Source organism: Alligator mississippiensis, chromosome 4, assembly GCF_030867095.1.
Source record: "Alligator mississippiensis isolate rAllMis1 chromosome 4, rAllMis1, whole genome shotgun sequence".
NCBI lineage: Eukaryota > Metazoa > Chordata > Crocodylia > Alligatoridae > Alligator > Alligator mississippiensis.
The window spans coordinates 186030120-186102208 of NC_081827.1; the positions used below are offsets into that span (position 1 = coordinate 186030120).

General features: G+C 44.8%; 2 pseudogenes; one reads left to right on the forward strand and one right to left on the reverse strand.

Annotated features, from left to right (window-relative positions):
- Positions 1-6938: 6938 nt before the first annotated feature.
- On the forward strand, positions 6939-8722 carry LOC102574969 (DNA polymerase epsilon subunit 3-like; annotated as a pseudogene).
- Positions 8723-31294: 22572 nt separating this feature from the next.
- On the reverse strand, positions 31295-31418 carry LOC132250471 (U2 spliceosomal RNA; annotated as a pseudogene).
- Positions 31419-72089: the final 40671 nt, after the last annotated feature.

Consider the following 72089-nt stretch of genomic DNA (forward strand, 5'->3'; position numbering starts at 1 on the left):
GTTTGAAAACAAAACATTTCTTACCCTCTCATCTGGCTACAACCTAAAACTACTGCCAGTATTTTCAGAGATCAGCCTTCCTGCTGATTCTGTCAACCCTGACTGCTGGGACCTGGACTGTCCCAAAGACCAAGCGATGCTTTTCTCTCCAAGATATTACCCTAAACACCTCCAAAACGTTCCTCTTCCCCCATCAGCATTTTACCACTTCCTCATGAATCCTAGAATCCTCTAGTAATTTCTTTCTTACCAGGGTGAGTTGGAATTCCTCTAGCTAATGACCCGTTACCCTGAGATGCCTTTTTTATTGAGGGGTTGTTTTTATCATTACAGGTAGGTGTGCGGGCCGGGAGCGATCCGGGCCCTTTTTCGCGCAGCGGGCTGTGGCCAGCAGCCCGGGCACGCTGGGTCGGAGAAAGCAGGCGACACGCTAGAATTAGGCATGGACTCATAATGGTTGATTCAAGATTGTTTACTTACAGTGAAGATGGTCGCGGTGTAGGCTGGACAGTTTCCCAGGCAAAGGTCCACTTAAATCCCCAGTTTGAGGACTCAGACTGTACTCGGATCACTCCCACAGAGTTGTCGAGGCTCCGTGGATCCTTTTGCGCGCAGGGAAGAGGGATACGTCGAGGATTGCGCTCGGTGACGGGGAGAAGCTAGAGGCTGATCAGATCCCTATTGCCTTCTTTGAATACGCTGGGTCCAATAGGCTCCGCAGCGCTTAGAGATCTTCACGAGACATGAAGTCTCCTCCTCCTGATGTTCATGGAGTCCTCCCTTGAGGGGTTCTCCTCGGAGTTCTCCAACTTGGGCGGAAACCACCCAAGCCTTTTATATGGCTAGCAAGCCAATCGCTAGCCGCCACGTGGGAATATTTTAACACAAGCCAATAATGGGGCTCGAATTCTAATCCAAATGGCTGGAACTCTTTGCACCGTGCATCTCTGTGCTGCAAAGAAGAAATGCACCCTGCAAAGAAAGCTCCAAAATGGCGGGAAAATAATTCAGTGGTGCCAAAGCACACACAAAAACAAAATCACACCCTTGGGTTGTGACAGTAGATAGTACCTTGGGCTGACCCAACCAGAGTCCTTTCTGCTTTGGTCTGGAAGTGGCAATTAATTTTGCTAACATGCAAGAGGTCTAGTCAGATGGCTGATGAATCTGTTTGTGGCTGACAAGCCCAGTTCAAGAATGTTACAAGTTTTACAGATCCATATGTTGTCTGAGTTGGAGTTGCTTTCTTCTTTCTTGCTTTGCTCCCATCCTGGATCAAAGCCGCTTCATGTTGAGCTGCAGCAAGAGCTAGAAGTTTCCTCCAGATCAGACAGGATTCTGTGCACTCCTCCCAGCTTTCTATGTTGATGTTGAACAATTTCATATAGTTTTTACATGCATTGTGGTACAGCCACAGAGGACAACCCCACTTTCTAGAACCATGTCAAATCTCACTATACAAATATTCTTGGGGCTACAGTCTCTTGACCTGGCAAATCCATCATAGCCTCCTCTTCTTCATAGCGGTTTCTAAGCGTCTCAGTCCTAAACTATCCAGTACCTCTGTTTGGTGTTTTGTCTTCCCACTTTATTTCCAGGATCGTATGCAGACATCTCATGTGAAAGCAGTTCAGTCTCTTGATGTGCTTAGCATATGTAGTCCATGTTCTCTCTGCCTTAAGGTTCAGAAACAGCAAACAAGTCTCATAGATTCACATCTTCACCTTAGCTTGATAGTTTGCTGTTATTCCATGTATGTTTCTGTAATAGCCCAACATTTGTAGCTGCTTTTCCAATTCTGTTAGTCAGTTCAGTTTGAAGGTCAATATTCCTATTGATCGTACAACCCAAATAGCAAAAACTGTCAATGACCCTAAGAATAATGTCCTCCAGGATAATGTCAGGTATTGGTTCTCATTGCACTCATTGGTACATGATCATAGTCTTCTTGAAGACTAATTGCCATCCCAAAGCTCTTGCATGACTCATAAAATCTGCCCAAGAGGTTTTGCAAAGAAGATTTACTGTGGGCAACCAAGGCTGTGTCATCCACAAACAAGGTGATGGTCTTTCACCTTGGTTTTCATTCTAAACCTTGTGATGTTTAACAAGCTTCCATCTAGTTTGGTTCAAAGATAAATGCCATCATTGCTGTCCTTGAATGCATGGAGAAGCAGGAATGAAAAGCAGATGTTAAAAAGCACAGGGGCTAAGGCACACCCCTGTTTCATTCTATTGTTGATGTCCAAGGCATTGGATTCTTTGTTTTGATACACTACAGTTACCTCCATTCATTCATTCATTTCATTAAGGTATGATGTTCCATGGTTTGAGGGGATAGCCCAGTTTCTTTAGACCAGTAAAAAGGCCTTGCCTGTTAACTGTATCAAAGGCCTTCATCAGCTCAACGAAGGCTATTTATAGTGATACTTGTTTTTCTCTACACTTTTCTTGCAGTTGCTTGACTAAAAATATCATATTAATTAATGGTGTAGTGTCTTGACCAAAAACCATAATTGACTTTCAGGATAGATTCCTTGACCTACAGATTGTAACCTAGGGAATTTAATATGAGCGATTAATTTTTCTGATGATGTTCAACATGGAGATACCTCTAGAGTTGTCACGGTAGCTTCTATCCCCTTTGTTCTGGTATAATTGTATAAACCTGAGCATCTTTAAAATCTTGCAGTACTGCTTCCTCTTTCCAACAGAGCAGTATAACTTCATGAAGCTTTCAAAGTAATTCATTGTTGGCACAAATTTCTGGATTTCAGCAGGCAAGCAGTTGTTGCAGGATGCCTTGTTCCCAGGAATCGATTTAATGGCTTTCTGCAAACCTCCTAATGTAGGCCTGTTGTCCAAATCCATCATAACTGCCATATGTGGTAATCCTTCAAGCTCTTTATGTTTGATTTCAGCCTCACTGGAATATAGAATTCAATAGAGTTCAAGCCAATGCTTGAGTTTGTTTATCATTAGTGATATTAAAGTCTTTTAGCAGAGCTTCATAGTTTCATAGTTAGTAGGGTTGGAAGGGATCTGAGCAGATCATCAAGTCTGACCCCCTGCCAGGGGCAGGAAAGAATGCTGGGGTCAAACGACTCCAGCTAGGTGATTATCTAGCCTCCTTTTGAAGACCTCCAGGGTAGGAGTGAGCACCACTTCCCTTGGAAGTTGGTTTCAGATCCTAGCCACCCTGACTGTGAAGTAGTGCCTCCTGATATCTAGCCTGAATCTACTCTTAGTCAACTTATGGCCGTTATTCCTTGTTACTCCCAGTAGTACTCAGGGGAACAGGGACTCTCCCATTCCCTGCTGGTCCCCCTTGGTCAGTTTATAGGTGGCCACCAGATCCTCTCTCAGCCTTCTCTTGTGGAGGCTGAGCAGGTTCAGATCCTATAGCTTCCCCTCAAAAGGCCTGTCTTGCTGCCCCCTGATCATGTGAGTATCCCTCCTCTGGATCCTCTCGATGCTGGCCACATCCCTCCTGAAGTGCAGTGCCCAGAACTGGACACAGTAATCCAACTGCAGCCTGAACAGTGTTGCATAGAGGGGGAGGATCACCTCCTTGGACCTGCTCGTGATGCATCTGTGGATGCATGACAAGGTGTGGTTAGCCTTCCTGACCACGTCCTCACATTGGCAGCCCATGTTCATCTTGGAATCAATAATGACTCCCAGATCCTTTTCTGCCCCTGTGCTGATGAGAAGGGAGTTCCCCAGCCTGTAGGTATGCTGCTGGTTCTTCCTCCCCAGGTGCAATAATTTGCACTTGTCAGTGTTGAAACCCATCCTGTTTTCATCCACCCACCCCTGTAACCTGTCCAGATCTAGTTGTAGCCTGTCCCTCTCCTCTAGCGTGCCCACTTCTCCCCACATCTTAGTATCATCCATGAATTTGAACAAGGTACTTTTCACCCCCTCGTCCAAGTTGCTGATGAAGATGTTGAACAGTGTGGGCCTGAGGACCAAGCCCTGGGGAACCCCACAGCCCTCCTGGTCGAAAATGACCCATCCACCACCACTCTCTGGGTGCGGCCCTCCAGCCAATTTGCGACCCATCTGACTGTATAGACATTGACATCACAGTCCCATATTTTTTTTAATGAGAATGGGGTGAGAGACAGTGTCGAAGGCCTTCCTAAAGTCCAGAAAGACTACATCCAGATTATTTTGTTGTTCATTTTGTTGAGGGGAAACACTGTCAACATTTTTGGGCTTGCATTTAACATACTGCAATTTAAGGATCTAATTAAATATTTTCCAAAGAGGAAAATTGGAGATAACGCTGTCCTGGGGGCTAATCAAAGCAACAGTCAGTTTTCTTGGCAAGTAAGAAGGACTTTTCCATTTTACAAAAAATAAAGAAAAAACCCCTCTCAAAATCTTGCAACTTTGGTCAAAGATAAAACTCACAAATGTTCCAGTCCTATATACTTCACCAAGACTCTACTTGCACTTAAAAGACAACAAATATCTTTGTGTCCATACATATAGTTTTCTGTCAGAAAAAAAATCCTTCTTTAAATAAAGACAGAGCTGTGTCTATGATATTCTGTATTTCTGAACAAAAGGATTGTAAATAAGGGACTTAACAGGATCCACCCAGAGATTAAAGGGGCTTCTGTAAAGCTAATATAGTACTCAGTTTAGTAGACTATTCAATTATGAGGACCCTCAGTCAAGAGACGGTTTTCCACTGATATTAGTTGCAGACTGTGGTGAGCAAGCATGTAGTGAATCATTGGATAGATGTGTTCTTAGTGTAATAAATGGTTTGCTTTTTATGAGATGGGGTGCCATTTGAAGATCAGAATCTTTTACTTAGCAAGTGTATCAGGTTTTTTAGGGGGCTTGGTACATCTCCCTTCTGATTAATATCAATAATTACCTAGCAGCTGACTCTGTCCTGTCCTGATAAAATAGTCAGAGAGTCAGAAATCATACGTATTCAGAGACACAAAGATATCTCAGAATGATTTGAGAATCAGGAGACCTGGAGTCTGGCTGTTTTGGCAATCTGTTGTGTGGCCTGGCCAAGTCTCTTTGTGTGTTTCAGTCTTCCCATTTGTACAAGTGGTGGTTTAATAACTTACTACTCTATTAAAGGGCACTGAAAGCAAGGGCTCAAATGAGTTATTTTTAATAGCTTTACCAAGTACAGTAGATGAAGAGAACCAAACCATCATATGCCATGACTATCAACACACAGATGCATTTAGATGGTTATTTTCAATTAAGTAGAATCAGTATTTGTAGCTTGCAGGGTCTTTTTACAGGAAGCATGGGGAAGTAGAAGAAAAAACATTGTAGTAAACCATCTGTTTACTTTATATAAAATTGGCAGGTTCTTATTGCTGCCATACCATGGCTTCTCTTTGTCTACTCATGGAAAACTAAAATAATGCTATCTACTTTTTCATCCTGAAAATACTTCTACTTTTACATCCCCTTCCTTAAGGTAAAATTTAGCAGCATAGTCTAATTTAAGTGTGTCAAGTCTATGGCCCGCAGAGTTGGGTCATCCAGCCACTGGGGCTTCTTGCTGCAGCTTCAAAAGCCTCTGTATCACTACAGCTAGCACTTGGGGGATTAACAGAGCTGTCACTGAAGATAGGTACCATTTTACTCCTCCCCATTTTGCCACTGCCAAATTAACTATTTCTGATCACTGCTGGCAATGAAAATTGGCAGTAGTCAGCAATGGGGGGATGAGTGGCTGTGGCATTATTCAATGAGGTGCTGGCAAGGAACGTGGCCCACCGATTGAGTTGAGTTTGATACCTGTGATCTAGTGGATAGTATCTTGGATTGGTAACAGTCTGGAGGCATTGGTTCTATTTTTCCATCACTTGAAGCCTTTGAATTGTGTGTTTATCAAAGAAAGTTCTGTCACAAGCAATTAGGTTAGATGATGCAATCATCTCATGCAATTCTATGGTGTGCTATGCAAAACAGTTCATTATGGCTGTAAAACAAAATATGATGATTCTTGGAACACTGCTTACATTTGGTAACTTTTGACTTGATCTAACTCTTATTGAAATCAATATGAATCTTTGACATTGATTTCAAAGGGTGTTAGGTCAAGATCAGAATGAGCTTCCATTTTGTTCTATCTAAATTGTTGCCTACCTTTCATATCAAACTTTCACCTATTGCTAATCTCTAGTTACTCCTTTTCTTACTGGGACAAGATACTAGTTCAATTTAAAGTTAGCATCCACCCACTTATTAGTGATGCCTCTGTTTATAAAACTACTGCTCTGTGAATAATGCATTATTTTTGTTGATTGGCAACCTGGGACAAACCATTTTGGGTCACCCCAAGATGGATTTTTTTCAGTTTTTCTAGATAAAGGGAAGGGAATGGAAAAATAAATATTGTTGGTTACTTTTCATATCCTTTTCTTTCCTTTTGAAATTGATTCAAGTTAAGTAGTCTCAAAAATGACAAACTTTAAACTTTTCCAAAATTTCTTTCCCACACTTTTCCTCCACTAGCTGATTTTAATCCAAATATGTATATGGTTTCAGGAGGACTGAAATTGCATTTTTTCTGAAGATCTTGCTATTCTACAAAAGCATCTTGCCCAGATTATTTTTATGCATTTGGCATAGTTTAGAAGTCAATTCAGCATCTTCTCTGTAACGATCTGTTTATATTTGTGTACAGAGTCTTGAATGTATATATACAATAATTCATAAGACAGACAACAGGATGTTATGTGACCCTATTCAATGCTCTTCAAAATTTGAAAGGAGCCTTTTATCAATGGGTATTGGGTTGAGCCCTTCAATTTATAAAATATTTACTTATAAACTTTACATGTGGGGACATCTAGCCAAATCCATTCAGATTCAAGTTTTATTAAACAGATGGTAAAATGTTATTTACATTTCCCATATAAAACCATCTGTGCTCTAACTGAGGAGATGCTGTCTCTGCAGTCTGGCTGCAGGGTGTTTAGTGCTGCTTTGGTTAGCATGTGATTTTGTTTGGGTTTTTTTGCTTCTCTTCAGAGTTGCATTTATGTCTTTTACCCAGTTTTAATTAAGAAGTTAAGAGTTTCAGTTGACTTCTTTCCATCTATTGTTGGCATTCTGGTTTTATTGCCTTTTGAACTAATCTCAGATCTCTTGCTTAGTCTTCCCTTGATGTTTTAACCTATAATTTCTTTTCCCTAACTTCTTCCAGTTGTTTCTACGGTTATCCTCCTTTGCTCCCTAAAATAAATCTTCTCATTCCCATGGGAGTGAAATTCTGTGTCCCATGGAAGACAAATGAAACTGTTACTATTGTTTTCTGTAGAGTCAGGAGTTTATTTTGTGTGCATGTTCTAGGTGTTCAAAGATGGGAGAAAGACCAGAGGACTTGAATTTGCCCAGTGCTGTCATCACTTGGGTTATTAAAGAAGCACTTCCTGATGGAGTAAACATTTCCAAAGAAGCTCAGAGTGAAATATCTCCATCTGCAAGTGTGTTTGTGTTGTATGCAACTTCATATTTAAGTAACTATAAGGAAAGAGAAGAGAAAAATGCTGAATACTGGAGACATTGCCTCAGCCATGAAGGAAATAGAGTTAGAGTATTTTGTGGCCCCTTTAAAAGAATCATTGGAAATTTACAGTTGACAGCAAAAGAGAAAGAAATCAGTGAGAAAAAACAAAGACAACAAGGCAGACTCTGAGGAACAAGACAAGAATGGAGTGAAGGGGAATGATGACAATGATAGAAGAATGAAAGAAGAGGAGCAGAATGAAGAGGAAAAGGTAACCCAGCCTGCTGAAAAGAGACATGCATCAAGACCGGACTCTTGGCATAGGGATGTAAATGTAAATCAACTTTGTTGTGCCCCTAGTTTTCTGGTAAAGCAAGGTCCACACTGTTCCTGGGGCTTGTTCACTCCTTGCCTTAACTGTGCAAGAAGGGAACCCTGATGAGACTCCTTCTATAGCTTCTGCAGTGAAAAGATAACCTCTCAATAGGTATGGTGTCATGGGTTTGGGTTGGGGCTGTAAAAGGTGGTTTACCGAGGTCCCATTAGTGCCCAAGGGGCAAGATTGAAGGATAAAGACACACAGGAGGGCTGGGCACTTCTAAAGGGCACAGGATTGGAAAGCCAACAAGAAATTGGCAATATGATGGAAACTCAAGAAGAGTGGCAAGAGACCAATGGGCTCTATAAGGAGCTTCTAAAATATTGTATTTCATGGGGCACGACCACAAATGCAAGCACGTGCACCTGCAGCAGCTCAAATAGAAGCAGTGAAAATCTGAGCCGGGGCTTTTTGCCTCAGTGCACGTGCTCAGACATGCACTTTGTTGTGGAACACATTGTGCCACTTGAAGCAAAATAATCCTGCCTAGTTTTTCCCGGTTCTGCAGCCAGGGGGATCTAGAGCCCAGGGTCAGCACCTGTGCTGTCCCCAGCAGTATAAAAACCTGCCCTGGCCAGCAGCTCAGGAGCTTCTGGGGCCCAGCCAATTGGTATCTGAGGACACTAGCCCCTTGTGTCAGCAAGACTGCTGAAGCAGCATCCCAAATTCACTTTTAAAATACCCCCAAATCCACATTCTTACACAATTAGAACAAAAGAGAGAGAGAAAGGGGGATTGATCAGATGGGCAATATTTTATTGCTATATTTACAGTGTTAAAGAAATATGGAAGCCTACCAAGGTCTCTGGCATCATAATAAAATAAATCCTAAATATCTATGTTTTTATGTGTGCTTTTGGTTTCCTTATCACATGGTGGGCGTGTGATGGGGGGATGTGTGGTTTGCAGGAGGGGGTGGGAAGGGGTGGGGGGGATGTGGGTGGGTATGGAGGGATGTGGGGGGGTGAGTCACAGTGTGGGTAGGTGTGGGGGAACTGGGTGTGGGGGCTGCTTAGGAGGGGTGGGTCCCCTGCATGAATGCTGCATGCCTCCGGTGGCTGGCAGAGCATGGTGGCACTGATGGTGGTGGGAGTGTGGTGGCAGTGGTAAGCGGGGAGCTCCCGCAAATGCCACCAGTGCTGTCAGCAGCGGTGGGAGGAGTGGTGACCAGCGACCACCCACAGACACTGCCGGCAGCGACAGTGGTGGCCAGTGGAAATTGCTGACTGCCTGCAGATGCTGCTGGTGGCAGGAGGGGCAGTAGCAAATGGTGACTGCCCACAGGCACCGCCAATAGTGTTGGCAGTGCCTTTTCTGAGGGGGTGACTGCCACGCTCAGAGTGTGCATGTGCACCCATGTGCACACCCATTGGCATTGCCAATGCTCCCCATAGCCCACAGGGCAGAGCCCCCCACCCCCCAGCACATGGACTACCCTGCCTGCAGGGTTCTAGGCTCCCCCAGGGGCTACAGCTGCCCCCCAGTCCCCCCACTACTTGCCTCCAGCCTCCTGCTCATTGCCCTGCTCTTCTGCAGCTTCTGGAGGCTCGAGATGAGCAGGAGAACAAGCAGGAGGATGGAGACAGCCCCTGGAGACATTCCCTTGCTGTCTCCAGGCTGCTGCTTGTTCCCCTGCTGTCTCCAGCCCCTAGAGACATTCCCATGCTCTCTCCAGCCTCCTGCTCATTCTCTGCTTCTGCTGGTGAGTGTGGGGCTGGGAGAGCCAGCAGAGAGCTAGGGGAACAAATGGGGTGGAGGGGAAACTAATGGAGGGTGGGGGGAAACCAAAGGGGAGTGGGGAGAGCAAGCAGGGAGCTGGAGGAATGAACGGGGGGGGGGAGAGAGAGAACAAATGAGGAGCAGGGAGAATGAATGGGGAGTTGAGGGAGGTCCCCTCCCCCCTCCTCCAGCCCCCCCCAACCCCCCTACTTACCTGGCAGAAGCTGGGTCCAGGTCCCTGCAGCTTGCACTGATGCCTGACCCGGATGGGCAGACAGCGTGCTTCAGGACCAGGGAAAGGGCCAACCACAGAGATGCTCTGGCAGGCTGCCAGAGTGTCTTTGTGGAGGACTGAGCCTCCCCATTGGAGGACCGTGCCCTGACCCATTTTCCCCCCTCGGGTTATTGTTTGACCCCTGGAGGGGTCTAATTTTGTTCCCCTGCTGCAAATTTGCAGTGCGGGGAATGGTTTTTTTTGTTCTTGCACGTGCCTGTTGTAGCATGTCAAAGGCAAGAGGCAAATATGGGCTCACCTGGATGTGCCCACAGTGTATAAGTAGAGTTTTTAAGTCAAATTTTTACCTCTTAAAATTCAACCTTCACTTACACACTGGTCCCTGTGAGTGGCATTGTCTGCATGCCCCAGGAGCTCCCTGGGAAGTCAGGCAGCACACGGCCCACTGGTAGCCCACCCAGCTGGCTCCAAGGAGTGCTGATGCCATGGAGGGAAGGACCAGGCCCCCCTTCAGCTTGGAGGCTGCTTGGCCCACTGGCAGCTCACTCCCCAGCCCCAGGGAGACTCTGCAACAGGAAGGATTGGACCGCTCACTGATTCTGCTTTAAAGCAGGCTCCTGCAGCCAGCCAGTGTGCCCCATGGGCAGTGCGGGGTGTTGGACAGAGGTGGGGGGAGAGGCCAGCCCTGGCTGACACCCATAGCTTCCCTCTAACACTTGCCTGACACACTGCTCTGCCCATGGGGCACGCCAGCCCCTTCCCTGGTGGCCCCAAGCTGAAAGCAGCAGTAGTGAGTGGCCCAATCCTGCTTTTGGCGAAACCTCCCTGCCTGCCCCATGGTTGGGGGGCAGGCTGCTGGTGGGCCAGGCAGCCCCTGAGCTGTGGGGGGACCCAGTCCTTCCCTCCATGGTAGCGATGCCCCCCCGGCCGGCTGGGTGGGCTGCCAGGGGGCTGTGTGCTGGCCAAGCTTCCAGAGACCAGATCCAACTTCCTGTGAGCCCGCCTCCTGCTACTTCAAATGCAAAAGGAAAGCACACAGGGCAGGTCACCATAGAAGTTTACCAGAAAATAGCAAGATTCTGCAGGGAGAAAACCAGGAAAGTAAAGATAAAGAAATTAGCTGCACCCGGCAAAGGAAGTTAAGGACAATAAGAAGAGGTTCTACGAGTATATTGGCCAGAAAAGGAGGACCAAGGAAGCTGCAGGTCCACTGTTAATAAGCCCAGGGGAACTCCTAACTGAAGATGGAAAAATGTGGATATACTCAACAGCTACTTTCCCTCAGTCTTCTAAAAATACTTAAGCTGCAGCCAGAAACCTAATAAGGATTATCTGGACAAGGAAGGGGACAAGCTGAAGGAGGAGATAATGAAAGACAGACTTGGAGAGCTTGTTGGAGTCATCAGGGCCAGATGAACTTCATTCCAGGGTACGGAAGGAACTGGCAGAGGAGAGCTCAGAGCCCTTGGCAATGATTTTCATGAAGCCATGGGAGACAGGGCAGGTACTGGCAGACTGGAAAGGGCCAACACAGTGCTCTTTAAAAAGAGACAAGGAGGAGGAACATGAGAACTACAGACTGGTTAGCCTCACCTCAATACCTGGGAAGTTACTGGAGCATATCTTAAGGAAAGACATTTGTATGCATCTGGAGGAGGAAAGGCTGATCACAAGCAGCTAGCATGGATTTCTGAAAAACAAGTTTTGAACTCGCTGTCCTTTTTTTTTGACAAAATAACTACTTGAATGGATGAAGGAAACGCTGCGGACACAGTGTATCTGAACTTCAGCAAGGCTTTTGACAAGGTCTGCCATGATCTTCTTATACACATATTGGAGATATTTGGGTGTAACAGAGAGCCTGGGGCTCACAAGGAGCCCAGGCTAGCAGGTTATGCCATCACAAGGGGTGAAGGAGTGTTTGACCTCTTGCAGGAGTAGAGGGTTGCTTCCACTGTTGCTCTTTGTTATAGTCAAGGGGCTTAGTGTTTATGTTACAGTTTAACTGGTGGTTTGGGTTGGGGCTGTAAAAGGTGGTTTACAGAGGTCCCATTAGTGCCCAAGGGGCAAGCGATTGCCTTGAGCCCTGCCAGGGGCAGGCTCAAGGCTCTGACTACTGAGCACAGAGCAGGCAGTGCTACATTAAGGCCACAGGACTAGGGGCCTGGCGCCCAGGAGGGGTGCAGCAAGACAGGAGCCTGGGCACCAGAAGGGACAGACATGAGTGAGTGCCTCAAAGTCAGGTCCGATACAGTGGGCCCAGGCTAGCAAACCTAGCTAAAGGGGACTGAGGCCAGGAGGCCAAAGCCAACAAAGTGACAGTGGTGACACCTGCAAGGCTTAGGGCATGATGAAGAGGAGGGTTTGGAGCCATGCAATTAGCCCTTAAGGCTTGAGGGTGCCCTGCGGTGGCACAGTTATAGAGTGAGGCCCAGCGATGGGCCTCAGGACCAATGAGGCCCAGTAGGGTACTGGGGGAACCCTAGTAGGGGTTTAGGTGAATTGGGGCTATTCAAAAGGCGCATGGGCAGCCTCTCTATTTATTATCATATTTACATCAAGGTGTGGCAAGTGAGAAGGGAGAGCATCATAGGGGCAGAGTGAAGCTCAGTCACGGAACTGCCAGGGGGTGTTGTGGCCACCCCTGGGACCTTGACATGCTACAGTGGGCTAGATAAAACTTATATAAAGTGGATAGGTAACTGGCTCAATAGCTATAAATAAAGGATAATTAATAATGAATGCAGTTTTGGGATGCATCAACAGAAGCATTAGGTGCAAGACACAGGAGGTGATAGTGCCTCTCTACTTGGCGCTGTTTAGGCCTCAACTGAAGTACTGTCTGCAGTTCTGCAATCCACATTTTAAAAAGAACACAGAGAAATTAGAGAGGGTCCAGAAGCAGGCAACAAAGATGATAAGGGGCTTGGAAAGCAAGTCATATGAGGAGAGACTGAAAGAGCTAGGCATATTTAGCTTCTGGAAAAGGCACTTAAGAAGAAATGTGATAGCAATCTTTAAATACTTGAAGGACTGCCATAAAGAAGAGGGAAAGCACCTTTTTATCATGCTGTAGAGAGAAGGATGTGGATCAAGTGGCTGCAAAATAAGTTTAGATTGGATATCTGGAAAAACTTCTTCACTGTTAGAATGATGAAGCAGTGGAGTAGCCTGCCTAGGGAAGCTGTGGACTCTCCCTAACTGGTGTTCAAGAAGAGGTTAGACAGCCACTGCTTGGGGCTGATCTAGGCATAGCTATACCTATATTTGACTATGGCTGTTTCCCATGATTCTAGGTTTAGTTGGTTGTCCTCACCCTTGCCCTCTTTCTGCTACATGTGTCAGGGTTCTTTTAAGCCTTCTCAGAAGCATTGAGTGTTGGTTACAGCCAAGTCTGGGAACTTTGACTGAGGCGTGCCAATGCTCCTGCTGGGACCAAAACTGGAGGTTCCTGGCTAGAGGTTCTTGCCTCTCAGCTCAGGTTCAGACCAATCACCATATTTGGGGTCAGGAAGTAATTTTACTCCATGGTCAGATTGGTATGGACTGTGGGGGGTTTTGCCTTCCTCTATAGTAGGGGATGTGCCCTCTACCTGGGATCTCCTTGACAATGCTTCATAAAAGCAGTACATTGGCTGTCACTGTTCCTCTGTTTTACATGTGGCAGGTTAGGGGGTTAGGTCTGTGTTGTGTCAGGGTTGATAGTAATCTTATGTAGAGTTTAGATTATGAAGTGTATTGGATGGTTTGCATTGGGATGATCCTGCCTCAGGCAGGGGGTTGGACTAGATGACCTCTGGAGGTCCCTTCCAGCCTTACTTCTCTATGACTCTGTTATCTAAATACCTTATAGGCCCTTACTGTATCCATCCTTTCCTTTAACTGAATACAGCTCCTCCATTGCAGCCTACTCTGTACAGTCTCTCCTTTGTGAGCCCATGCTTGAACAGTGAACACCCTTTTCCAATGAGCTATTATATCACAAGACTATTATTTCTCTGCTGTCTAACTGCTGGTACAGCCCTAGTATTGCATTGGCCTCTTCTGTATCATGTTGCTCTTGTCATTAATAAAGATGTTAAATAAACTAGACTCAACACTAACCTCCTTGTGGAACCTAGCAGTTCCGTTCTACGGGTAATCACTGCTTTTTGCTCCCTCCATATATTTCTAGATCTGCATCAGGCTGTCTTTACCCAGGCTGATTTGAATGAATTTTGTAAGCTAATTTTACCACGTTAGAAACTAGAGCTGTGTATGAACTGGAATGTCTGCTTCATGGGAAATACTGTTGATTTGCTTTATTCCAAATAGGAACAAAATGTCACATTTTAAAATTCCCATGATTGTTGGGTTTTTTTTTTGAAAATCCTTTTGGGTCAATTAAACCACTCTGATAAGAGAATATGTAAGTTTTAAAACTAAATTCTGTTCTAATGCATTCAGAACAGACATAGTCAATAAACATGGTCCTGCAGAACATCAAGATTTTGCAAACAAGGTCTTCGGGTAAATCTGATATCTTTTATTAGACCAACTTAAATAGTTGGGAAAAAAATTTTAAGCAAACTTTCGGGTTTAAAAATGCTTTGTCAAGCTGAGGAAGTTTCAGCAGCTGGTGTGTGCTCTTCCTGGATGGAATGAAAAGTAAAGAAGCCGGAGGCTGGTATGCATACAAGACAGGCAGTCAGTGAAGATGTAAACTGAGGAATCAGTGGGTGGGAGACAGGCTGGGGGTGGGGGAGAAGGGGGATGGATGTAGCAGTTAAATAGTGGAGAGGAACCTGGGGAGCCGGATGTCAGGCAGGTTGTAATGTGTCATAAATCCAATGTCTATATTTAGTCCATGCTTTTTAGTATCCAGGAGGTTGATGAAGTGAAGTTCATAGGCTAGTCTCTGAGAAGTGTTTTGTAAGTTTCCTTTGAGGATTAGAACTGAGAGATTGGAGGGAGAGTGGTTTTCTTGTGAGAAATATGTCCCCACCGGTAATTGGGTATTCTTGTCTTTGATAGATTTCCGGTGTGCGTTCATTCTGGTGCGCTGAATCTCTCAGTTCTAATCCTCAAAGGAAACTTACAAAACACTTCTCAGAGACGAGCCTATGAACTTCACTTCATCAACCTCCTGGATACTAAAAAGCATGGATTAAATATAGACATTGGATTTATGACACATTATAACCTGCCTGACTCCCCAGGTACCTCTCGACTATTTAACTGCTACACTCATCCTTCTTCTCCCCCTTCCCCCCCCCCATCCTGTCTCTCACCCACTGACTCCTCAGTCTACATCTTCACTGACTGCCTGTCTTGCATGCATACCAGCCCAGCCCCTGGCTTCTTTACTTTTCATTCCATCCAGGAAGAGCATACTCCAACTGCAGCAACATCCTCAGCCTGACAAAGGGTTTTTAAACCCGAAAACTTGCTTAACATTTTTTCCCCAACTATTTAAATTGGTCTAATAAAAGATATCGGATTCACCCAAATAACCTTGTCTACCTATGTCCTTAGACCAACATAGCTACAACCTATACCCCTGTAAGATTTTGCAAAGATTTTTTTAGAAAAACTGCATTTTCCAATTGAAAACTTATGGTGAGAATTTTTCTCCAGTAAAAAAAAACCCAACTCACCAGCTTTTTTTGCTGTGGAAAGCATATCTTCCTCCTCTCAGGACAGTTTTAATATTGGAGATTTTTGTGCATTTAATCCTACTATGTGGTTTTTGTTACTGTTATCAAACCCACTGACGTAATTTTGGGCCCCAGAATAAGTGGCATATGTTCAAACTACAGCTGTCTAATTAGAAACTTATTTGCAATGCATTATCTCTGCTTTCTTGCTTAGTTGTTTTTCAGTTCTTAGAGACCAGTGCCACTCAATTGTTGCTTAGTTGGCAGGGACACATTGGATGCTTGCTCTTACTCCCTTTATGTATCAGATTTGTAATATTAGTTTAAAAAAATCAGGCACACCTTTTTTAAAAAATTCAAAAGTCATATTGAACCTTGCTTTTTATTACTCATGATTCAGAAATCCATCCCTATCAAGAAAAGTACAGGCAATATACCTCTAATAAATAAATGCTTAATGTTTGGTACATGTACAAGGGCTTAAGATCCACTGACACAATGCCTTGCTCCTGTGAAGGTCATTCAGACCATTGGCCAGAGATGACCAGAAATAAAAACATTTGAAATGTTTGTAAGTAGTTTGTAAGTGTTGTCCCCTTAGTAAGCAGGCAGATCTCTGACTGCTACCATCTTTCTCATAGCTTTTAGGGTCTAATCCATGGCACTCTAACCTGACCCAGAGACGACTGCTGGTTTGTGGAGTTCTTCTGAGTGGCCTATAGACCTGCTGCTTTCTCAGTGGTAAACATCTGAATTCAGATGAGGCTCATAAAAGCTTATGCTATACGTCTCTGACTTAGCTAGTCTACAAGTTAGTCTCTGATTTAGTTGGTCTCTGACATGTCTCTGATTTAGTTATTCACTCCCCCGCCCTTCATTTTGGGCTTCCCCTCTACCCTTCCAGGGCTCCCTACTTGCCCCTCAGGGTCCTTTCCTGCCCTGACACCCCACCCCCCCATTTGTGACTGTGCTGTCTATCCTAGAGGAGCAGGTACCCTGCCTTCTCAGCCCCTGCCACCACTGGGCTGCTTCTCTTCTCCAGGCTGAGCCAAGTCCAGATAGCAGCAGCAGCAGCAGTGGTGGCTGGGTAGGGGGAGGGGCAGTGAGCAGGGATCGGGGGTGTTAGGGGGAGTAGTGGGCCCAATCTGGGCCAGCAGGGCATGCGAGGTGTTTACATTAAGGTGTAACCTACAATGGCTACAACTCTGTGTAACATGAGCTGGGTAACACAGATCATAGATAATCCTGCTCTGGAGTGGCATAACTTTTTGCTGAATAACAACTGCTTAAAACTAGTTTCAGGTGTTAATGTGTGGCCAGTCCAGGTGTTAAGGGCTCCAGGAGCTGCCCAAAATTACTGTCTACCAATGCCCTCGGAAAATTATTGTTGTCCTGTGTAGCTGTTAGATGGATTTGCTTTTTGTTTTTGCTGGAATTTACATGTTACTAGACTTGTCTACACATCCAAAATAGAATCTGGTCGTAAAAGCTCAGGGAGACCAAATTAGATAGCAAAGGAGAAATTTGAGAAGCAGAAGTGTAGGTAATGGTGTGGGGTAGGTTCATTACTAACGAATATATAGAATCCTATACACCCAGGGAGAAATGAAAAGCACAGATGCAAGATCGTGGGAAATCAGAAGGAGCAGTAGTATTTTCTAGACCTTTTTTCCTTAGCAAAATAAAACATTATTATTTGATTATGCTGCTCAAGAACTATAATTGCAGGGAATATGGTTGTGGTTGGGGAGGTGGGGCGGAACAGGTTGGAAAGTGAAGTCTCTATGAGAAGACAGCAGTTTTTCAAAAGTTCTCTGTGTGCAGAGAATCTGGAGAAATGCTAGTTCATTTTTGCCTTGTGTGTAGTTCTCAGGGGAAGAATTTAGGAAGTACTCAAAGTTGTTGTGAATGTTTGTTGCTTGAGCCCATAATGAGGAAGAGTTGTGACGTATTTTCAGCTAAACATATTGTCAGTTTGTGGGGATGAGGAACAGGCTTCCCCACGTGTGTTCTCTGTTTGCTTGCATTTCTGACAAATTCTCATCGTGCTTAAATATTTAGTGTAGCTTGTTCAAAAGTGTTTGTGCTAGGAATCTCAGTTAGGGTCAGAGGGTATGGGTATGGTTTGTCTTGGCAATAGTTGTATTACATCAGAGACTGACCACTGCCATCTCTCTGTATTTGGACTTTACTAGCCATTTATATTGGGTGAAGGCCAGCAATGTGTACTAGATCTTGATTACAAGGCTGTTTGAAGTCATCTCAATCACTTCAAGAATCTATGTGCGTGACATGCACACAGACTGTAGGCATGGTTTATTCACAGCAGCTGAGATAACTATTATTTCTATATTGTGAATTTGAGGGGGGATGAGTTACTCATGGTCTGCCCTGGCCCTTCTTTCCTTCAAACTGCATTCTTATACCACAAAAAGTACAACAAAACAGAAAAAATGCCTGTGCTTCAATGAAGTGAGTTTCATACCTTCCTCTTTCAACCTGGGGTGATTTTTTCCAGGAAAACTTAGTGGAGTGTTTGTAATGGCAACCTGTAATGGAAGAGCTCAAAGGTTATGTTAGACTGGGAGACTGAATTTTCTTCTCAAAGTTGCCTCAAAGCTTGAAGTCCTGAACAATTTCTTCTTCTGCTCCTCAGTATTCCCATGGATGCTCTGTTTTGTTTGCTGTCACCACAGTATTTAAACGGGAAGAAGGTCTTGGATTGACTGATACTTGGGTTTCACTACAGACCTGCTTTATTGGCTAAAGACAAAATATTTTTTCTTTTGAAGTCATAACTAGTGAGTTTTGAAGTAAATACCTAGTTGGGGTGTCCCTACATTGCAACAAGTATAACACTGGTACAGATTTACCCCAAGAACATGTCTTAGGCTTTTTGTGTTTTTTTGATGGAATAAAAGAATACCCACTGTCTTGGTCTGTAATGAAGTTGTTCCTGAAGATTATTAGGGCTAGGGCAAGAAAGCATAGCTCAGCTGTGTGGTAAAGGCAGAAGATTGGACCCAAAGAATATTGCATTGCATTTACATACTCACCATTGTTGTTTTAGGGCCTTGTTTTATGTTAATTTTAGGCAGCTCCTGGAGCTCTTAATCCCTAGATTGTCTACACATTAACACCTGAAACAAGTTTTAAGTACTCTTTAGGTAGCTTAAAGTTATGCCACTCCAGCCTAGGCTTATCTCTGATCTGTATTGCCCAGTGCATCCTGGGATACTGGAGGACTGCAACTTGGGTGGCTCATCTGTGGGGAGTGGCCACACATTAATGGAACATGAGCTGGGTAACACAGATCAGAGAGAAACCTGCCCTGGAGTGGCATAATTTTAAACCACCTAAAGTGTGTTTAAAACTAGTTTTAGGTGGTCATGTGTAGGCAATCCAAGGATTAAGAGCTCCAGGAACCACCTAAAATTAATGTGTATCAAGGCCCTAACATGACTGTGAGAGGGGAGGCAAAAGCCCCCCCAACACATCCCAAACCCCTGCCGACGCGCCCCAATACTCACCACAGGAGTGAAGATGAGTGGCAGCTGGAGAGAGATGCAGGTGCAGGCTCAGCAGTTCTGGAGATGCCTGAGCCTGTGAATCAGTGAGTCCCAGGGGCATGGCTCTGGAGAGGTGCGGGCTGCTCAAAAAGCAGCTGGAGATGCAGCTGGGGTGGTGCCGGGGAGTGGGGAGAGAAACACCGGCTGCGAGACACCAGCTGCAGCCCCACAGGGAACAGAGCGCGGGAGATCACAGACCCCCGGGAAGTAAATGACCAGCTTGTAGGACCAGGATAGCTTGACTACAGGTCAGCCGGGACCCAGGGAGGTCACTCTGGGAGACCTGACAGAGGCTGGGCACCAGGTGGCTGCTTGTCCCCACGCCTGCTAAGAGAGAAGGGATGGACAAGTCCCCCAAAGTGACCAAAGGGGTCCAGGGAGACAGAATCCCAGGAGCCCGTCAGCAGATACCAGACACTTTTTCAGTTAAGTTTTCCTCAGTTACAGCTGGCCCCAGACGGGGCATGTTTAGTTGCCCAGGAGCCGGCCCAAAGACAAGGAACGGACACGGAAAGATTGACAGCCAGGAAAACCCGACCCATTTTGAGGCAGGCAGCGTGGATGAGGTGAGATCATCCAGGGGAAGACCTGCAGTGAGCATCATTTGCCCAGGCCATGGATGTGGTAAGGATGGGGCAAAGGGGAGGTTGGAGCCCCACAAAGAAAACTCAGGGTCGAGACCCCCTTTGGGCTACCTACAGGGAACTGCCTCCCCAGCAAACAAAAGATCAAAGATGTGGCAGGTGTGTAGAAGCAGTGCCTGAACCATCTAGGTGACACCAAAGCCCGATCTCACCCTGACATTGCTGGGGGGCAAGGCACTGACAAAAAGGGGGCCAAAGCCCTATAACACCTACAAGCAACAATGACCAACATTTGAGAAGCAAAAAGTCCAATGTATAACAAGGCCCTTAATGAGCCTTGGGTTACAATCATATAGTAAAATGAAGATGTGGTTTCTGGCATGTGTTAGCTTAATCTTGCAAACACAATATTCAAGCTCCCTGAAGAGTTTGTAGTTTGGCAGGTCATGCTAAATGCTGTCTCACTGTGTCTCCTTTTTACATATTTGTTTACCTATGTGTACAGACAAATTAATGTTAGCACATGCTACAAAAGTACTTTTGCTTGTGTGTGGAGCTGTCCCGTAATAATGCTTCAGCCTTTAAGAATAATAAAACTATCTTTATTGCCGAATGTAAATTTTTTGGGTGCAGGGACTTTCTTTCCCACAGAGCACAATGGAGACTTCATCTTGGTTGAGGTTGCCCTGTGTTACTGTAGTATAACTACATGGCATGCCATGGTTTGTGGGCCATTGTACTTCTTTGGCATCCATCTTATTGCATTTCTAAATAACCGCTGTCAAGATTAGGCTTCAAAGGTGGCCATTGTCTCCCCTCTTTCTTGTCACCTAACCTTCATAGTTTTTCCCTTTCTCCTCTGCAAGGACAGTCATCCATTTTGGCACTAGGTCCTTGGAACCCCCTTGACAATGTGGCTCATTATTGCTCTTTATTTTAGGGAATGCACATGACTACTAAGGAGTGTAATGCAGATCAGTCAAGGCATCTTGATACAGATCCAAAAGATGCTTATGTGCCTCAAGCACACAATCCTGATGGGCTGCTAACATGGGGCGGACTTTACATTCTTGGCTTCACCACAGAGAGAGTTGATTCTTTTATCTGTGTGGGATGAGCAAGGGGGGATGGACTTGTACATGGAAAGACTGCCAGCTCATTCTCCACTCACTCCCCTGTCAGATACAGGGGCATTGTCAGCCCCATAATGCTTTACAACTGTTGGACTCAGGCTTTGATTGAGTAGTTTCCAAAATTGGGCTAGGTTTGTTTAACTGACTAGCTGAGTGGTTTATAAGGCAGGAGACAGAACTGCCTTAATCATAGCGGTTGCTGGTTCTTAGCCTCTTTAAATATTTTTATTGGAGAGTCCCTCATTTTGGCTTGTATTTCAGCTTGGCTGTGTTTGAAGGTTTTCTCAGCAACTGCAAAGAGAATCCTAAATTGTCTCCAGCTCTAATTTTGTGTTCATGAATGTGAAGGAGAGGAAGGGTTTTCTTGTGGCTGACACCAGATTGGGATTTGGCAGATCAGCATATACCTTCCAGATCTCCAGTGTGACCTTAAGCAAGTTACTTTATTCTCTGGCTCTGTGTGTATCCTTCAGGAAAGTACTTCAAGCACCTAGATGGATCTAGGAATTCAAAAAGCAGGTTGTGGGAGATGCCCTGGTGCCTCAGGGATGGTTGCAGCCCTGCCACCCCCCTCCCTCCCCTTGGCAAACAGACTGCACTGCAACAGCAGGTGCTGGGACTTTTTGAGTTCCTGAAGCAGGTAAGCCTCATTCCCCCTCCCCCTTCTTTCCCTTCCCCATCTCCAGCACAGTTTGCCTCTGGGTGCAGGAAGGGGGTGGGGGAAACCCACCTGCTGCTGTCACTTTTCTTGGCTGACTTAGAGGCAGGTGGAGTTCCTGAGCCCTGGCCAACCTAGAGCCAAGGCGAGTTCTGACCCTCTCCGGCTGGGGTTCTGTGAGTATCACCCTTGGGTGCCAGGCTTGACTGGGAACAGTGGCAGTGGTTGGGTCACCCTTTCCAGGCACTCTGTCCCCCTGCCAGTCCTCTCCTGAAGCACCCTACTGGTTGGAAGCAGGTTCTGGAAGGGAGAACTACCTGCCATTGCTGCTGTCCCCAGCTGAGCCCAGCACCCTTCATAGCTACTTCCCACAGCTGGAGCCCTGGGCTGGTGGGGAATGTGGTGGAGGAAGACAGATCAGGGACCCACCTATTGCTACTATTACCAAGCTTCGCATTCTGCACAGCTGCTCCCTGAAGGCCCTAACTAGAGCAGGCCTGGAGCTTTCCACTCTGCCCAATTAGCCAGGGCCAGTGGCAACAGTGGAGGGGTATGCTCCTTTCTCATCTGCCTCCTGATTGCAAATGCTGCAGTTGAGGAGGGTGGGGCCTGTAATCAGCCAGGACTAGTTGGGTAGGGTGAGGGCAGGTTGGCTTTTCCTCTCTGGCCTGTGTGGACCCTGGGGTCATTCATGTCCACAACAGGGTGGGCTGGGCTGTAGCTAGAAAGATGGAACAAAAAAGCTGGGAGCAGCTTATGCTCCCTAAGTGCTTTAGTGCTGGTCTTTTCCAGCCTGAAGCATGAAGGGAAAATGTTCTTCTTCTTAGTTGGTTGGCATTGACACACTGTCACCCTGGTCCCAGGATGGGGATTCTGGTGGGCTGCTCTGTGGTTTATCTTCAACTGGTATTTGTACAGAAATAGTCTCTCGGGAGCCATTTTACTTGGGTTATTCCAGAGGGGACTCTCCCAGGAGAAACTGCACATCTATATGTAGCCATAGTTTGGCCTCTACACAATGACTAGAGGATTATTAGACATCATTTTTAATGAAGTGAGCTCCTTAGGACAGGAGCAGTTTCACTGTGTGGACTCATGTACAGATGCTTCAGGCCACTAAACTTCCAAAAATATCTTCTGGTTATCTGGCAGACAAAGTTCTTTGAGTAACTGATTATTATTTGGGTACTGATTATCTGGATTCTAGCACGATGAATTCTTTGGAATTTACGTAGTAAGAGGCCTGCCCTCACATAGGGTATATAGCTTAATTTAGGATTAAATGTAACAGGAGAAAAAGAAGACATGGGGAGGGAGACCATCCATAATGGTGAGAGGAGGCATGTACATGAGTCTTATGTCCAAGGAGTTTTAGTGCTTGTGTTAAATTAAATTCTATGATATAGCTAAGCAATAAATAGAATAATCAGCAAAAATTTGTTGGCATGCTACCTGGTCACAATTAGTTGTCAGTTTATTATTAATATTATAGTGAAAGTGAATCTTTAGTAGGAATGTGAAGAACAGGATAGCATAGACGACTGGTAGGGGGTGCACGGGGGTGCATGTGCCCCGCTGACGACTGACACTAATGCTGTTGGTAGGGCTGGTACCCCCCCCCCCCCGACAAGGCCGCCACCTTCGGCAGCTTCTGCAGGGGCCCCCCTCAGATTCAGGAGGCACCAGTCAGTCATGCAGGATAGTGTCCCAGGCACAGGGAGAAGTGTGGAAGAAAGCAAGAGCTTGTGGGAGAAAGTAATAGTCAAATGAGGTATGTAAACTCTTATCCTTGAAACAGTCAAGGTGGAAGGAGGTATTGACTGTAAATTTCAAGACCAGATAAATAGGCAGCTGAAAAGGGCCTAAAAGAAGAGAACAAGTAGCTTGTTTACTATAGGGTAAAGCCCTTCACCACTATATCATATTCCTTAAGACTAAAGTACATAATTGCTCCCAATGCTACCAGAAATATGCTGCTCTTTGTATTACTTCTGACACTTGTGGTCAAATCCTTTTATTCCATTTAGGACAGCCAAATTCCTTTTCTATGTGACCTTCATTTTACTCCAGTCTTTAAGTAGCAAGTTTAAGTTCAATAAAACTTTTCAGCAGTTACTACAGGGCTTTTTGCTGTGGTAAAGACAAAATGGTGTGGCTGTCACTAGCCGTGCAAACATTTTTTGAGCCGATAAAGAAACATGTATAAGCATTCAAAATGCAGAAAAATGACCAAAATGCTCAGTTGGTTTAGATGAATGGCTGTCTAACATCTACAATGACTGATACCAACTGAGGCATGGCATTTCTCTGTAATGTTGGCAATAACATGCTGGCCTGCATGATTACCAGGGAGCCTGATTTTCTCTGTTTAAAAATCACAAATTCTCTGATTAAAAACCCCCAAAATCCATTATTAAAATGAAATATTATGTGTGTGTGTGTGTATGTATATGTATATATATATGTATATATATGTATGTATACACACACACACACACATCAATTAAACACAATGTTTTATTGATATATTTACAATTTAAAGCAATTTGGAAGCCTACCAGTACCTCAATCATTATAATGAAATAAATTCTAAGTAACTAACAAATTTTGATTTTGGGTTTTTTGCCATGGAAAATCAGAGCTCCCCCTGACTCCTTGGCTCACCATGATGCAGATCCAGGCCCCTCGTTGACAAGCCACAGCCCCCAGGCCCTGCTGGTACCCCTCACTTTCCACCCACAGCCCCCCCACCCCTGCTGGTGCCCTTCACTCCCCATCCACAGCCCCACCGTCTCCAGCCAGAGGGGGCCTCTATCTGCCAGGGATGCAGGTCCTCAGCCCCTTGCATCAGTGCCTGAGCCCCAGCTGCTACCTGTGGGAGGTGGCGGCTGCTGCAGCAGAGCGGAGCACAGAGCCTTGCTTCTCCTCCCCTGTGGGTGGCACGGCCAGAGTGGAGCCCATGGGGGTTGGGGGTAGGTGGGCTGCCCACTGCAGGCTCAGGGCTCCCTACCTGCTGCCCTCCCCCTGGGGTCTCCACTGCCCAGCAGGTGGGACTTGGTGCAGCAGGGCCGAGTGGGGCCAGGTGGGAAAGCTTATTGCCACTGCTGGGAGCTCTGTACCACCATGGCAAGGTGCCCCCTGCCTGCCCAGCAGCAGCAAGGGGCACAACTCTGTGCCATCACCCCTACTGCTGCTGAGTGCACAGAGGGTACTGGGCTCCCAGGGGCAAGGAGCTTCCCTGCCTGACCCCACTCTGCCCTGCCACATTGGGTCCCACCTGCTGGGCTTCAGATGCCCAGGGAGGAGGGCAGCAGGGCAGGGAGCCTGAGCCCACAGTGAGCAACCTGCATATGCCCAACCCAGTGCACAGACCTAGGGGGCACATGCCCCCCATGCCCCACCCAGAAGTGTATGCAATGGTGGGGAGCCAGCCCACCCCACCCCCTAGATGAACCACCCATGGCCATTTCCCGCTCCCCACCCAGGCTCTACAGTTGCACATGGCCTCAGGCCCCAAGTTCCATGTACCACCTGGGCTAGGCAGCAGCCTCAGCCTCAGCCCTAGCCCTGCCAAACTCCCTCCCTATGGGGACCTTGATTCCCACTTACCTGCACCAGACTTACCTGTGGGAGCTGCTCTCCAGGCTACCTGGTGGCCATATGCATGTATAAGTGTGCATATGCACATGGCGTCCCTGCCTGACCACCCTCCTTCTGCTCCCCCCAGCCCCTTGCAGTCTGGAAATCAGTCAGCCTGCGGAGAGGTCTTTGCAAAAGTGGAAAATCTGTGTTTCTCTGTTAAAAAGAAAAATCTGCGTTTTTCTTGGTTAAAGGAAAACATCTGTGTTTTTTTCCGTTTTTCCCATGGGAAATGGAAAACCCAGATCCCTGATGATTACTTTGAGCAAGATTAGCCTGCTATAAGTAGACTGCAAGAATATTTTCTAAGCATACCATCTATCCCAACCTACTTCCTTTCTTATTAAAACAGAAACACAGACATGTACTTACCTTTAATAATAAAAGGGAAATTGGAAAGAAAAATGTTGCGGGGATTACTTCTTGTCAAATGTGTTTTACTAATGTTTCCAATATGTTCCTTTTTTAGTTATTGAAAATTAGTAGACCATGTGAAGCGGCTAGTAGTCGCTTTGGATTTAGATTCAGCCCATTTGGGGGACAGTGATTCGATTTGGTGATTCAAATCACTGTCCCAAATCGATTTGGCTAAATCTCTGAATTGGCCCCATCCTCCACTTGCTCCCAATGGCTGCTTCACCTGCTCTCCCACATCTTTAAAAAAAAAAAAAAGCCCCCACTCACCAGCTGCTGCCAGGTGCGGGGGCAATCCCTGCTGCCCCATGCTGCATGGGAGTCTCTGCCATGAGCACCCAGAAGCCCTGAGGCTGCTGCAGCAGCCAGTGAGTTGGGGATTTTTTGTTGTTGGTTTGGTTTTTTTTTTGAAAGGGCCAAGAGCTTGTGTGGGCAGGGTAGCCATGGGGGCGGGGGGCTGGGAGAGCGGGTAGGGGTCAAGGAGTGCTCAGGGGGGCTGGAGGAGCAGGTAGGGGATGGGGCCTGGCAGAGGTCCCCCCCATGGCCCTCTCCCTCCTCCTCCAGCCCCCTCTCCCCCACCCCGACTTACCAGCATGGAGTCCAGGTCAGCTCCCTGCTGCAGTGAGTGGGGACTACCCAAATTGCCAAAGTTCTCTGAATCTTTTCCAAATTGATTCAGAGAGCATTGAATCAATTTGGACCTTTTGATTTGGTTTCCTGATTTGATTCAGATTTGGGGATTCGGCCACCAAATCGAACCGAATCTCCTCTGAATCGAATCAGCACCCAAAGCTTCACACAGCCCTAACGATTACCCTTCTTGCATCCGCATCTTTAAAATAAAAACCTAAGAAATAAACCCCTCATACTAATTTCAGCCTAACTCTTTAAATGTAACATAAGGAAGTTGTTATACTTCATGCCTCAACTGTGCATTTCTATTATAGCTGGTTTATTATAGTTATGACATTTAGTCTCTGGCAGGTATCTCTCATGCCCTGCTATAAAATGCAGTTGGCTGTATTGTCTATGTCCTAAGGCTCTAGCTCACAAGGGGGCTTCGGATACTGCTTCCCAAGGGATGTAGAACAAAACATTTGTTTATGGCATTGTGCCTTAAATATCTAAATGTATTTGCTAAGGAAACATTTCACTGGGGTTCTTTGTCTTGGCAGTATTGCATCTTCCTGATGAGACAACTGAATCCAACAAACAGTTTATTCAATGTGTGCTTGTGTTGGGTGGCAGATGATATTTGAGAAAGCTAGGATGAGAGAAATGCCTAGTTTTCTGTGGTTTTCTCATGCTTATTGAATCTTGTGAAACAAAAAAATGTCTGCTGAGCTTTGCCTTTTACTCAGGTTCTTCTCAGAGCGCTTTGCATTTCAAGGACTTTGTAGAAGTGGGATGTGGGCATGGAAAGAGGTGGAGCTGGGGAATAGCATGTGGTTTCTCTACCATCATCTTAAGGCCACTTAAGAAGTGGAGATTAGTTTGTACTGGTTTAAGCACTGTTAATTAGATTACTGCAAACCTTGCTGACAGGGTCACAGAGCACACAGGCTGGCTTGAAGCCAGTGACAGCACAGCTGGTGTATGGCTTGCTGCCATTGTTAGGGGGTGGCCCTTGAGAAGTACTGAGAGTATAAATCCCTCAACACTGTTAGCAGGGGATCTGAAAGACTGAAGCCAAAGCTTCCTATGGATCCCAGTCTTGGTAGCCTTTCTAGGTTGTGCTTTTAGAGCTCAATCCTGCATGGTGCTGTGAATTCCTGGTTCTCACTGAGCACAGGGGCATCTGAGGGTGCTCTTCACTTGACAGGAAAAAATGCATAGTGCATTCCTGCTGAATGTGGGGGCCATCTGGGAAGCTATGAGCTCAAGGGTTGCATATCAAAACCTGTGTGGGGTCACTCTACAGCTCTATCTAAGAGGAGAACACGGAGTCTTTAATGACTTAAAGGCGCCAGCAAGCCAAATAATTTCATACTAAATGTTCCACATTACTCAAGAGAACAAACATTTCTCTTGAATAGCAATGCTACTATTATACTGGGGTATGCTGTGGGAGCTGACCTCAGTGAGAGCACTGAAGGTTAACTTTTGCCTGCTTGTGAAGACCCCCATGTGAAATGTGAGCCAGTAGCTAATTTAGAAGGCACAAACAGGCTAAGTGAGAACTGTATTTGAGATCATGATCAGGAGACAGAGAACTATGTAGCAACTTCAGAAACATCCTTCCTATTCATATCTCCCAAATGGGAAGGATTTTGTCTAAACATGGCCTCTTCTGAAAATGGGCCATGTCCTAATTCATTTTTCAACACTATTGGAAAGAGTTCCAAACCCATGACCACCAAGGTGGTTTTCCTACTGGCTGGGAAAGACCATCAGTGTGGCAGGGGGTAGTACCCTGACCAAGGTAATGCATTCCACTTTCAATTCCAGTGGGAAGATCTTGGCTATATGCCAACTTTATGGAAATAGGAGACTTCTCCCTAGCTTGCTCCTGTGGCCACATGGCTGAGGGCAAATGAAACTTGGGGGCAACCAAATCCCAAACCTCCAGGTTTGGACCTGCAAGTAAGATGCCTGCCAAAGCATTTGGAAGCATCTGAAGCCCCAGGCAGAGGTAAAGGATGCTTGCTGGTAGCAGGGCCACATATGGTTCTTGAATGACTCATGGAATTGGAATTGATTTAGGACAAGAAAAATTTTCCTTAAATAAAAAAAATTCCTCTTGCAATTACAATTCTTCCATAACTTATTTTGAAAGAGTAAAAGGATCAGCTTCCATGCCTGTGAAATAAAGAAACATTCAAGCTTTTTGTCAATTAAAGAAATCTTTTATCAGCCCAACCTCCTACTGTAGTTGCAGCTTATGCACTTTTATGCTATTTAAAATGTTAAATGATTTTGAAAACACACTGAATTGCTTGCATAACTAATTAAGAACAAATGTGGTAGAAATGTCTCATTAAGTGGTTTTGGGTTTTTTTAATTGAATAATGTGGTTTCAAGGGGGAAAAAATGTTGGTAGAAAACCTTGCACATATGGTATGGTATGTGTGTTTCATTTTCTTTTTTCTCCAAAAAATATTTTCCACCAGGGAAAATAAAAAGCATACTTCATTTGTATAAGTTCAGTCCAGATTGGAATATTTCATATTCTGACTTGACATTAAATATTTTTTTACATGACTGAAAATTAAAAAGAATAAATTCGGATGAAACCTCTGAAATGGCATCTTCCTGTGATGCAACATTTTCTGTAAGCTTAGTTCTCATTACCTCCTAGTATTTATTCCTGAATCATAGAATAGATTAGGTCTTGGGAATCTGAACTATCACTTACATTAGGAAAAGCACCATATTTGGAAAGTGCTGTTGTCACTGAAATGCTTTTAAAATGGTGTATTTCAGATCATTTCCACAAGCTGAAATTCTCCATGTTGATACTAAAAATGCAAAAAAAAAAAAAGTTTTCTTTTGCTAAAAGATATCGAAAGGGAATGTTTTGATTCTTCTAATAATTTTTTTTGGAATTTCTGTTCTATGTTGTAGGGTTGGAGTGTTATAGCCATGATGGTCCAGGAAATATGTAAGGATTTTTTGTGATATCTTTTAGTGGATCAACTGTATAGTCAGGAGAGCAGTTGGACAAACTTTCAGGTGTCATGTGCCCTTCCTCAGGTCAAGTGTCCTTCCTCATGGAAAATCTTAAAATGCCAAAATTTTTATCTCAGTTGAAGACAAAAACAAATATCAGTGACAAGCTGGTCTGTGGGAGGAGAATACTGAACTTTATTCAACCTGAACAATAAACAGTGTTGTTCAGCTGTATCAATTTTGAGCACTTTTATGGAAAAAAATATTCCTTCTTGGTTTCCTTTCTACCCAGATGTCGAACAATGGGCAAAGCCATGTATAGATTTCTATTGTTAGTTGTGTTCTCATGGCATCAATATGAATTCTTCATCCGGGCCTGGAGCAAATATTTGGAGGGCTATGAGTCTGAATAGAGAATTTCTAGCAGACCAAGAGATTGAGATACGTCTGTTCCCTTAATATTAACAAAGTTAAGAGGATTGCAATTAATGAATTTTTATGACAGATGTCTAAAACTCCCTTAGTAGTTATCAGCAATGATCTCTAAGGTGACAGAGATTTTGAAAGTGCTAATTAGAGTTGAGAATAAGGCATCTGGGCTAAGTACAATCAAAAAGCCTGAGGCTGAATTGATGCAAGCTTCACAGGTTAGTCTAAACTGCATAGATTGAACCAATAAGCAAGTGAAAAGTTATTCACTCTTGATTCTGGAAATGCAGCCACATGCCTGCAGTGGCTCAGGACAAAAGCTGGAGATTGCTACAGCATGCCTTCCTGCTGGGCTAGAGCAGACAGCTTGGGTCAAGGCTAATTTGCTTACCCTGTGAGGGGAGGAGGTGCAAAGCACCCTGGGATGCTGAGGGACTGTGAGTTAACTTGAATCTGGAGGGGATCTGGGACAGAAAATCAATAAACTGGTTTAACCTAAATCAGTTAAGTCTGGTACTGCATTCATCCAGGCTTAAATCAGTTTGGGCAATTTTTAAAGTGGCTTATATGCACTGAACTTCTGTTGTGTTACAGATTTGAAACAGTTTCTAATCACTTATTCTGGTTTATGTGCAATTTCTGTCCCTAGGCCTGAAAAAATACATGGTTTAAGAAGCCAGTATGATTTCATAATTCTTTTAATCACCTGTCTAAAATATTGCATTAAGTTTGTCAGAACAGAACATGTTTTACAGCTCTTGTTCCAATTAAGTCATTGATAGTTTCTTAAATAACTTCAATCAGTATAAGCCAATGGGGACTTGAATGTAGTAATGCCATGATGAAACAGTGTATATATGTCAAGTAGCACGGTGCCCTTTCGTATCCAGATGATGTAGTTTGGCAATGTTTCAAAGCTGATTTAGCACAAGCACGTGTTGCTTGTTATAGCTATTTATTACAGGTATTTGTTTTGATTGTCAGAGTACCTCGTTTACCCTGCATGACTCTGAATTTGAACCAAGGGTCTGTACAAATAGGACACTGGGATATGTCATCAGGGTTAAGATATGAAGACAAATTGCTGACTACTTGCCCACATGGGTAACATCTTTCAATTAAGACAGAAGCAAAAGGCTTACTTCTTCAGATGCTGTGATGAAGTAAGACCTCTGCTTACAAAAACTTATGGTATACAACTATGATTTAGTTTGTCTATAAGGTGCAAATTTACTCTGCCTTCTGCCTGATTTCAGACTAACATGGCTAACTTCCTCTTATCTTTCAATTAAGCCTAGCCTGTTTAATCTAACTTGCAAAATGTGCTGATAGTAATGACTGTCTGGCAATGGTGGTTTAAACAATGGAACTGAAGCATTTTCAATCCCTTTCTAAATCAACTGCAGATCAAAGGAGCTGCTTCTACAGCAGCTAGATTATTTGAACTGCATCTTAGATGGTGGTAGTTTTCCTTTTCTTAGAGATATTGGAAAGTGCGTCAGAAGTGTTGCTGTGTAAGCTTCAGCAAACTCTTTCACCTTTCTCTGCCTCTTCCTGCTCTGACTTTTTGTTTGGCTTATCTATTTAGAATATTACTGTATTTACTCAGATACAAGATGAGGTTCTCCCACCCTCAACAGCATGGGGGAAAAGCCCTCATCTTATATTCACATACGAGGAAACCTCAGGAAATATATTGTCTATCATCAAACTTCTTCCAAAAGCAGCATGGGCTCAGTATTGTATGTGTGGCCCTTAAAAAAACAGGCAGGTGTTTCCTGTTTAAAGAACTGGCACTGGGCCTGGAGGTACTGCAATACCAAGCCAGTCCTGGGAGGGCCAGAGTCAGTCCTGACACCCTCCCTTGGTACCAAAAATTCTTGATCTTAGCCAAAAGGCTGAGACGCTGATTGGTTACTTTTTTGTGTGTATGAGAGTGTGTGGCCCTTAAAAAAAATGGGCAGGTGTTCCCTTTGCAGGGAACTGGCAGCAGGCCTGGAGGTACTGCAACACCATGCTGGCACTGGGAAGGCCAGAGCCAGCCCTGGCACCCTCCCCTTGGTGCCAAAAATGTTAAGGCCCAAGATGACAAAGTTTGATGCACAAGGGAATACAGAAGACCTAAATGAGGGCTACATAATAGGGTATAGGGTTAGGGGTGTGAACGTGACTAAGTTGCATATAAAACATGCATCCAACTAAGCCCAGGGTTGAGGGGTGGGAAGGAGAAAAAAGTGGGGAGTGGAGATGCAATGCTTATATGGAAAAGGCTGTACAGGAGAGCCCACACAACAATACCACATTTTAGCAGGGAGATGGTTCATAAAGCAGACACATAGTTACAACTAATGACATATGGGATACAATTGTCGGGGTTGGGAAGAGTCCAAGATTTCAAAAGTCCTTAAAGTCCATTGGGTGTAGCAGTGGCAGGTGGTCAGGCAATCCCCTCTGTTGCTTCCTGTTGGCAGTTTGGTGTGGTCCATGTACTGGCACTGCCCTGTGATGTGCTCCATGTAGAATTCGCTGGACCAGAGAACCGTGTTGGACACCACAAAGCATCATATCAGCTTGGTGTAGAGGTCGGATACACAGCAGGCACACAGCTCACTCCCAGTGCTGGGGTCCCATGCTTCGAGCACCCCAATGATCAGTGCTTTGACCATCATGTAACATCCCCAGCTCCTCAGCACATCTACCAGAAGCTGGTACTTCTCTCATTTGTTTGCGGGCATTGATGAAAACTTGCCTCCAGTTTTCAAAGTGGATGGTGACGTCTACCATCATGACGCACTTGCTGTCTTTGTCGGTCACAGTGATGTCCAGGTGCAGGTGGATTTCGCAGCCTGGGATGGTGTGGTGCTACATTAGCCAAAAAGGCCAAGATTCTAATGGGAACCTACTACAAAGACAGGTTAGTGCAGTCCACTGAATAAGATGCACAGTAGTGCCTTTTGTGCTCAGTCCTCCTCAGCACTGACTTTCTGAAGTCATGGTAAGCCCCTACATTGAATACATTTTAACTTTCTACTTACTCACACAGCTGAGGTGTACATTTCTTTCCCACTTCCAATTATTCCTGTTTCTTCATCAGCCTTACATGTCTGGCAAACATCACCAAATGGGGTCCTAAACAGTTCACCCAGTATCTGTCTGATACCCCCTCTCTCAGCCTGTCACACATGATCAGAGTCAGGCTTAGGGGTGAGTGACATGGGCAACTTCCCAGGATACTGTGGTCAGGGGGGTGCCAAACACATGTGTGCACACACATGTGAGTGGCCCATGCTCACAGCAGGGCTCTTCCGCGCCCCAGCTGATCCCTGCCAAAGGCAAGAGGAGCGCTGCCCATCCCAGCCAGTACTCTACTTCTAGCCTCTGATCAGGAAGAGCCAGGCCAAGTACATGCAGGAGGGATGGCACCTTCTCCAGTTCTCTCATCTTGCTTCCACATAGCACGTGCCCATCTGCCTACCTGGTGCACCATGCTGTTCTGCCTCCCCACTGGACTGCACCCTGTGCTCCTGTTTGCATGCCTCTGCCTGCAACAGTGTCACTGACTTGGTGGCAGGGTTGCCAAAATACAAGTTTCCCCAGGGCACCATATTCCCTAAGGCCAGCTCTGCACATCATTAGTGTGTCCCTGCCCTCCATGAGATGGAACAGGACCAGACAGCCCTGTGATTCATCTGCATATAAATGTTAGAGGCTCCCAGGATTTGTGACAAGAACACCCAGTTCCAGTCATGACTGGACTTCTAATTAGCATGTGTATCTTTTTTCAGGGGCATATGGAGTACACACCCACCCTAAGCAATGCTGAGCTGTGGGGTCATCATGGCTTGAAATGCTGTTGACTCTGCTGGGGCCCAACCCAAAGAATGATATGGTAAATCATGAGCCTGTTGGCTTTGGACTAATATCATACATAGTTTGTGCTATATTTAAAAGTAGGTGCTAAAGTGCTGTTTAAAAGTATGTTTATGTAATACCTATGCTAAAACTTGCAGCAGTTTCTAAAAAGAGAAAACTGCATCCATTCTGGATGAACTAAAGTCTATGGGTACCTCTAGTATGTTCATACCTGAAGATTACTACAGATACGTTTATTTCTAGGTTAGTTTTTTTCAAATTTGGCCATCACTGCCACATGCTTGGGGAGAGCAGGGTCTGATAATAGCTGGGGGGAAAGGGCTGCAGGGGAAAGAATTTAGAGGGGGGGAGCAAGGATGCTACCTGACTCCCTAGATTTATTTTCCCCGCTGTAGCAGTGGGAGGAGGATAAATTCAAGGCAAACCTCCAATCATTAGATTCTAAACCTGAAAGATTAAAACAAATTTATATATTTTTTTCCATATATAGAATCTAATGGAGGGGGAATCATGTTATATTTAAGTAAAAATGGCAATTCACCGTATGATGCCTAAAATAAAGAGGTCCTTGTCTTACTTGAGACCTGTATGTGCTGTGGCAAAATATCTACCTTCTTTGTTTAGTTTTTTTTAAGACTTCTAGGACTTTGGACAGGCTTTTCATGAGATTACCTTATTTTACTTTTCACAAAAAGGAACATTTTGGACCACAAATTGACAAAGGGCTAGGGAGAAAACATGCAGGCAAAGTTAACTGACTTGAGTATTGTAGGAAGTCTCTTGGCAGACTGGCAAAAGACCTTAGTTCTTGACTCTGGATTTCAGTAATCCATTCCCTACATTTGCTGCTTCTCATAGATAGGAATAGTTTCAATTTTGCCTTTGTTTCCTTCCCCCCTCCCTCCCCACCCCCACACTTATCTTCTTGTGAAGGAAAACTGGGTTTGTATTTTACATTCCCTTAATTTACAGTAAGGGTGTTAAAGTCTCGGTGCTGCCGCTGCGTCCAGAGTTGACCCATATGCTGCATATGGCACAGGCTGAGTTGGTTCCACAAGAAGAGCACCTGCTCCACCAGGTTCTGAACATGTCTCACATGGCATTTTTGGGTTCCAGCTGGCCCAGGCTGTATGCTGAATGCAAGCGCCTGTTCTGGCCAGTCCCTCCCTGCCCACTCTGGGACAGGCATTGTGCAGTGTGGGTCTTAGACCAGCCAAAGTGAGAGCCAAGTGTGCTAGATCTGGGAAGTGGAAGCAGGTAGGAGGAGTGGTTCCATATGCCTAATTAGGTCTGTGGGGCCAGCCATGCACTATTTATCCAGGCCACAGGCCAGCTCCACACCACTGATCTGGCCCACAAGGAAAGATGAGTTTGCCCCTGATTTACAGGCCTATTTGTAACTAATCAGCCACTTTATTTAATCTCCCTTTCTTTCCTCCTCCTGCCCGCAGTGTATAAAATTCTCTTCACATTATGACATGGACTGCTAAAAAGAAAATAACTAACAGATTCATTTAAGTCTTCTTTTAAGTTTTGGTGTGCTTGTCTGGCTTATTTAAATCATGAAGTCTTCCATTTTCCTCAAACATATCATAGTAAAACCCTATCATAATCAAGAATCTATATAATGTCCTTAATTGTCAGAAAACAGCAAGCATATAGCATCAAATAAGCTAGCTTTTCTTGATAGAAATTAATAACTATCTTCTTGGTTTTATTTACTGTAAAATATGCAATCAAAATCTGGTCCTGGCAAAACTCTTTACTAAAACACATGGATATTTTTGCTACCTCATTCTGCATTATCATGTGATAGGTTTTATCATTACTAACATTCTCCATAGCCTCTGTCAGTGCTTAGAGGAATGGCAGGATTGAGTAAAGAAAATTCCTGCACAATTTTTCAGTGACAATTCAGGAAAGGACCTAGGCACATGCTTAAATCTTACTGACTTAAATATAATTTATATAGAGACTTAAAATAAGCACTGTTGGGGAACTGGGGTGATTTCCTGAATCGGGGCCCAAGATTGTAGAACTGGTGGTTACAATTATGAATAGAAGCTCCTACATGTCCTTCTAGAAGTTCCTAGGACCTAGGGATCAAGTAGAAATGTGACAAGATTCTCTTGCTCATGCCTCATTTCAAATCAAAACAAAACCAAACTTAATTCTCTGAAAGTGAACAGGAGCCCTCTGAGACCAGGTTCTAGACCTATCTTCCTGGGGGCAGTGCAAAGTAAGACTTTCAGTGTTACCAGACTCTGCTTTTTCTCTCAGCCCAAACTGGCTGCCAAGAAGCATGTAGCCTGCAAGTCTGGGCAACTGCTAAGTTGGGCATATTAGCTGGCAGGAAACCAGGCAGGTTTTATGGAAATCTGCTTGGCTTCTGTCAAAATGTCCTTAACATTTACAAGTCTCCATTGGGATATTTTGATTTCAACAAATCAGCAAACTTCTACAAAGCTTTTTGTCAAATCACTTGCAGAAATAAGTATATTACACATGTGAGAAATACGCCCTCCAGTGCTAGAAAACACTCATGATTATCCTTAGTAAACTATGCATGAAATCCAGCCTGGAAAAATTAGGAGCTAGCGGTAGGATTTGCAGAAGCATTTGGCACTTTTTTAACTCTGTCCCAAATGTGAAGTCAATATAGTCAACAATTAATTTTGGCTTGGTTTTAGAAGATGAGTTGGGCTAGTCCTGAGACATTCTGAAGATCCAATTGTAGAATAGTGCAAAACTCTCATTACAGTATCTTTCTGCTTCTACTTATTTTCGAATCAATTTCTAGGCTGTATAGACAAGATAGAGTAGGGAGAAAAGGGGGAGGTGTGGCTCTCTACATGAAGGAGCAATACACATCTTCCATAATCAAGATGGGACCAGAGGAGGGGCAAACTGAGGTATTGTGGGTCAGAATGCAAGACTGTCAAGGAGAAAGGGACTTTGTAGTGGGGGTCTACTACAGGCTGCCACATCAAGAGGAGGAGTTGGACCTGGAATTCTCCAGACAGCTCTCAGAGGCCATACAGTCAAAGGACATGGTTGTCATGGGTGACCTAAACTACCCAGACATCTTCTGGGCGGAGCAGTCAGCTAGATCCACCCATTCACATAGGTTCTTAACCTGCATACAGGACCTTCACCTAACACACAAGGCATACGGTCCCACTAAGAGAAACAGCTTACTTGACTTAGACCTGGCTACAGGGGATGATTTGGTGGGGGATCTACTATCACACAGTAACTTAGGGGACAGTGACCATCACTTGATTGAATTCACTATCTGGTGCAATGTGGGAAAGATAACCAGTAAGGCGGAAGTGCTAGACTTCAGAAAGGCTACCATCAGTGTGCTCAGGAGATTAGTTAGCAAGGCACTGAAGAACATGAGAATTGGTGAAATAGGAATCCAGGAAGGGTGGTCATTCCTAAAGGGAGCAATCCTATGGCCGCAGAAGGAGACAATCCTTTTTGCACAAGAAAGGGGGCAAAGGGGCCAAGAAACCCTCTTGGCTGAACAGGGAAGTCCAGAGAAACCTAAGGGCAAAAAAAGAGGCATATAGGCTGTGGAAGCAGGGGGTAGCTACCAAGGCAGAGTAGCTACTTGTGGGGGGTAGCTACTTGGCCCACACTTGCAGGGAGGCAGTCAGAAAGGCCAAAACAGAAATGGAACTTAGGCTGGCAACAAAAATTAAAGACAACAAAAGTCCTTCTTCAGGTATATAGGAAGCTAAAAGAAGGTGCAGGGTAGCATAGGTCCTCTACAAGACAAACTAGGGCAGCTAGTGACAGATAGTGGAGACAAAGCTGAGCTCTTCAATGAGATTTTTGCCTCTGTATTCCTGAACTCAGATCAGGACAAACAGGATCACAGATAGGCATAAAGGGGAACCAGCCCACCAACTGTTAGCACAGACTCAGTGAAGAGATGCTTGGAGGGGCTGGATGTGTTTAAGTCAGCAGGCCCGAATGATCTTTATCCAAGGGTGCTGAAGGAATTGACTGGTGTCATAGCAGAGCCACTAACACGGCTGTTTGAGCACTCTCGGCGATCAGGTCAGGTCCCAGAAGACTGGAAAAGGGCCAATGTGGTCCCTATTTTCAAGAAGGGGAGGAAGGAGGATCCGGGTAATTATAGATCAGTTAGTCTCACCTCTATCCTTGGAAAAACCTTTGGAAAAATTATCAAGGATCACATTTGTGGGAGTCCTGCAGGAAAAGTAATGCTAAAGGGCAACCAGCACAGATTCATAGCAGGTAGATCCTGCCTAACATTGTTTTTTTTTATGACCAGGTCACAAAATGCATAGATGCAGGAATCAAGGTGGATGTCATCTACTTGGATTTTAAGAAGGTCTTTGATACAGTATCTCATTATATTCTCATAGATAAACTGAGAGACTGTGATGTAGATGATTACATGGTCAGGTGGCTGGCAAGTTGGCTTAGGGATCTCACCCAGAGAATGATGGTGGATGGGTCAGTATCGACCTGGAAAGATGTGGGCAGTGGAGTCCCACAAGGCTCAGTCCTTGGACCCGTGCTGTTCAATGTCTTCATTAGTGACTCGGATGAGGGTGTGGAAAGCACTCTGTCCAAATTTGCAGCTGATACCAAATTATGGGGTAAAGTTAACACACCAGAGGGCAGGGAATGAATCCAGGCAGATCTGGATAGGTTGGAAAAATACAGTTCAATAAGGACAAATGCAAGGTGCTGCACCTAGGAAGAGGGAATCACCAGCATGCTTACTGGCTGGAGGAGGACCTTCTCAGCAGCATGGCAGCAGAAAGGGATCTTGGAGTTGTTGTTGACACCAAGATGAACCTGAGTTGTCAATGTGACAAAGTGATCAGTAAAGCTAACCTCACTTTATCATGCATTAGCAGGTGTATGACAAATAGGTCCACAGAAGTGATACTTCCCCTTTATGCAGCATTGGTCAGGCCACGGTTAGAGTACACGTCCAGTTTTGGGTGCCACACTTTAAGAGGGATGTGGACAACCTCAAGAGGGTTCAGAGAAGGGCCACTTGTATGGTTAGGGGCCTGCAGGCAAAACCCTATGAGGAGAGATTGGGGGGCCCTGGATCTCTTCAGCCTCCACAACAGAAGGCTGAGAGGTGATCTTGTGGCTGCCTACAAATTCAGCAGGGGAGGACAGCATGGAATAGGAGATGCCCTGTTTACCAGGGCACCCCTTGGAGTAACTAAGAACAACGACCACAAACTGACGGAGAACAGATTTAAGTTAGACATCAGGAAAAACTTATTTATGGTAAGGGTTGTCAAAATCTGGAATAGGCTTCTAAGGGAGGTAGTGCTCTCCCCTACCTTGGTGCTCTCTAAGAGGAGGCTAGACATGTACCTGGCTGGGGTCATCTGATCCCAGCACTCTTTCCTGCCCAGGGCAGGGATGATCTGCTAAGGTTGCTTCTGACCCAAACATCTATGAATCTATTAAATACCTTGTACTGTTGTATATTTCTGGCAAAATTTTCCCTATTACTAGATTCCCATATAATATCAAATCAAATTTGAGGCTTTAGAACTTTGTGATAGATCACCTTAGGGCTGGATGACCATGGTTGATGACTCCACTCATTAGGGAGGACAAGACTCTTATTAAAATAAGGTTCCTAAGAGCATTCTTGAGAGTTGATTCATTCTTTAGTCTGGGACTCCCACAGGAATATAGGACCATTGCAAGCCCCCGTTTTCTCTCAAATGCACTGTATTCTCTTCTAACCTACCTTATCTTCTACAAATACAGAGGAGCATGTGTATATACTGGGAAAAACTCTATACTAGAACGTAGGCTGTACTACACATACACCTTTTCTTCTTGGGGAGAATCAGACAGAAAATAAACTATGCATCACAGAATCAGTCATATTGCTGACGCATAACATGATAAATACAGTAGCAGTAAGATTGATTCCTAATGCATGACAAAATATTACTGCATAGGGTAGAACTTCCATGTGAGTTGCATATACATACAAGTTGGTCCAGTAGCTATGGTGAGCATGACCAGGAGACCTGCATGTAACTGAAATATTGTGAAATCCTTGCATCTACATTAACAATCATGTGCTACTAGTCAGGCAAGCAAGCCAACAAAGAAGGGCCGTCAGATATTTTGATGCTCTAGATCTGGCTCTTTGCTTCGCCAGCTGTCATGACCAGCACAATTAAAATGAAGAGGGGACACATCAAAGTATCCTTGATGATTAGAAGCAGAAATACCGTGAAGTAGAGCTGCTTTATAAAATTTTAGATAATGGAACTCTCCTGTTTCTGGTTATATTACAAACTGAAACAAAGACCCTACTAGCTAGATGCTCTAGCAGCTCTCTTGGAGAGGCTGCACTAGTATTTTTTTAAACTAAATCGGTGCTAATTTATCAATTTGGGTGGAATCCCTGGGGAAAATAGAACTCCAATGTGAAGTCAAACAAAGATTGACAATTTTGGTTTAGCTTCACATTTCAAGTGTGCAGTTTCAATAAAGTGTTTTTGGCATATGTTTTGTTTTTTTTTTAATATGAAATTCAAAGATAAAACCTGTATGGATTTAGTGGCTTTACAGAAATGGACTACAGATATGCACATACTTCAGTGTTTCACAACAAGACTGGGTGCAAGCTTTAAAACTTGCAACTGGATCTGAGTTCCAGGCCTTGGGGACAGTCATATGGCTTCATATTTACTAGTAAATTACTTGGGCCATAGCTGTTTTTGTCAGTTTTCTTATACAAGAAATTCCTTATCATTTTAATCTTGCAGATTATTTTGATTTTGCACATGGAAAGTTGACAGAAACAATGTTATCTGGTCTTCTGTACTTATATCACCCTCATTAATGAGGTAGCTGAATATCAGTTGAACTATCGTGTAATTATTGAAATTATGCAGCTCTATTTCATGAAGGATTTGTAAGAGAGGAGGGAGAAGGATATTTCCTTCTTACCTAAGAACAAAATCCACAAAATTCTTGGAATTCATGACAAAAGGGAAAGAAACTCTGCCCTCAGGGCTAGAGGCAGGTACTTGAGCTGTCAGGGATCCCGGCTGGATTCCATTAGAGCTTTGGGAAAACAGGATCATCTGTCTGAGCCACTTTTACTTAAGCCAGCAGAATCAACAGAAAGTCATTTCATCTGACTCTTTCTGACTAGGTTGCCAGTAGCTATCCTCATAGCAATAGCTATCTTCCTCAGAGATGTGTTATTTCCAACTTTTTCTACTTTGTATCTCCATTCCCCACATCTAAGTGACTTGCCCAAATGTGTACTGGAAATCTGTGGAAGAGCAAGGCGTTAAACCCAAGTCTTAAATGCTAGTCTAGTGTCCTACCCAATGAAAACTTTTTCCTCCACATATTAAATACTGTTCTCCATTCCTAAATCACAATTCTTCATCCTGTTTGTAAAATCCCTGGGATAGAGTTTTTATCGATAACCAGTGTGTGAACAAATCTACCACAATAGGCACCGTTTTGTGAGTTGGGCCTCCTGGTGCTGCCTTAATACCAAATAATTAGTCTTGGAGTGGCAGCACCTGCCCAGAACACTAACAAGCTAGTTGGTAAAACATGGAAGCATTTCACAGTTTTTTCTAGCAGTTCAGTTGTAGAAACCACAGTACAACCTAGCATCCATTTTTTTTTAATTTTTTTTTTTAATGTTGCACAGCTGCTAATGCAAGTATTAATTGCAGGGTTGTAAAGTGATTAAAAAATTCTAAAGCTTTCCCCTAAATGTTGCAGAATTGAACAGTCTTTGATTTCACAACAATATGGTTACTTTTTGTGAACCTGCTTTTTAAACATTGAGTGTTGACTGAATTTCTACAAACCTCCAGTCTGAAACGAAGAAATCTTTCAAAATCTGTTATGTGCTAAACCTGGGTGAAATTTTGGCCCCATCCAACTCCACTGGAGTCTTGTAGAGTTCACTGGAATCAGGATTTATTGTTTTGTGTTTACTCCTATCATGGTTCTTACTCCCAAGGTACTAAATCATATGCTTAATTGCTTTGTTGAATAGAGATGAACTGAACTGGAGTCTAAAGTGCTTGCTCAATTAAGCACCTGCTTAAGTCTCAGTATACTTATCTGCTCTGCCTGAATTGTCTTCTCTGTGTTTGTGCTAATGCAGTATTTCTATGATCCAAGATTTGTTATATAAACATGGAATGACGAGTTCACAGCAGGATCAGGCAGACAAATCTGAGTTATAAAGCGAACACATTTCATGCTTAGACAGAAATAGCTGCGGTAATGCCAAGATGAATGCCAAAGAATATTACTTTTTTTTTTTTTGCATGAGTATTTTATTTTTCATTGGTTCAACTGTCAATGCGACCCTTTATGAAACAATTTGGGCAAGAGGGGGGAGTGCTTGAAGAAATCCTGCACACCCTAAAACACATAAAAGGCAAATGCATTTTGGGTAGGTGGGGGAAGGACAGCAGGATTTAGGGGGAAGAATGATTTAAGTTAAAAAATAATGAGGGCAGGGCATGCAAAAATTGTTATAACCAGGTCATGAATGACCTTAGGCTGGACATGAGGGTCACATCCCCATGAATGGTACCATGTGGTTTGTGGTGCTTCAAAGCCATGAATCCATTCACCACATTGCAAATTTGCAGTGTGGCGGCAAAATTAGATATCAGGAAATCCTGGTATCTAAAAAAAAAAGAGCAGGGAGAAAAGCAGTACAGCACATGTGGCTGCAGAGTGCATTGCCAGAAACCAGAGCCTGGACAGCCAGAGCTGCTGGCCAGGCTCTGAGTGGCCAGATTGCTGCTGCTGGAGCCCCAGGAGGCCCCCAGGAACCCAGGTAAGGCTGCTCGGGTTGGCCCAGATGCTGGCCCCAGCCTCTCCTACCCCACCTGGGGCAATTTGCCCCGCATCAGAGTGTTCATGCAGGGGCATGCCTAGGGGCAACTAGCAGTGGCACAAATATGTGCTGCTGCTAGTTGTCCCTGGGGAAACGCATGCTTCCACTTGTGGGGACTTGCCCAGATGACTATTACAGCTGTGAGAAACAGAACTGGCTTCGCAGCTGTAATAGTGGGGGCAAAAAGACCCTAACTGCTTTTAAGCTGAAAAGTGAAAATGTATATGAGGGGGTGCCTGCAATGGCAGGAGACTGGGCTTGAGGACCCACAGGATTCATTTTGGTTCTGTGCATATTCCTTTCTCCTTAACTTGCAACGTAGGGACATTCGACGGATAGGACTAACATTTGACACCGCACTTCTCAACACTGGATCTCAAAGTGTTTTGCCAAGGAACCTTGTCTTGCAAAGGGAGTGAACTTTGCTTTCTTGTTTACTTTTGTGAAGAAAGTAAGGGGAGGGAGAGAAAGTGACTTGTCTAAGGCTACCCAATAACAATGACAAAACTCTTTGGTCTCCTAAGGGCCAATCTAGTGTCCTGTCTATTAAACCTTACTGCCTGGCTTGACACAAATATGAAAACCCAATGGCATAGAAGTGCAGGCTTGTGTCTTTGCCAGGAGGTGGGGTAGCACCTCTGGCAGTGGGGGGATCACTGCTATTGGCAGGTACATCAGAACTGGGAAAAGGCAGCTCTTAGATAAAGGCAAAGCTGCCCCTGTAATTTGCTTTAGTGGACATGTCAGGACCAGGCCTATAATGTGAGGCTGCATTTTGAAAGCTCTTGGCAATAAAAAGTGACAAGTTGGAATTATTCCCTGCAAAGAAACCCCCACTGAAATTAACACTTTTCTTTTCATGATGTTTTTTTCCCAAACAGACTTTGAATAGTCAAATCAGTAAAACTGATGGTGAGCACAAAGAAAGTGAACCTTGATTGACTGGTGAACTGGTTGTGTGATTTGTAGTATTTGGTCACATGATGTCATCTTGGCTCCCAGATAGGATGTCTGAACAGTTCTAAGCAAGGAGAATAACAGAGAATGAGTAGCAAAAGTGCTTATTTGCATGTGAATATCCTCGTTCTCTTCATTTGTGAATAACAGACTTTTTGCAAGTGAGTGGCTGTTTCCCAGTCAGTGCTGTGAGCAAAAAAGCACTTGCACAAAAATTAGGAACTGTAAGAAGAAATATGAAGTTGACAAATTCAATTGCATCCTTAGAATTGGAGCACGTGTTTGAACAGTTAACAGCAGTATCCAGCCCATTTCAGTTTGAGTGCCCATCCATAGTGAGTGTCATTTTCATAGCCTTGCTTCTCTCCGAAGCACTCCACGTGGATGAGGACGACTAAGAAGGGCTCTCTGAATCTTCATAAAGCCCCTTGGGTAGAGGAAGGTTGGATTTTTCTTTTCAAAGGGATCAGCCTTTGTTTAGATGAAGTCACTTGAGAGCAAAGTAGTGATGCTCTGAGGACAGAGCATGGTGCCAGAGGCTTAGCTACCCTGGGATTAAACTAGACACAAAATCATTCCGTGTACAGGATCCAGATTTATTACACCATTCAGCCAATTTTCTGAGTTTCACAACTTGGGTTATATTTGATCAATGAAAGCAAGTTTTAGAACAAACATATGATGCACAGAGATGTCAGGAATATCAGAATCTCTGCTTTGGGAAGGGTCATTTTTCAGTAACACTTGTTTAAGGTTGTCTTCTGCTCAGTATGGACTCCTTTTTACAACATTGCATTGAGAGAGGTGGGCTAGCCTGCCAAAAGCAACAGAAGGAATCTTCCTGTTTTATGAGCTGTCCATTCTTTACTTTGTTAGGAATTTCCTCATGTCTGCCTTATGAACTCATTTTAATAATGTTCCTGTTTGGTTTCACTAATATTATCAAATGACTTTTGCTTTTTTTTTTTACCTTTATAACATACCATCCCAATGGCATGAACAAGAAAAAAATGTCCTCTGATGAGAGTCAATTAATATTCCTGCCTCTTCTGGCTTGAAAGGAATGTTTACCTTGAATTGCACTTAGTCATAGATATTTTTTGAGGAAGAAATGACTTCTTAGTTGGAACCCCTGCCCCCAAACATACAAATCTGTATTTTCTGATTTTCTGTACACAGGTAAGACCTAGCACAGATTAGACACTGTCCTTACATATAGAATGACAACCACTACATCAAAAAAATGAAGTCAAAGAGTGTCTCCATGGTCCAGATACAAATCTGTCACTCCTGATGTGAGACCAGAGGAGTGCTAAGTATGGGGTTGTCACAGTCTCTGCCTACTGAAGGTAGTGCTAGCTGGGCCTCTGCTGGTAGGACAGGTGAAGGAGGAAATGATATAGAGATGATAGGAGGGCAGTGGTTAGTTCCCAGTTGTCCTTTTGTAGAGACACTCATAAATCTTTGCAAGATCATATCCAAGCCACCTCTAGTTCCTGCTATCATCTTTCTTTCTGAGTTGACTATGATCATTCTAACAATAGTGACTGGAGTAGAGCAAAGGGATTTAGACTAAGTGTTACTACTAGCTTTCATCTCTACAATACACTATTGCTGCTTCTGTAACTGTATTGTGGAGATAATCTTAGACGTGCAACTAGAGCAGGTTGAATGAGTTGCAATGTAATATTTTCCAGCAGAAAAGGCCATAATTTAAAAATGCAAATAAAAATTAGTTCAGGAGGAAAATTGAAAAAACATTTGTTTTTGTTTCAAAATGTCATCTTGGTATTTCATTTCATATTACATCAAATGTTTAAAAATGTCTACACCCCCCACCCCCGGCCTCCAGCTCTAACTCTGCCTTGCCTTCACAGTTTTAGGTACCAGGAGTTAAGAATGTATTAATATTATGGTGCCTAGCTGCCATACTTACAGACTAGGACCAGTTTTGGTAAGTGTTGTATAGTCATAGAATAAAGCAGTGGTGCTCAAGCTTTTAGCCTTGCAAGCTGGTTGAGTGGCATGAGGCCAGTCCATGGGCCATATCCCTCATAGGTCTGTGTCTGGGGTTGGGTCCCAGATCAGCCCCATGTGCCAGGATTGGGCCAGATGGGGCCCTAAGCTGCCAGGCTTTGCATGTCCGAGCTGGGGCTTGTGTGCCCTATGTAGTAGGCCTGTGCAAAGCGGCTAATATTCGTTTTGGATTTAGATTCGGCTCATTCAGGGGACAGTGATTTGATTCAGTGATTCGAATCACTGCCCTGAACTGATTTGGTTAAATCTGATTCAGAGATTCAACTGCTGCCGAATCTCCAAATCACCCAGGCCCATCCCCCACCCCCCACCCACTCCCCCAGGCCAGCAGTGGCTGCCTGCCTGCCCCAGCTCCCAGTTCCTGTCCAGCAGGGGGCGATCCCCACTGGCCCACGCTGCCCTGCACTGCATGGGGGGCTCTGCATGAGCCCCTTGAAGCCCCAAGGCCACTGCAGGAACTGGTGGGTCCAGGGTTGGGTTTTTTTGGCGGGGGGTTCTTAGAGGGCCAGAGCTGGATCGGGCAGGGCAGCCGGAGCAGGGATGGGAGAGCAGACATGGATCAGGGGGCTTGTGGCAGAGCTCCCCATGCAGCGCAGAACAGTGGGGGCAGCAGAGATGGCCCCCCCACCCGGCAGCACCTGGTGAATGGGGGCTTTTCTTTAAAGGGCTGGGAGCTGGGGCTGGGTGGGGCAGCCATGGTAGGGGGCTGGGGGAGCAGGCAGGGGATGGGGCCTGGCAGGGTTCCCCCCATAGTCCCCTCCCCGCTCCTTCAGTCTCCCCTCCCCCGCTCCCTACTCACCAGCTCTGAGTCCAGCTCCAGCTCCCTGCTGCAGCAGGCAGGGACTGCCCCAAATCATCGAAGCTCTTTAAATCTTTTCCGAATCAATTAGGAGAGCTTTGAATTGATTCAGACCTTTTTATTGGTCCCCTGATTCATTTTGGATTTGGAGATTCGGCTATCAAATCAAGCCGAATCTGCTCCGAATTGAATCACCACCCAAAGCTTTGCACAGCCCTACTATCTAGCACGCAGGGTCATGCTGTCTGCCCACCATGCTCCCCAAAGCTCTCAAAACTTGCCAGCAGTGCAGTGGCAATTAACACTGCTGCCACCACTCTGCTGCCAAATTTCGGATGCATGGGAAGCCCAGCAGGCTGAATGACATAGCTCTGTAGGCTGGATCTAGCCCATGGGCTGGAGGTTGAGTGCCCCTGGAATAGAGACAAGCCCAGATCCACAGGGTGTACAATCTATAAAGAAGAGATGGAGAAGAGGTTTGTACAGAAAAAATTGGCAACATATACTTGCAGATGCATTCAATTAGATAGGAGTTTATCAGTCATATCTAGCTAGAGGCAGCAAGAGCCAGATCAGTCTGGTTTTGTATTAATAGTGGTTTATTTTTACCCTGCACAGTAAACACTGTACCGATTTGGCTCATATGGTCAAATCCTACTTGTGGAAGGATTGTACCTCTGTAGGGAACTTGCAGTGAAAGCTGGTTTACTTTACCAGCTGTCTCGGCAAGCTTCTTTTCCCATCACTGTGTGGTCCTGGGAAGCAGTGAAGCTATATGCCCCTATCTTGTCATATCAGCAAATTGGCTACAAGCTGAATGAGTTCAGAGACCAGCCTCTTGTTACGAGTGGTAGCCCAGTATAGGCAGTGAAGGAAAACTTGATCTCTCTACGTTCGTGCTGTTTTCTTTCTTCAAGGCTGTTAATCTGCTGCTGACAAGTGCTAAATTTACCCTAAAAGCCACAACAAGAATTGTGATGGTGTTGTACAGTTAATGAGCAACTTGCCCAGGTGCACTAATGAACATCAGGCAGACAGGGCTGTCACGTGGTTCAAGAGGCTGGGAGAACTGAGTTAATAATGCCCAGCTGTTATATGGCACTTTCCATTGGGAGACCCCAAGTGCTTCACAAAAAGGTCAGTAGCATCCTCCCCATTTTACACATGGAGAAAATGAGGTGCAGGGAAATTGAAATGACTTCTTGAAGGTCACTTGGAAAACAGAAATCAAGTCTCTGGCTGATGTTTATCCACTAGGCTGCACTTCCCCTCTAACAGGGAGGCAGCAGGTCCTGTTGAATAGCTGCAGCTGTGGAGAGCCTGTGAGAAGGGAGCTTAAAAACCCCAAAGAGCAGCAGCAGGGCAGCAAACTGAAGGAATGATTGTGAGCCAGACAGGTGGTGCACTGAACCATTAGCAACATGGAGGTGTCAGTCTGCTATGCAAAAGCCATAGGGGACTCCTCCCAGTGTCTGTGACAGGACACTCAGGTTTTTGTTTCCCTGTTTTGTTTGTTTGGAGACTGTTTATTGGTGTTGACTGGCTGATGAGCTCTTCAGAGAGCAAAACTCACTTGGAGAAGCCCACAGGTGAGGTGACCTGCTTACAGCCTCAGTCCCCATTTCTGCTACAGATTTATCTAAGATTACACAGGGAGCCACTTAGACTTTGATCACCAAATAAATAGGACTTAGACACATTAATAGCTTTAGGAATCTGGGCCTTAGGAAAGTGAGGAGCAGAGAGACTATTTGTATTGTGCATAATGTCCATTTTCTCTCACCTGTTGTTTCTCTTGTCCATTAGAGCAGGGGTGCTCAACCTCCGGCTGGCAGCTCTGTGTCATCCGGCCTGCAGGGCTTCCCCACAGGTCCAGAAAGTTGGCAGCAAGAAAGCAGTGGCACTGCTCCCCTGCTGCCAGATCTCCTGACCTATGGGGAGGCTCAGGTCCTGCAAGCTGGATCTGGCGCCTGATCCCAACATGCAGGGCTGGGCAGTGAAGGCACGAGGCCCAAAGGCACAATCCCAGTGCACAGAAGGCAGGAGGGGGTGGTGCTAGACCCCCAGGACCCAATCCCAGTGCAAATGGGGAGGGAGGGGGCAGTGACAGCCTCCCCTGCCCCCAGGACCCAATCCTGATGTTTGGGGGCAAGGAAGGGATAGTGCAGGGCCTCAGAGCCAAGACCTAGCTCATGGACAGGCTTCATACCACTCATCTGGCCCATGGGGTGTAGTGAGCACCAGTACATTAGAGCATATACTGTCTCTTGCAATGTGTATGTATAGTACCTGGGACAGTGGAGGTACATGTTGTTTGGGACCTTCTCTGATGGGGACCACTACAAGGGGGGCAGCTTATTTACATATTCTGACATCCCTGTTCACGCTCTGTATGTAGAACAGTTCCAGAGTAAGATAGTGCTCCACACAGGGGAACTAGAATCTGGCTAACGCTATAATGTAGGTAGCTATAGACTATCTGCAGTCATGTTTAACTAAATGAAATACTGATGCCAGTGCAAATGTACAGTATATACCAGAGCTCAGTCACCAGCCTACTCGCCCTTTACAAATGCCTAAGTTTTTCTCCCAGCTCAGCTGATATCTGAGTCAGGCACTAGAAAGGCATTACCCTTTTGGGAAGATCCATCCTTCAGAGGAGACAAGAACATTCTCCAGCCAGTTCTCTGGCAGAGATGAATGGGTCTTAAGCAAACATCTGTAGCTGGTGGGTGAGATTACTATGATTGCATAAGAAGCTCTTGCTGTATCTGCACATCATCAGCATGGTACAGGTTATGACCTATCTATATACCTCAGGGACCAGACCAAGATAAAGTGCAGCCTATCAGTCATGATCACTGTGGGAGGAACAGCACAATACAGACTGTAAGGAATGCTAAGACTAGTACATTTTGGGCAGTTTCACCAAGCTTCTGTTTACTCATCACTCTCATTATAACTTTGATTTTTACCAGCAGAACTGAGAAACCATTCATAGCAACACTATGAAGTTATTTCTTCTGTTTATTAAAAGAGAGATTTAAAAACTTCTTCGTGATAATTTTTACTTGTTGGGAATGGTCAAAGGTTCAAACTCAGAGCTACATAGGGCAAACAATTCTGCAGGAAACTGATTATTCTAGCAAAATATACACATACAAAAGTTCACAAAAAAGAAGAAAAAAGTTTAACTTTGTACTGTATTTATTTTATAGGGAATTTTTTCTATCTTTTATAAATCTAAAATGCTTTGTTTCAGTAAGGTCAAAATGGAATTTTTCTTTCTTCTCTAATATTTCCTCCGGAACTCAGATGTACAGTGCAACTGGGACAAATCCAGTTTTATAAATCAATTTCCTGAAAGACCAGGTCTTCAGGAGTCCAGGTTTTCTTTCAGGGTCCTTGTGATTTGTACTATGCTATTACCTACAGTTTCCAAACCAAGACTGAGAGACATTGTGCTTGGAACTTGTACGCATGAAACCCCTGCTGAGGAGCTTACAGTCTAAATAAAAAAATGAGATGAAGGGTGCCAGGGGAATAGAGGCAAAGTGGCATGTTACCTGAGGCTGTATAGTAGGTCGGGGTAGAGCAGGTGTCTGGATTCTGGTTCATTGCCATGTCCACTAAACAAGCAGTTCTCAACTCTTTGTTTTGTTGCTCCCTGTGTTGGAGCTGGCATGTGTAAAGAATGTGATGCTGGGGGATGGGAGAGTTGCACTCAAACATCCTCCCCCTGCATATACTCCTGTGACTCACTCACTGAGAACCACTACCTAAGATAATATCTGATGATGCACCCCCCAGATAGTCCACCTAGGAAAACTTGCATCAGAATATATGGGTTTTCTACCAAGATGACCTCCCCTGCCCAATGGTTCAAAATGCAGAAAATGCCAACATTCTGATGTGGTTCACAATGAAGCAAAATTGCAAACCTTGTTTGTATAATGAATCAACCCCAGGCTTCACCTAATCCTCTAATCCTATATACTTCAACCATTTCATGACATCCCTTTTACTGTGGTAGTAATCATTGGGTTCTTCGAAAACAGTAAGGTATGAATGAGAAGAATTAAGCAAGTGTTATTGTGGAGCAGTAGGCAAGCTTCTGTAGCCTCTCTCTAACTAGCTAGCTACCCTCTCAGGGACCATCTCCCAATTCTAATTTTCTCAGTCTCCTTAATTAGGGCATGTCTCTAAATTATAACTTCTATCATTACAACTGTTTTCTCTATTATGGTTCTCATTTGAACCACTCTGTCCAGCTCCAGTAGTAAAAATGCGAACATCTTTATAAAAAATGGTGCTCTTGAGATATACCTGCCTGAGTAAAAGCAGGAAATAGTGAATATTTCATGAGAAAGCTGTGACATTAACTCCTCCCCATTTTTGCCTTTGCTTTTGGAAGGCCACAGTGCTCTTTCTAAAATGCTTATGATGAGTTGCTGTGCTGCACAACCTGTACTTTCCCTCATTTCTAACACCAGGTGGCTCTTGGGTCATATTGTCTTGTCTGACATAACTCTGGATCCAGTTAAAATTGCTTTGGTTGTATATTTCATGTAGATTTTAAGGTGGATTTTTAATATGCAGTTATCATGGGTACTGACTTTTTATTATAAACCAAAATATATCACTAACTTTAACTTGCTCAGATACAGCTTTTGAATGGAGTATTTATTGCTGAAACATTGACTAAATCATTATTATACATCCAGGCCTTTTATGAACCCAGCTGAATTTGGAAGCCATTCCTTATTCTTTGCTGGTGAAACCGTTCCTATTGAAATGGGAAGATCTGTTTGACTGGAAAAAAAGAGAAGCTCTTTCTGGGAGAGGAAAAGAGTGCAGTGCAGTCAGAAAAATCATGTCTTGCAAGAGCCCCAGCAAAAGTTGAGGGGGCCATAAGTGTTTCTGTGTGTAAAGAGTAGATGAAAATGGAAATGTTTCTGGCTGGCTGGGTTGGGGAGAGAGGCAAGTGCTGTAGAAAGTGAGGTTACCAAGAAACAATTAACCAGGGGAAGTCTGGCTGACTGGGAAGGGAAAGCATAAACGGTCTGAAGCAGTCTGCACTGTGGGGATGGGTGCTTGGGTGTGTTGTGTAGGTACAGACAATGGGTCTGTAACTGAAACAGAGCTAAGACCTTGCATTGGACAGGACTTGATAAATTAAAATGTCTCTGGTGTTACAGTAGTACATAACAGATGTTGCAGGGCACTGGGATGTGCCTCTCCTTTAAGAGGACAAGCTGCTTGCAGGTGTCGGGGGGAGATAATGAGGGCTTGCCTGACAGGAAGACAGCTTAGGCTTGAGCTATATAAGCCCAGAGCCTACATGGATCAGGTAGTTTCTCCCCTAGCAACTATGAAGTGAGGAGCTCCTGGCTCCAGGGACCTGGATTGAGCTAAACAACTCTGCAGGCCTGGGTATAGAGGCAGGTTCCCTGGGCACAGAAAGAGTGGTTCACAGGCAAGTGGCTTTTGTTTTATGTTAGCTGATGGAGGGCTTGAGGGGCTTACCTGTGGTGCATATGCCCAGGGAAGGGCTGAGCCAGGACCAGAGGGGCCAAGGGTATAGGCTAAGGTATAGCTCCGGGCTGGATGGTATGCCTGCTAGGAGATAAGGGAAGTTTGCTATCTTACAGGAGCAGAGGGTTGCTTCTGGTATATGTGTTTCTGTTATAGCTCAGGGGCTTATGGCTTATGTTACTGTTTAGTCTGGTGGTTTGGTTTGGGACTGTAAGGGGCAGTTACAGAGATCCCAGTAGTGTTTGAGAGGCACACAATTTCCTTGAGCCTTTCCAGGGACAGGCTCCAGGTCTTAGCTATTGTTGAGCCCAGAGAGGGGTAGAGTGCAAGTCTGTAGAGCAGACAGGGGCCAGAGGCCTGGCACCAGAGGAGCACAGCCACACAGGGGCCTGGGGCCCAGCAGATAGGGACCAAAGGGACACATGAGAGCTAGGGCCTCAGAGCTAGGTCCAACACAGTGGGCCTAGGCTAGAAGGCCTAGCAAGATTAAAGTGGACGAGGCTGAGGCCCCGACAGAGGGAACAGCATTATTGTAACACTCATGAGGCATGGTGTAGGAGAGGATTTGGAGCAATGCAATTAGCCCTTAAGACTTGAGGTGCCCTATGTCACAGTTATGGATTGAGGCCCAGTGAGGGGCCTGAAGACTAACGGGGCCCAGCCTAGGGCCTGAGGACTAATGAGGACTAGTGGGGTGCCAAGGAACCCTACCAGGGGTTCAGTGGAACCAGGGGTACACAAAGGCCCATGAGCAGCCTCCCTATTTATTATTTTACCATCAAGGCATGGCAGACAAGACAGGAAAGCACCCTAGGGGCAGAGTGGGCGCAGTCACGGAGCCACCAAGGGGCTGTCACAGCCACCCTTGGGAACCCGATATGTCACAGTAGAGTTCCCTGGCACTACCCCAAGCTGATGAGACCCCCAGCGTAGATGCCCTGTGACCATCTGATGGGGTCAGATATGTCGAGCATATTGCTAGTCATTGCCAATATGAAGCGAGTCAGCTGAGACCACCTGCTAGAAGCAAGAGTTGGGAGACGGACTGAAAAAGACCTCCTGCCTTATAGTATAGATTCTTGCATAAGACTGCTAACCCTATTGAATATTCCTCACCCCAACAGTTGTGTACTGCATGCTAAAGTCATTGTCTTAAAGTCATCTTTAAGAATGCCTTAAAACCTTACAACTATGTACGGATGTGGTTACCATGCACGGGATCCTGTCTCTCTTTCCATAACGTTGCCTGGAAATACTCATAGCTAACATAGGCTGTATGACTAACTGCATGATTTTACATTGTCCTTATATACAACAACTATGTACTTATGCATGGAGTCCTGTATTGTCTCATTTTTACATTTTCTCAATAAAGCTTTTAAGTATTGAATGCTAGAATTCTTCAGGGAGCTCTAGTTTTTTAATCTTTAGCAAGTGCTGTTTGAAAAATAAGAAACTAGAAATTGTACTTAGCAAAATGTTGCATGGTGTTTCTCCCAAAAATGTGTTAACCATATGCAGAGGACATCATCATTACATCTGGCCAAAAATATAAGTTGTTTCCCAGACGGAAATGTTCATAGGGGGAAACAAAATCCCCTTTGGACATTTTTATTATTGGAAAATTGTTTCTCATTTATTTTTTTAAAACTTGAAAATATGAAAGCTGTATCATTTTTTCTTCTTTTTATTACTTTGAAACTGGGCAAAGTTGGGAACACTTAAAAAATTGTTTTCCTCTCTCAACAGTTATTTTTGGGGAGAGAAGGGACTTTGGAGAACAAAAGAAATGATCAAAATGAACAAAAGAAATGATCAATGATCTTTCCACAACAAATGTTCATCTGACTATAACCTCCATTACAATGAAAGCTATTTGTACAAATTTTCTTACCAGTTCTTATTTATCGTAAAAGTAGTATACTGAATCTTGAGGTGCATATGTACCTGCTGACGTTGTGGACAATTCCACTGGCACAGGTGACTGAGTGATCCATTAGTATCCAGTGTCATTTAGGGTATGTAAAAAGAAGGGAAAAATGTGGTTTAGTTGTCTGAAAAACCAACAACAACATAGGCTCTACCTTATGTACAATCCCATTTCTCTATGGGTACATTATCTCTATTATCACCATCCCCAAAATGTAACCAAACAGGGAACCAGAGTGAATGTTAATTGACTCATGCAACCAATCCTAAATTTAAAGCACAAACCCCCTCCCCCCCCCCCCCCAAATGAATATTTCTGTTAAAAAACCCAACCCTGTTTGCCCAACCAGCAACACATGAACTGCATCAGCCTATATTAGGAGGGTCTCAGAATGCTTTAAATTTTTCTTTGTTTCTCCAAAAATAAAATGAAGTGTGGTTATGAATAATTTTTCTGTTTTAATCAGAAGTTGAAATTTTCAGAACAGGTGAGAAATCTAAGTCTCTCATTACATTTTAATTTTAATGGATGATCTGTATCATAGTCCCTTGAACTGTTTGAAACGCAAACTAGATGTTCTGAATTAGTAATGGTCAGGTGTCGTGCAACTACCCCTGGTGTTGCAGTCACTCTCTGGTTCGTAGACACGTTCCTTCTTCACTCACTGACACGCCTTGATGGAAAGTAAATAAAAGTAGAAGATAAACTAGTTGGGAGATGAACTTTCTGCTACGTGTCTGTGTCATGACTGTGGGTTTCTTTGCAGGGCTCCTCCAACCCGTACACCCTGTCCTCATCACACCTGCGATGTTCTGGGCATGTGCCCCCTTTGGGACTGTACTGTCCTTCCTCAGCAGTTCCTTTAAGTATCTGACCGCAGCCACCTGCAATTGACTGGCACTCCTCCAGTGGCTCTCCCCTTCAGGATGCTATCTTCACAGCCCCTTAGTGTCTCTGATAAGTGGCCCTCTGACCTGCAACGGTGTTGTTGGCTGGTCCTTGTTTTTCAGAATCCCAGTGCCCACCTGTTCCTCTTGGTGGGGATGCCCCCAGGGTTCCTTTAACCCCCTTTCAGCCCTTTAGCCTTTCCAGGAGACCTTTGCAGTGGAAAGGGAACAACCTCACTCCTGCTGCCTTGCAAACCGGCTCCTCCTGGCTTCTGTCTCTGCAGATGGGGCCCCACACTAGGTCTTCCCTCACCCTAGTTGCCACATCCCTCTCTGGCGTAGACATTTCTACTGCCTCCTGGCCCCTGGCAAGTACTTGTGATTGCTGTGTTGCAGTGGGGCTCCAGACATCAGTCTTCACAGGGGTCTGCTCTGCTGGTGTGCGTCATCTCTGTCATGCTGCCAGTTCACTCTCCAGGGGCTTCCTTTCAGCCCCCTTCCTCCCTTTGTCCCCTGGCCCCTTCCTTGGGAACTAATCTGCCTGGCCTGACCCCAACGTGTTTCCCTGCTGGGACCGGGGTAGGGATTCATTGGAAGCACCTGGGCTCCTGGCTTCATATATTGTCCTGCTTTTTCTGCCATGGCTCGGGTGTGGGTGAGTCTTCTTCCCTTTAGTAACAGGCACCACCTCAGGTGTCCTGTTACAGTAATACTGTATATAGCTATTACATGACACTTTACTATCCCCAGTTACAGATGAGGTGGGAATAGGGAGTAGAAACCACCTTAACAACCTTAAACCTCCTGAATCCCAAGGTAGTGTGTCTTCCACTGGACCACACTACCTTCCATTAAAATATGTCAGCCATTAAGAAAGCTGACCACAGCCACCTGCAGATGACTGGAAGAAGGCCAATGTGGTCCCCATTTTCAAAAAAGGGAGGAGGGAGGACCTGGGCAACTATAGGCCTGTTAGTCTTACTTCGATCCTGGGGAAGCTCTTTGAGAAGATTATCCAGGAGCACATCTATGAAGGATCAGCAGGGGGATGATGCTCAGGGGCAACCAGCATGGGTTCATTAGGGGCAGGTCCTGTCAGACCAACCTGATTGCCTTCTATGATCAGGTCACAAAATCAGTGGACGCAGGTGTCACGGTGGATGTAGTCTTTCTGGACTTCAGGAAGGACTTTGACACTGTCTCCCACCTCATTCTCATTAAAAAGCTAGGTGACTGCGGCATTGATGCCTACACAGACAGATGGCTGAGGGACCACACCCAGAAAGTGGTGGTGGATTGGTCATATTCAGCCTGGAGGGATGTGGGCAGTGGAGATCCCCCAGGCTCGGTCCTTGGGCCCGCACTGTTCTATTTCTTTATTAGCAACTTGGACGAGGGGGTGAAAAGCACCCTGTTCATATTCACTGATGACACCAAGATTTGGGGCGAGGTGGGCATGTCAGAAGGGAGGGATAGGATACAGCCGGACCTAGACAGGTTACAGGGGTGGGCACATGAGAATAGGATGGGATTCAATACTGACAAGTGCAGGATGCTGCATTTGGGCAGTAAGAACCAGCAACATACCTATAGGCTGGGGAACTCACTTCTCAAAAGCACAGTGGCAGAAAGAGATCTTGGAGTCATTATTGATTTCAAGATGAACATGGGCCTCCAATGCGAGGACGCAGTTAGTAAGGCCAACCGCACCTTGTCATGCATCCACAGATGCATCACAAGCAGGGCCAAGGAGGTGATCCTCCCTCTCTATGCAACACTGGTTAAGCCACAGTTGGAGTATTGCATCCAGTTCTGGGCGCTGTACTTTAGGAGGGATGTGGCCAGCTTTGAGAGGGTCCTGAGGAAGGCCACTCGCATGATCCGGGGACAGCAGGGCAGACCCTATGAGGAGAGGCTACAGGACCTGAACCTGTTCAGCCTTCACAACAGAAGGCTGAGAGGGGACCTGGTGGCCATGTGTAAACTTACCTAGGGGAACAGCGGGGAATGGAAGAGACCCTGTTCCCCCGAACACCTCCGAGAGTAACAAGGAATAACAGCCATAAGTTGTTTGGGAGTAGGTTCAGGCTGGACATTAGAAGACACTATTTCACAATCAGGGCAGCTAGGATCTGGAACCAACTTCCAAGGGAAGTGGTGCTGGTTCCTTCCTTGGGGGTCCTTAAGAGTAAGCTTAATAGTTACCTAGCTGGGGTCATATCCAGTATTCTCTCCTGTCCAGGGCAGAGGGTTGGACTTGAAGATCTACTTAGGTCCCTTCTGACCCTACATCTATGAATCTATTATTAGAAAACCAGGATCTTTTCCATGCATGTTTCATCAGAAAATTCACAGTGGACACTCTTTTGAATTGGGAAATTCTGTTTTTCCTAAAGGAAACTTATAAAAGGTGGGAAAGGTATTGCTACCACATACCCATTTTAGCAGGTTTTCAATTTAAAAATCCTGAGGACAGTTCCTGGTCTCTGGGGGAAGCTTTGAGAGGGATTCTGACTCCAAGCACATATTTGTCACTTTTAGTCATTCTTTAATAAGTGACAAAATTAAGCCTGGCATCATGCCAGTGGCATGTGTGAGTGTCCAAGAAATGTGGTCTTGTTGGCAGTTTACTTGAATATCTGAGCATATGGGTAACACATCAGAGACATCTGTACATCTGGCAGATGTTGCTGCACAGAACCAGGTGTTGGAGAATGTTCTTATTTGTGGATTCAGCACAAACTTTCCAGATCACATGATGAATGTGGCTGCATTGTAGCTTATAAACTGGGCTGTGTTACATATATCTTTGACCCTCATCCTTATCCCAACAGTTTGATATGTGACTCAAGTGGAAAGTATAGAAAGTTTAGTTGGACATGCATCTGGTTGTGCCCATGAAACTTGGTCCTAAACTAAACATGTGAACATACCAATATGATAAGCAACAAATTAATAGATGGCCTGAGAGAACTCAAGCCAAGATTACAGTACAAATTTTCAAATTGTCAGCATTCAGTTATATGATTCATTCCAAGCAAGTGCCAATAAAACCTTTACACCATGCCCCATTATCACATATTCTGCATATGTCATATTTTACTGAAAACTATGTACCATAGAGAATTATGAAAAATTATCCTAAGTCATCATTTAACATTCCTTCTCCCAATGTTTTAGTTATTGTGTATCTAGAAATATGCAGACCTCACAAGACAGAAAAATAATAACCAAGATGTTTTGGAAACATAAAATGGCCCAATCTCACTTTCTTTTAAGTCAAGTATCTCTAGACCTGTTGATGCAAAAAAAGAAGTGTTAGATCCTACTAGGAATTTGGGGGTAGCACCTGTTTTGACTCAAAATTTCAGTGCTTGAGTCTGACACTTGGAACAATATCTTAACCTTCTGGGATTTTGAGCTGACACTCTCTTGGGTACAGCGGGACTTGACATTTAGGACAGAAACACTTCTCTTGGGATTTGTATTTTATTATTGGTTTTAAAGGGTAGATCATTGCACTCTACTCAGAAGGTCAGAGTGTAAGTTCTTCAAGTGGGAACTAGGAAATCTCTTAGAAGACAAAGAACAGAACAGGTGAGATGGCCCAAGGTGTGTGTCTGATTCTGGGTGTACTGTGACTGAAATTTCTCCAAAAGTTTAATAGCTGAATACGTTTATCAAATGTGAGGATATATGTGGATCCCAAGACATCAGTGCCATCATCCCCCACCCAATTCTTGTGACAAGATGGTTCCTTAGGAATGCCAAAAGTGGAAAGGCTTTGTTTTCTTGGCTGTACACTAGCCTATCACATTAAAATGAATGTATTATAACATGGCTTTTTTAGGTGACCTATTTTATGGAGTGTCGTAATGGTCTGTCAGTTAAGAAGCTTTATGGTTCTAATGTGTATTGATCAGGAGTTAGGTGGCAATGAAAGCTGCATCAATCTGCCAGAGAGCTATCCGGCCCCTCTTTAAAAACTGCTCATTCAAGATCAAGCTGGAATTTTCGCACAAGGCACTGCAAGGAGGATACTTGTTCTGAAATTTATTTTGTACTACTTTGCAGTTAACTTGTATGTATATATAACTTGCACCAAAAAGAACAGAGTGGGCATAGGTTCTCTTTTATAAAGAACAACATGACAACTGTTTCTCTTGTGACAGTGTAGAAAGATTTAATGTCCCTGTTAATCATGTTGTTACTATTTGATGAACTGGCTTAGCCAGATTGAACTACACTCATGGAGGGCACCAAAAAAGCAAACCTTTGTGAAACCCACCACCCTAAAGGTTAGTTTGTAAAAATCATTCATGTACTTAAACTCTCGTATTAGCATGGCTGTTGGTAGCAAAAGGTGTGGTTCTAGCCTTTCCCTTGCTCTAATAATGAAGCATAGCATCTGAACTGTTGTTGTATGCATTGTCTTTCCAAAGTGCTGTAATTTGGATGCATATTTTTTTTTCATTTTTTTAGTATAATTATATCCACCATATCATTGATGTAGTAATTCATAAGCTCTTTGGAGCAGCATTCATATAATGCCAGAACAGTGATTCTCAGCCAGGGTGCCATGGCACCCTGGGGTGCTATGAGATCTTTTCAAGGGTGCCACGAGGTATGAGGAGATAAACACGTGAGGAGATGAGTGCAGGCTCATGCCTGCCTGCCTACTGCCTTGCCGCCACTCCCCAGCCACTCTGCAAGAAGGTAAGCACTGTAATAAATTAGTTTTGGAAATAGTGTGCTGCTTAATTCATACCTCTTGTATTTGGGCAAAGCTGCTAGCGGGTGCAGGCCAGGGCTAACTGGGGGCTCAGCTTATACCAGGGAGCCAGCAGGTATAAGTCCAGGCCCTGACAGAAGCTGGCAGTAACGTCTGTAAGCTTGCTGAGAAAATAGCACCTCAGCAGGATGGTTGCAGCTCCAGAAAGCCAGCTGGAAGATGACACCTGAAGCAGTCTGGAGGTTTGGATAGGAACTAGGGAGAAGGAGGTTCCTAGGGACCCAGGGAGGAATCCAGAACCTAGCAAGAGGCTGGGAGTGTGGGACCAGCAAGGGTCCAAGAACCCCAGAAGGGAGTTTGAGTGGAAGAAAACATCAGTGAGGATGTCATCTGTGAGGAATGGGGCAAGGTGTAGGGGAGGAACAGAACCATGCAATTAGCTCACAAGGCAGAAACCCCATGCACCTGGTGGTCACTTGGAAGAACAATTTTGAAAGCCCTGGGGTAGCCTCCCTCATTAAGATAACAAACATCAAGGCATGGGCAACTAGAAGGGTGATTGCCCAGAGAGTGAGGGCTGCAGGGACTCCAGAGGCTTCGTGGACACCCCTGGAGAGGCACCCTGCCACAGTGGGATGAGAAGGAGCTGATCTATAGCTTACGATGCCATTGCCAATTCTGCATGAGCATAGCTCAGAACAGCTTCCTGGGTTACACAAAGTCTTAAAGCCATTTTTTATCCCTATCTCCATGCAGTTGGCATCTACTTGATTGGGGCCCCCTGGAAGTACTATAACCAATTTAACTTTATTTAGGAGGAAAAGATGCAGCAAGCTATCTTGTACCCTACAGAAGAAATAGAACTGGGTTCTCTTGGCTTAGTAGAAGTGAATTATGGAGAAGGTTGTTCTATTGAGCGTACTCTGCCTTCAAATCCTGTGACTTTAAATCTATAGACTGCTGGCTCAGCCACCCCATCTGACCTTCACTCCAGAGGCAGATGGGTTTACGGAAATTAAGAAGCAGATTAATGTTGTTTATAAACAGCTCAGAAACAAAACTATACATACTATGTTATGATAAGACAGGATTGCAGAGTATGTGCATGTTTTCATTGGAAAGTGAACTACTGTGATGACTAGAAAGAATGTCTTAGAGCTTGTCTACATGGGAAAATTTTCCCAGGTACTTTGATAAAATGATGCAGTTGGAACTAAAATTATTTTTTAAAAGTATTAAACCCCCATGGGAGATTAGCTTCTTATTCTGGTATACAGAATGTTTTTTTTCAATTTAATTTAAAAACTTTCAAAGTAACATAAATTACAACAGAAAAGCACTCATCTGCTAGCAAAAGGCAGCATGTGCATGGTAAGGTATACCCTTATAACTATGTTGTTTTCTAAATTCACACACACTAATATAATTTCCCTGGTATAGGAAGCACTACCATAGCATTGTATTGGATATTGAATAGAAGCCTTGTCTCTAAATTGCAGGAGCCTCTGGCTCTTATTCCTGTGATAGGGTGGATTTCCTTCTTTAAACGGTGTTTCTTACCTGTGTACTAATGGCCCTGAAGAAGACCAAAGAGAAGTTTCAACCTGCACCTGGCACAATACCTCAGGAACCACACATCTCAGTTAAAGGCCAACAACTATCTATGGTCAACAAGTTTGTCTATCTAGGCAGCACGCTCTCTTGTGCCGTCCACATCAGTGATGAAGTCAACACAAGACTAGCAAAAGTTAGCGTGGCCTTTGACAGACTTCATACGGTGGTTTGGAGCTGCAGAGGCATCTAAATGTCGATGAAATTAAAGACATATGAAGTCATCATTTTCCCAACCCTCCTCTACATCTGTGAAACCTGGACTATCTACCAGCATTATGTCAAGAAACTAAACCACTTCCACCTGTGCTGCCTGTGAAAGATACTAAAGATCAAGTGGCAGGACAAAATTTCAGACACTGACATGCTTGGAAGATCAGCTGTCCCCAGTATTCACACCCTACTGAAACTGGCGCAGCTAAAATGGGCCAGCTACCTTTCAAGAATGCCTGACACTCGCCTGCTGAAGAAAATCTTTCACGGTGAACTGTCAAATGGTGCACCATGAGAGTGTACTCCAAAGAAGCAGTACGAAGACACCCTAAAGTTGTCCCTAAAGAGTTTCAGCATCGACCCAGAGTCGTGGGAGCAAATCGCTCATGACTGTCCATCCTGGAGCTCGTTAATCCAGAATGGAACGCACTGGCCTTCAAACAGCCATGCATGGCAGAAGCAATAGAGAAAACCTCTCGTACCCAGTCTTCATCACTTTCCTGCCCCTGCTGCAGCAGACTGTTCAAGGCAAAGATCAGGCTTAAAAGTCACCTACGTGCCCATGTGACCTAGCCTCCACTCCCCTCCTTTTTCTTTCCTCTTTATCTTTTCTCTTTTTTCCTTTTTTTCATCTTTTCTCTTTTCTCCCTACCTGTTTCTTTCACATTTCTTTTCTCTCTTCTTCCCCACTCTGCTGGATGCTGTTGTCTTCACCCATGAAGGACAACTGCACACTTTGTCCTCGTTACATTGGTATAAGATTCCTGTGAAATGCTCCTCAGGCCTAGATTGTCTGTCTGTCTGCATGTCTGTTGGTTGGCTATGAGCCTAATTAAATGGTATAAGATGTTCTAAGACATTGTATGTAGTAAGTTTATGTATTGTGACTTTCCCCTTCCCTTGCCTCTTCTCTCCCCACCTTTATGTAGCATTAGTTGAGATTCATGAGTCAGACAACAAACACGCACTAAATTTGGCAGTTTTATTTCCTTGTGTAGGAGTCTTTTAAGGTTTGCATTTTCAACCTGTTCTCTGCAAAAGTAGAGCCAAAAACTGTCAGCCAAAAAGGTAGAGCCAAAAAGAATGGAAGATGAGATTTTTATATAGTCACAAGACTCTAGGACCCTGGGTTTTAAAAAAGAGAAAGAGAAAAGCCAGGTATGATAAGATTCATAATAAAATTCAAGGCAGTTAGTAATGTTTTTTAGCAGTGTCATTGAGAATTGGGGCCCGGATGGCAGTATGACATGAAACTTAATTGAAACCAGTAAATAGAAGTGAGTCATGGAAATAAAGTAATTGAATGACTTCCAAACCAAATGAGCAGATAGCAAAGTCTTGCTCTTATTTCTTAATAAGATGTGAGCCAGGCTACAGCTACAGGCCAAGGAAGGGAAACACAGGCTAGTTGCATTATTTATGCACTGAAAATCATGTTTGTCTCGCTGTCTCTGTAGACATGCCTGGCCTTTTTACGCAACATGTTGCTTTATCCTCCTGTGCCCTTGTGAGTAAAGGAGTTAGCACTTAGGAACTTGTATGAACTTTTATTCAGTATGGAGGGTTAAGTCTAGGTCATAACATTGTGAGAATTTTGCAACCGTAGTATCTCACTGAGCAAAGGTTTGCAGTATCAAGCCCTTTCTACTGAGGTTGCCATAAAAATACATTAGATTTCCACCAGAGATCAGTATCTTGGGGCATGCTACATGACACCTATGATGCCCAATATGATCAGACAGATGGGAGACTGCAGTGTGCCATGGGGATATCTGGTCTAGTAAATACAAGTCACATGAAGAATAGGTAGTTTCTTGTGAATATTGAACTGACTCAAAACTAACAGTTCAGGCAAACAGGCTTCAGTGTTTCCATACATGGTAAATGGACCCAGAATGAAACAGACAACTAGAAACTGATAAAAAAAAATCAACAAAATCAAAAGTGCCCTGTGGATGGTTTTACAGAAACTACATTATCCATCAAAAGGTATTTAAAGAGAATATTTCCTATAATCTCTGCAATTCAGTTACTTTGGTCCATGTTTTACATGTGGACCAGGTACCAATCAATTAAACTAGCTGCAGTAGTCTGTTTCTAATGTAAGATATTTTGGTGTTCTTTTGGTTTTGTTTTTGTAATGCAGGTACACACTTTCAAATACATCTTTGGAGCATTGCTATCACAATGTTCAATCATAGCCAAGGAATAATTGTAAACTGATAGTCACTTCAGATGACAGCTAAATAACAATTTAATATGTCTGAGAAAATGCTGCACAGGCAAGGAAGTACATAGTCCAATACCAGCTTCTATAACCCTATTTATATAAGTAATCTCTTTTAGAAACTAATGATCTCATAGAGCCTAATTAAATGTGGCAGTCTCTTTATTTCAATGGGCTTTGGATCAGGCCCATAATGTTTAGAGGATCAAGCCCTAAATCTTTATTAAATTGGCACAGCATGGTGCAATAGCATAACACTAAGACACTGACTCAATAATGTCTATGCATTCCAGATTTCTTCCTTTTCTCTGTTCCTTTTTTTTCGAAATACTTTTATATCAAACAATGAAATTACTATAATTATTTTTGTGACAGTAAAATACCTTGTCTCTGTGAAGCGATGCCATTAATTATGTCATACAAAGATATATTTACAATGTGAAACAACAATAAAAAATCCTATTAAAATTATATGAAATCTACACACAGCATTGGCTCAGTAAATTATTTTTAAAACTCCACATTGTGGTCCTATCTGGCCTTTTCCACCCATTCAGAAATTCTCATAAAACTCAACATCAACTAAAGCCAAATTAAGGTATGTAGTAAAAAATGGAATCGGTATCCAAAAACTGACCTACATTACCCAATCTGGTTAGAGACTTGGGGAATCATTATCTTTGGGTAACCAAACCTAAAGGAACCTGAATTCTCCTCAGCCATATTAACCCCCAGAGGTGATTGCTAAGTACTCTTCTGAAGAATCATGTCCTCCTTAAAGACTTTGGTTACTCAAAATGAGTAGTCACTGAAAAATTACTAGCTGTAGACCATGATGGGCTGGCCGAGTGTAAATACAGTAACTATGCAATAGTCCCGAATACATGACACAGGATTCCACCCACCATTTGCACAGGATTTACCTGTACTGTATTAGTAATTAGCATAGGTCATGTGAGTTCCTCTTTGTGCAGTATCATGGCATTTCTCTGTGGGACACAAAACAATAACTGTGATCCATCCCAAATTACCAAGGAGTGTTCCCCATGTCAGTTGACAAAATCCTATTGATTTTCAGGAAAATGGAGAAATGTGGCACCACATCTGGCATCTCAATAGACACAGCTATGTCTAATTTTCTAGAGATCAAAGAACCAACTGTCCAATACCAAACCAGAGAATTTGATCCAACTCATTCCATTTTACAGGAAAGATACATTGATGAAACACCTTGTAGGGTATCCAAAATGGCATTAAACTTGGACTGTGGTCACCTGAAAGAGGCAGCAACCTTTGTATCTGAGGGCCTTCCAGATAAGTCTTTACCACTGTCCAGCATTGCATTTAGGATCGAGAACAAGAAATTACCAGCCACATAAAATTGCTGTGATGGAAGCCGAGGCAGTGGTCACTATGCAGGTACTTAGTTTATCCATAGTGTTTTTAGTTTTGTCGGTGTTAGGTAGGAGGGCCTTACAAAACTCTGTTGCTATTCAGCACAGCTTCTGTAAAAAAGACATTTCTCATTCAGCTGAGCCCACAGCAACACCAACTCACACAGAGCATATTCAGTAAAGCATTATTGCTCTCATGTTATGCAGTAAAGATTTCATTGTCCTCTAGCCAAAATTTATATTAATTTTAAACAAGAAGGCATTATTATAGTGGAATAGTAGGTAACCAACATGCAATTGAGACCTGGTTAATACTGTTTCTTCTTCCTGTTCAGCAACAGCGAGTGGCAGACAGCTTCAGACTACAGGCTTATATTTTAAGCACCATCTCACAGCTGACTCTTTACTGTATTTATGAGAGTCTTCCATCTCTTGTCTCCATCGGTGTCAGTGGCAATCCCTCACAGTCAAGGATGATCGCTCCCATGGGTCAGGTAAAGGGTTGTAAATGAGTCTTTTGATGGCTAAGAAGGCTGATCCTAGAATGGCAAACTCCACAGGTGGTGGTTAAAGGGAGTGTCAAACCACGGATTTCTCAGTCTTATTTCCTTTCCTTCCATTACTGTCATTTTTCTGCCTCCGGGCAGTGCCGGACCCTCCGCCGGAGCTACTGGAGAGACTGCAGCGACTCCTGGTGGATTTCCTGTGGGACGGATGCCACTGGCTCCCCTGAGCTGCCCTCTACCTGCCCACTGGCAAGGGGGCCAGGGCCTGATCAACCTGGCCAGCAGGGTGGCTGCCTACCGGCTGCAGGCCCTCCAGCAGCTCCTGTACACCGAAGGCCACCTCCCGTGGCGACAGCTGGCGTGTCGATTCCTGTGGCGAGTGGGGGGCCTCGGCTTTGACCGGGAGCTGTTTCAACTGGACCTCACTTTCCTGAACGGGGAGGTCCTTCCCCCATTCTACTGCAGCATGGTGCGGGCCTGGCGGGAGGCCTTCCATCTCTGTCCCCAGGCCAGGCACCTGCGGTTCCCGCAACTGCTTCGAGAGCCCCTGGTCTACAACCTGGCCCTGCAGCGTGTCATGCCAAGCCTGGCCTCTGCCAGCCTCGTGGCAGCTCTCATCAAGGCGCACAACACCCACCTGGAGCACCTCCTGGACCCTGCTCGGTCGGACTGGCTGTCACCCAAGGCCCTGGCTGCCCGGCTGGTGATGCGCTCCGTCCGCTCCGCAGGCCGGCTTCTGTGGGCCGTTCGGGCCGCCCTCCCGACAGAAGCAGTGACCGCCCTGGAAGTCCATCTCCAGACTCACTGGCCCCTCCCCACTGCGGATGCCGCGGAAGACACCTTCCCACCGCTACCCATCATCCCAGCGGTACCCAGCGAGCTGGCCAAGTGGCCCAACACACTGCTCAGGCTCCCAGTGCCCCCCAGCAGCAATACAGGCTGCCCTTTTGGCACCCTGCCCTGCAAGGGCCTCTACGTGTGGGTGGTGCACACCCAGCACGCCCAGGTGCTCGCCGGCCGCTCTGACACTGTATGGCGGCGGCGCCTGACGTGGCCTGGGACCCCAGCGTAGCGCACGCTGTATAAGGCGCCCACCGCCAAGAAGACCGGTGACCTGCAGTGGCGACTCGTGCACGGCATCCTGGCCACTGGCACCTTTGTGCGTCACCTGGACCCAGCGGCCTCAGCGGCCCGCCCCTTCTGCCCGGGGGTGCTGGACGAGGACATTTTCCACGCTTTCCTCGACTGCCCCCGGCTGCAGCCTCTCTTTGCCGCCCTGGGCGCACTGCTTCAGGTGCTGGGCTGAGACTTCTCCGAGGACGTCTACATCTACTCCTTCCCGTACTGGGTGGCCAAGCAGGCCACGGTCAGCCTGGCCAACTTCCTGCTGGGCCAGCCCAAGATGGCCACCCTGAAGAGCTGGTGAAACCGGCTCACCAGCACCGGGATGGTCAACGCCCTTCAGCTCTTCCGCCTGCTGGTGCGGGCCCGCCTCTCACTTGAGTTTGAGCACGCTGTCCTCTGGCGGACGGTGCCCACCTTTGAGGAATGCTGGGCCCTCGAGGGGGTGCTGTGCCGAGTTGAGGCGGGACGCCTGATCCTCGTACTGTGATACCACCGGCTGCTCAAGCTGCAGAGACGTGACCAGCAGGCCGAGGCCTTGGACTTTGTTCATGCGGGTTGACCCCTGAGGCCTCCATGGGTGTTCCCGCTGGCAGAACTGTAAATATGTAAATAGTCCTAATGTTCGTTGTGGTTTTTTTGTGTATTTTTTTTGTTTCGTCTAGAGGGTACGGGCAGGCCTTGCAGGCCATGGGCCCAGGCCTTGTCCATGAGGCCCAGAACTTCGGGTCAACCTGTACATGTTCTTTACTGGCCCTGATTTGTCACCCTCCCTGGAATAAATGCCTCTTAAAAGTCAAAAGTCTGCCTCCGGGGCTTGATGGTTTTCCTCAAAGTAAGATGTATCTTCTCTCACGAAGTGATGTGTTGCTTCCAGAACTGTGTTCCCCAGTTTGGAATTTCCCATCCCAAAGGAGTCTGCATCTCAGAAGTGCTGTGTGGATATTGCTTAGAAGATTCATTGGGTCCTTCAGGATGTAAGTAGCCCTGATTCAGAAAAGCATTAGGGCATCATGTATAAGATGCTCAACGGCTACCATGAATTGGGACCTGTGTCTGTGTAAGGTACTTTTTTTTTTCCAGTGATTCTCTGCTCCATTTCTTTCTTATTGCACATTCCCCCTTTCCCTCCCTCCTTTTTGGTAATCGGAAACCTATTCTTTCTGTCACTTGTGCTGATACGAAGGATCCAAATAAAATGGATCTTTTTTTCACTTTTGTGTAGAAGATGCAAATAAATCCCCATTCACCAACTCTTTTCTACTGTGGCCCAATACAGTTGTTATGATAAAGTACCTTCATGACCTCAGTCACCAATCTGCAGTGTTCTCTGTTCATCCTTATTTTATTTTCCTCTTTGGTTTTAGCTATGCATCAGTCTTTTAAAGGCCAAGGTCAAAGCTTCTCCAATATATGGGAAATTCCAGTAAGCAGAAGCAGCCCTAACAAGTGAGATAAAACTTGCTTTAATGGGTCAACATGGTGACAAAGCTAAAATACACTGAAATGATATCAAGGAAGACAACTATAATATAAACTTGAAATTAATTTGATCCACTCAACATAGCTGTGTTGTAGAGGGTTTGTTAGCATTTTTATGCTCAGCACCAGAAAGTATAGATTGCTAGATGTCACTGTATAAAAATCCTCACTTATGATACACACATTCTGCATAGTCTGTTCCCAATTGAAAAAGATTATTTCCCACAGGAAGTGCTGTGATTGCTTTGAGTGCCCATGCACATACAGCAGTGGTTTACAAACTTCCTAGTTACAAAACCCTTTCACACCACTTCTGCTGTGGAACCCCTACTTCTGGCTCTGCAGGCTGTGAGACCTAATGTGGAGTCAGGCCACACGTCCCAGAAATGGTAGCACACCACCTCCCCGCCTGCTCTACCACTATTCCCAATCTCTTTGTGGAAGTGCTGATGGCTAATCACAAAAATCCAGGATTCTGTGGAACACAGTTTGAAAATCACTGGCATAGAGGCCAGATCCTCAGCTGGCTTGACCTTACAAAGCTGCATTGAAATTAATGTTAATTTTACATCAGCTGAAGCTTGTCCAATAGTTTGTTACTGCCTCTCATTGCTTTTCTTTGTTCACCTGACAAGGCAACCCTAGTTAAATTATTTATGGAATGGAATAATGTCTTGGACTTATTTTGATGCCACATATGGAAGGCAGCTGTCAATTAACAGTTGAAAAAATAGCGTGCACTGTTAATAAGACAAAATCTGATACAGTCTTGTTCCAAATGGTTTCCATTCATTTTTCAAAGGTTTTAATTGCTGTCATATTAGAGGAATGCCAAAAGGGAAACACAGGGGAAATGACACATTCAAAGGTAAATTAATCTTTGCTATGGGTTACTCATACATAACATTTTAATTTAATTGTGTTGAAAGGAATTTTGCAAATGTTCCTTGAAGTCGCTTTTAGAGATGGGCCTGAGCTTCTTTCTTCTAAGCTCTGGCTTAGCACAAATTGAAGCCCTTGTCTCTATTCAGCATTGCTTCAGTATAAAGAAAAGGGAGGTTCCCAGTCAATTAAGATGAATCCATACAAATCAAATTTAGATTGAGTGTTCTGCACTGGTTTAAGGGTTTGTCTACATGGGCAAGTTGCAGTGGATTGACTACTCAGGTCTGGGATGTGTACAAAATATGAGAGGTACAATGTATGATGGGTATGGGAAGTTATCTCCCCATGTATGCAAGTTATAAGTCAGTGGTTCTCAACCAGGGTGCTGCAGAATCCTTCAGGGGTGCCATGGAATAATGGGAAAGGGCTGTGGTATATGTGTCTGCTTCTGCCTGTCTCCTTTGTCTGTTTTGACCCCACATGGTATCTCCCAGAAACCCAAGTGCACATCACAGGAGGAACTGTCCTATGCACCTCTGTTTTCAGAGGAGTGTGGGTGGTCTAGACTGGGAAGGTTGTGCCCAGCAGAGCCCATGTGCTCCAGTGCAGCAACTGGTGTTGGATGGATTGGGCAGTGCAGTTCCCTACAGCTCCCCAGATCTGCTGCCTCCAAAGCTGCTTGCTTTGTCAGGGTGGAGAAGAGTGACCTGTTCTATAGAGCAGTGGTGCAAGTTCACTCCTGCAGCTAGGCCGACTGGCTCTCAGGAGCAGGACATGCAAAAGAGCAGTGGCAGCTGAAGGAGGAAAGGCAGGTCCTTGCAGGGGAAACCAGAGTCTGCTGATGATCTGGGAAGACTGTTTCTCAGGGGTACAGGGGACAGGAACTGCACTGATGCAATGGTTTAACTCCAAATGGTGCTGCTCTGGGTCATGTCAAACACAGGGCGGAGCAGCCCTTAGTGGGAGGGTAGCAAAGGGTCCCAGCAGCTAGGCCCTGCTATAAGGTAGCCCTCCCCTTACCTTAATCAAAGTCCCTGAAGGGAGCAAGGGTTCTAAGGGAGAAGAGCACTTAGGGCAGAGGGCAGCTCCAGAAAACCTCCTGCCCCATCTATTCCCCTGTTTGCTGTTTCATGTTATCTACTTTCAGAAAACTTCAGGCTAGGATTTGCTGGGTGGGGGGAGAGAGAAGGAGGGAGAATGGAAGTGCCTGTAGGGCAGGGAGGCACAGGAATCTGCACATTATCACCACTGATTTAGAAGGGACCATCGCTTCTTGCAGACAGGGGTCCTGATCTTCAGAAAGCCATGGCTTAGCACTCCTGGAAAATCAGGTACCTTTCAAGTATCTCAGTTGAACCCTGCAAAAACTGGAGTGCCAAGGACAATGATTCTCACCCAGAGCACCCCAGGGTTTTATATATCAAGTCTAACATGGGGGATGGCAGGCAGGGAAGACGGGGGGAGCATCTCTTCCTTGCATGGAGAAAAGGAGGGGTCCCTCTGCCTGTATTCACAGAAGATGCTGCTAAATTCAGAGAAGTTATGGAGGGGGGACTTGAGTCCAAAATGGTTGAGAATTACTGCTTTAAGTAAATAGCTTTGTAAATCCCATTTCAAGTTGTAACAGTGTCATTTTGGATACAGAAGGAAGAGTAGATTTGCACCTTATAGACTAACCAAAGTATGGGAGAGGTTTATACACACACAAATTGGATGTAGACAAGGCTGAATCTGAATCCAAATTTGGGCTTACTTCTCATCTTTTCTGTTAACTTTTAGCCTCTTGTAATTGTTTTTTGAAGTAAAAGGGTGTGGTTAGAAAAATGTAGCACTACACTCCATCCTTCAGCTGGCTGAACTTGGTTAAGTGGCAGATGTGATGTTAATTCATCCTTGATGCTACTATAAACACATGTGCAAAGCTGTGGTTCTTCAGCAGGGCCCCTTTGCAACATCTGACATGCTAAGCTCCTCTCCAAACGTCTCTTGGCCTTTTTTGTGCTCCCCTCTGTGTCCTGCTTTTCTGTGGGGTTTTACTGCCTGGTATTTAGGTCTTAGCAATCACAAGTTGTTTGTACTTATGCAGCAGGGAGGATCAGCCTCAAAGAGGCTGATTTTAGAGGCACAGGACAGGATATAGAAGCTACTGCAGGCCTGTGAGGAGAGAGATGAGAGGATCAAAGGGAAAAGTACCTAAGGATGTTTTGGATGGTGTGGAATGTCTCCTCAACATCTGGCCAGTGCTTGTCAAAAGGAAGCAAGGCTCTTTGCAGCATGTTACATAAGTATCCCACAAGGAGTTACTGTATCCCTCCCACTATCCTGGGCATTTTTCTTCCTTTGATTTATTCAGTCTTTGCCCTAACAACAGCTTAAATCTATTTCATACATATAGCCAGCTGTGGTCTTTTAATACCGGGGGGGATTTCCAGATTCCTCTATTGTCTGTGGAAGGCTGAGTTCAAGGATTACCATATCCCCATGAATAGAAATGACAGGAACTATGGTTATAAATGCCATACCAGTAGGAACTCACATTACAGGCACTCCTCACTTAACGACCGAGTTCCATTCCTGCGACTAGGTCATTAAGCGAATTGGTCGATAAGCGAGGAGCCGCCCCTTGATACTGCGTGCCTTGGCTTGAGACGCCGCACTGCCGTTTCCACAATACGTTTCGTACAATACCGACTGCTCGGAGAGCTGGTCGTAAGTCCGCGCAGTCGTTAAACAGGTAGGTCGTTAAGTGAGGAGTACCTGTATCTAAAGAAGCTCTTATCTGGATTTGTGCATTTCTCATATGGAAACTTTACTTAATTACCAACATCAATATTATCCATGAAACTACAACTATTTCAGTTCTAGGCCCAGCAATAAGTGGTACAGCCTTGATTCCTTGCTCTGGCCACACTATACTCAGATGGAAGAGAGGAGTGAGGCTGCAAGAAGCTGGTTGCACCTTCCTGATTCATGGCAGGCCATGCCCACCTCAAGTTAGGGTCACCTATGTACATCTCTATATACCAGGGTTGAATCAGTCAGAATGAAGCCCTATTCTTGTTTGCCCCTCTGTTTTCCATGCCATTTATACCCTACCCTGTATGTGCCCTTCTTTTCCTTTCCACTAAGGGTAGTGGCTAAGAAAAGAAGTGACAGGAGGTTCTTTGCCAATGAAGAGATTCTTCCACAGGGAAGTTTCCGTTTTGGCTATCTTCTCTGTAAGGCCACTGTGTACTGCTTACCAGGTGCAAAGCGGGCTTAGCGCATCAGACTCTGGCCCTTGGTCTTCAGTTATTTCAGATCAGATTGTGCCACCTATACCCTTATGCTCACACCAAATGTTCAGTAGTACTAGGTAGTATGGGTTGGACTCCAGGTGTGGTATGTAAATGACAATACATGTATATCATACATATGCATACACACTCACATGCATGTGCAGACACACACACACACACACACACAATTACA